This window comes from Pleuronectes platessa, chromosome 5, assembly GCF_947347685.1.
Source record: "Pleuronectes platessa chromosome 5, fPlePla1.1, whole genome shotgun sequence".
NCBI lineage: Eukaryota > Metazoa > Chordata > Actinopteri > Pleuronectiformes > Pleuronectidae > Pleuronectes > Pleuronectes platessa.
This window is the reverse complement of record NC_070630.1, coordinates 8,034,524-8,106,612: the sequence shown is the minus strand read 5'-3', so window position 1 is coordinate 8,106,612 and position 72,089 is coordinate 8,034,524. Positions and strand designations below refer to the sequence as shown.

The following is a 72,089-nucleotide window of genomic DNA, read 5'->3' as shown; positions in this document are numbered from 1 at the left end:
AATCATGCGGGAATCCTCTGTGCCCAAACTGTGGCCAAATAATGTTCCCTGCTAGTCTACAAATCTATGAAGAGTGGACATGTCGGATTCCAGTGGCCTTTTTTAACTGTCGCACAGTCGTGTGCCATATACTGTAATAAAACAAAGGTTTCCATGTTCTGCTCCAGCACAGCACTCAAACACAGTGATGAATTCTTGACAGTGCTGTAAAAATCCCGAACGCGAGTCAACCCGGTTTCCCTCCCGTGACTCAGATCTGCAGCGGACGAGGCCGTTGTTGGAGAAAGGAAGGCATTCAGAGGGTTTTAAGTGTGTGTTGGCATATCCTGTGTGAGGTTGACCGGCGATAGATTACACACCCAGAGTGTGCGGTGACCTGTGCTGCAGCCGACCAGCGGCGGTTTAGATTGTAACACTAAATCATTTCATATCACCGCCATATCTGCTCCTCCCAGGGCAGTTTGGAGCCGCAGCCTGAACCCACACTGTCACAACAGGAATGTACAATGAGACAAAACTTGGTTTTCAACAAGTTACCAAATGCAAGGCACTCACGTACATAAAGATTTGATGTACGGGGCCAGAGCTGACACGCTGCAGAGGCAATGTACACCTGCAATGTGTGAAATTAAATATAGATCAACGTGACACTTGGCGTAGAAGTGACATGACAGCGACATGCTTTCCACTGTAGGCGCAGAGAGCTGTTATATCCATACATCGTGGTTGCGGTTGTTCACAGGGGAACACAGGGTTTGACTGAATAATAGATGTGAGCAGGCGGAAGGCCGCTTGTTTGGAAGAGATGAAAGCAGCACGTCAATGGCCTCCATTTATCAAATCTTCATCTCCAAGAGAAGCGAGAAGCGATACTGATGCTCTGAAAGCCACGGAGAGGAAGACAGATTTGTGGCTTGGCTCCTTTCTGAAGAGGACGATGAGAAGATGAACAATTGAAATGGGTCGAGGTGTTTCCCCCTGTGCTGACTGGGATATTTGTGTGACTGCAGGATGTTCAGAGAAGTGTAACGGGTGCCGTCTTTAACATTTTGTCAGACCAACGCTGACATCTATTGGCGGCTCAGTCTCAAAAGATGCACAGAGAAAGAAAGAGGGACTATCCTTGACTATACAGTATTTGGGTTTTGAACAAGTTTAAAAGGTCAAGGCAAGGTCATTGTTAAAAGGAAAAAAAATACTTTATTTGAGGTATTTTGTATTCTGAGTTTTGAAAACATGCAACAGGTAACTATGGGGGAAAATAAATACCCAAAGTCGAGATGTTGTTTGGTTAAAAAAATCACTACCTTTTCAGAATCGATGATTTTAGATTTTTTTTTAAAGATCAGGTCCAGTGTGTAAAAAACTCTGAAGAAAATGTTGAATTCATCATTCCAGGTGCTCAGGAGCTGAACACACTTAATCATTGAATTCAGTTTCCTGAACAGACTGCAGGTAAAGGGAATGAAACCGATTTGAAACAACAGCGTCGAGGTAATGACGTCTAATATGACTAACTCCACTCTGGTGAAACTGTTGTTCGCTTGAAAAAACACACAACACACACAACCTGAACTGCTGGTGAACGTCTGAATCATCTCTGAAAAGAAAAGCTCGGATTCTTGAGGACAATGTCATGCGTGTCGATCAAATGTCGGACTCGAACCGCTGCCATGGAAGCACAGTCACGCGTCAGAGCCGGAACAAAAAGATGTAAACATATCGGTCGGATTGAAGGATTCACACTGTGCCACCTGCCCCCTCGGTCACAAGGCATGTTTGGCTCTGCAAGCTTTTTTCATAAACTGATATTTGCAGAAACACACACACACACACGCACACACACTAATTAAAAAAGGCAAATCTTTCTGGGCCGGGTTCAGGGCTCTTATGTGAAACAAGGCGCTGGCAGAAAGCAGCAGATCCACTGTAGGTCTAACAACACCAGTACCTTTCTGTGTGCTTTCTGCCAAGGTTAGCCAGGGGAGATAATACAAAGATGTGTGAGCGAGCGTGTGCGTGTGTGTGTGTTTGTGTGTGTGAAGGGGAAGGTGAGGGGGGTGGGGTGAGTCATCTGGATGAGTCATGTGCTATGTGTGTGTGTGTGTGTGTGTGTGTGTGTGGACAGCTCAAGGAAGGATGGATAGGGAGAGGTAGCCTGGGGTGTGCAGGCCAGAGTAGAATGGCTGAGGTGTCACCGTGCGCCGTGTGACAGAATCGAACCTACAGCTCGAGGAGAACCGACGTGTAAAGACTTCATTCCACTGCGATAAACGAGCATATGTAAAAAACCTACTGTACCGTCTGATGCATTCTCAGCGTGTTCCTGAGAGACACAATGACGACTACGCTTTAATATCACTCACCAGCTCCGGCTTGCAGCGAGTGTTTACAACCAGCAGGGGGCCTCTGCACATGCAGATTCAAGGCAGCATCTCAAAGCGAGCTGCACAGCACATGGAGGATCAGGGAGTGAGCCTGGAGACTGTGAGAAAGTTTCACAGACAAGAAAGAAGGCAGGAAGATGAGAAATACAAGGAGCGGCTCGGGAGAATCTTTGGTGCCTGGAAAATCTTTCACGGCTTCGCTTCAGCACGAGCAATCGTTTCAAAGTTTCACTCGGCCTCTCTCACTCTCCCATGATCTCACCCTGTGCTCTCAGCCTTCTCTTCTCTGTCCCTTGGAGAGTATGGGCTCACATCAAAGACTGCAGTATTTCCATGATGCTTCAGCTCTCTCGCTCTGCAGCTCATCCTCGTTCCGGCCTTCGGATGTGGAGTCGCACGAACAACACACCACAGCACAGATTCACATGGACTGAGAGATAATAAGTCAGCTCGACTCTAACGTGGGCTGTCGTGCTCGGAACTCAACTCTTTCCGTTGGAAGAAGTCGTGATCGGGCTGAGTCAGACTGACGAGCGTGTCCAAATTGATCTGACCCCTCCTCGGTGAGTCAGTGGAGTCCGGGTCTGTACCTTGGTTCGACCGCCCGCTGCCCTTAGGAGCTCACTGACGTTTGTACTGTAGCCCTGACTTGATGTGCTGCGTCTCACTTATGAGCAGATGAGTGAAGAACAGACAGTGAGATGGATCAGCCACAGACACGTCCCCTCTCCCCTCATCAGGGCCCAACGACTGTACCAGTGTCACGTCTGGTGGAATCAATCTGCCTTCAGGTGAATCCTGTTTAATCAGTTCTCACCCACTAACACAGGGAGGGGTGAGGGAGAGCTGAGGGGGAGGAGGTGGAGGAGGGGGGGGGGGTTGTGTGATGAAAGATTCATGAGCAGTGGTGATGTTCGAATGGAGATAGGGGTTTTATGTCAATGTAAGTGAAAGGGATGCTGTAACCAAATGAGCCCTCGAATAAATATGCATGAGAGGCAAATACATATGCATCACGGTACACATGCCATAATAAGGAGGAATGAGGACGTGAAGCAGAAGGGAGTGTGTGTGTGGGTGTGTGTGTGTGTGTGTGTGTGTGTGTGTGTGTGTGTGTGTGTGTGTTAGGGGGATGCTCTCATTGATTTGCTGTATTGTTGCACTGAGCGGGGGGTAATTCCCTGTTTTGACAGTGTACTCTAGCACCAGTGTTCACACGGGGGCCGGCCCTCGCTCGCTCCTAACAAGCTGCAGGACTGGACCGGCCGGGCGACGCTGAGCCTCAGCGCATGTAAAACTATGCAGCTGTGGCAGGATGAGGGACGGAGAAGTGGGAAAGAAAGGAGGGAGAGGGTGACTGAGTAGAAAGGGGAAGAGGAAGGGAATATAAAAAGGAAGGAAGAGTGGTAAAGCAGAATACTGATTAGTGGTGTGTGTGTGTGTTAGAGAGAGAGAGAGAGAGAGAGAGAGAGAGAGAGAGAGAGAGAGAGAGAGAGAGAGAAAGAGAGAGAGGGGAGGGGATGAGGCAGGAGCAGCACTCTGCAGGTGAATGCTGAGCCCTGTGGGGGGGTCTCTCTCTCTCTCTCTCTCTCTCTCTCTCTCTCTCTCTCTCTCTAGTGTGATGCTCATGAACCAAGAACACAGAAAATGATGCGGGTCGGATGGGAAGTGATGGGGAAATGGAAAGAGGAGGAGGGATGATAGGGAGAGAATTAAAAGATGGTATTGGTGGTGGTAGTGGTGTGTGTGTGGGGGGGGAGGACCCCCTCTTTCTCTCCCTTACACATGCAACTGCTGCATTGGCGAGATTTTGAGGATGAAGTAAAGCACAGTGGTATGAGATTGGGGGGAGGTGGCTGGTCGTGTACAATGTACGGAAATGGGGAGTGTGGGGGGGGGGATCTGAAGCAAAGAGCTGTGAAATAAAGCCTTGGGGTGAAAATGTGGGTGAGAGAAGAAGAAGAGCGAAACAAGAATCTGAGGTGCTCGGAGATCTTTACTCCCAGTGACGTATTTGCTTCTCATAATTAATTCATGAAACCCCTGTGAGAACAGCGATGGCGGGTTCTGGCAGTTCTGCGAGTGTGTGTGTGTGCGTGTGTGTGTGTGGGGGGGGGGGGGTACTGACCAACGCTACCTTTGATTCTCGATGACTTATTAATGTTCTGTTCATTAGTTTGTATAACTCCTCACGTCTCCAGCCCTCTTCTTGTAGAGATGACTTACTAGGCCTCAGAGAGTTGGGCTTCAGGATTTAATGAGCGCGTGGAGGGAGGTGTGTGGGAGAAGGGATGGTTTACAGGAACTTAAAGTTAAATAACGAACATTCAAATCATAAGGGAGGTTTTTGGAATTATTCGCTAAACGAGCGAGTGTGTTTAAATGTAACAGGGATATGTGTGTCTAAGAATACAGACTAAAGACTGCCCTAATTCTGACAGTAAACTATGACCATCACTCATCAAACACACAATCATACAGCGCATCTATGTGCAACAATTTATCTATCATAACATCACTCATACACTGCCAACACAGCCGCCAGGGACAGCATCTTACCCAAGGACACATCAGCACGTGGGATGGGGCTGACGGGGATCGGACCTCAGGTTCATGGTCGACCCGCTGATCCTCCTGAGCCACAGCCGCCAAAAATGACGTTGGCATCAGAACGGATAACAACCAGATCAAGCAAATTGACCCATGACATGACTACTACTCTTTCTTTTAAAGATCATTTCCTGCTGTGTTGATAGGACAGTGAGTGTGAAATGAGGAGATCCAGCATCGGAACCAAACCTGCACCCGCCTCAAGCCTCGGTCGCCCACGCTACACCAGGTGTATACCACCTCACAAACTGTGTCTTCCCGACTGTTCAGTTTGAGCTTCAAGGTCCATTAATGGAGTTATGACGGGCGTCCTTCTCAGGTTTTAGTGGCAGCAGAAGTTTGACTTCAGGGCTTCCTGCCTGACAGCAGCAGATGCTTCAGTTTCCAGTCACCGTTTGGTCAGGTTTAGTCAACAGAACTCTCTGGTTTGCTTAAAGGAGGTCGGTTATTGCTCGAGAGTTGCATTTGGTTTTGTGGCCTTCATGACGGTCATCGAGTGCTGCAGGAGTTGTGACTTCTCCAAACTTTATTTTCCCTTTGCATTAACTTTGGAAGATGGTGACATCGTACCAGAAACATCTCTGCTTTGAAGACCAGGTCATGGTTTGGGATAAATAAACCCTTTCACATCATTTACTAAGTTCAAAGTCTTTCCGGCCAAAGTACAACAGTGTGGTAAACAGAATCTGAATTTGGGAAAGAGGGATTGGATCACTGAAGAGCTAGGACACAAGGTTGGTACATCCCTTGTTTTCTTTGGGAACCAGTGATGAATCAACAAATTGAATAACTCAGCTCTAAAGCAACGGGAGCACCACTGAATTCACTGTAACGATCGTACAACAGCAACAACTGCAAATACCATAAAGTAATATCTATGGAGCTCATAATGTTCAATGTGAGACTTTGTCAACTATATTACACACGTTGGAGTTATTTTGTGTTGCTTTGTCGGGTTTGTGTTTCATGGATCACGTTCTCTTTGGTCAATCCCACAGAAACTTCACCCACAAGATAATCAATTGAACTCAGCCGCCCTGAAAACACTGTTAACACGATGATCTACAGGCGTAAGAACCACACACGGACTGTCAGTCACATTGTGTGTCCATCGCCGGCGCTTGTCTGTCAACCGCACCTGTCACGTGTCAGGTCTGTCTCCTCAGCTCATCCTGTGGAACTCTTGCTCTTTATCCTCAAGATATTTACCTCCTCCTCGCTGCTGCTTACGCTAAACAAGTGAATCATCACTGTTGCTCCCTCCCTGTTCCGGTAACTGCAGTTTTCTCGCTTGTGCACTCACACTTAGAAAATCAGCCAATGGAAGAACACCACCTTTGAGGAGGAGGAGTGTCGGTGAAAGAATAAGAAGAAAAAAAGAAAAAGACATGGCAGAGATAGGAAAACTTTCGTGGATCATCATGTAATCGTTTACATCGTATTCTGTGACGATATGATGGAGGCTTACCTTGTGTCTGCTGCACGCCTCCCACACACATCCACACTAAATACGTCTCAGTGAGTTCTATTTAAATTTCAAAGTTTACAGCCATAGTGTGGTCATGAACTAATGATTCTTTGGTTTTGTTTTTTTCGTTGAGAAGGTTTTAGGGGACTGAATAGGGGAAAGGGTCCAGAAAAAAGAAAAACTAGAAAAATATATTTTATGTGACGGATGGATCTAATGGCAACAAACCCTATTCTCCGGAACCGCTGAAAAATGATGTTACAAAGCACTGTTTTCTAATAAAACCCCCAAATCTGGAATCTGGTGAAAGAGGTGTTTAGTCTGCAGAGGTGACAGTGACTGATGGAGTCGGAGAGGGAGGATGGTGGTGACGGAGTGAAGCACAGAGAGGGAGAGAGGCAGCGCTGAGACCTGGAGGGTTCCTTCAAAGATTCTGGTTCATGTGCTTCTATTTGTAAAATCCTCATCCAAAACGGGCCTGCTCCCAGAAACTGCTCACGAGACCCTGTAGCTGAATTTGGATCTTTCACTGCTGCGTCCACATAAATCTCCCATGCCGGTTTTAATCGTTCCATCGCTGCATAAACTATTGAACTTTAAGATTCTGATGAGTCGAACCCTAACCCCCCAAAATAATGTCTTCAATCTCCACACGAGAGACAGTGAGTTTGGGTTTTATAGAAACCACAGACCTTCACTTGGCTCTTTCCACACAAGTGGAACTGATAACATTAAAAGGGCATCAACAAGCCACTGACACGAGGCTCACTGGCACACCCATCATTGCTGATGTTGTTAGTTACACTCGTCAGCAGAGGGAGAGCAAAGCCAAAACTGGCCAGCAACACAAAGTCAACTCACTGTCTGCTCCATTTGTTCTGGAGCTTTTGACCACATCACTAAAGTGTCTAAAGTTTAGCTTGGGAACAGTTGTTGACAGAACAATCTCCACTCAAGACACACACTCAGTCAACTTATTCTGGAGCTTTCACCCATTTCACACTTCCTGCATCAGGAGATAACTTTTGGTAACTTGTCATTAAACTGTACACGTTCCCAGTCCCAGTTATTTCAAGCAGTCTCAGGACTTCGTGTCACTGGTGGGTTGAACTTCAACATGTTCACTTTACCAAATATTCTCTTAGTTTTTTCCTTTCTTGATTTCCATCGAAACATCTCCGAAGACTGCAAGAATTGTTTGAATTGAGAAAATCCTTAAAGGCAAATCTAAATTCACAATGGATTTAGTATTTGTTCTGATTCTCACATGCATCAGAGATTTAGAGGAGCACTGTGAGGGTTTTCCACAGAATCTCATTTACCCATGAGACGTAAACTATCACTGGATGAACAGTTTGGTTTTGGGGCTTTCTTACTTCTGTGAAAGATTTAACAATTAATAACAGAAGTTGTGTGTTTAAAAAGTACATTTTTGACGCTTAAGAAAAATGGGAAGAAGTTAAAGTAGAAGATCAAAGAATAGCAGGAGTGGAAGAGGAAGATGAAGAAGAAAGATGCAATAGTAGTAGATAAAGGAGTAGAAGAAGAAGAAAAAGTAGTCGGTGAAAAGAAAAAGAAGATACAGAAGTAGTAGTAGTAGTAGAGGAGGAAGAAAAAAGAAGTATAGTAGAAGCCAAGTAGAGAAAAAGAAGACGTATAGAAATAGAAAGAAGTTGGAGAAGAACAAGCAGTAGAAGAAGCAGTAAAAGAAATTAACAACAATTAAAAGTAATAGAAGAAGAAGAAGACGATCACGTAGAATAATAAGATAAATAAGTGGTGGTAGTAACAGTACTATTAGTACTAGTAGAGGAAGAAGAAAGAAGTATAGTAGCCAAGAAGAGGAAAAAGAGGATGAAGAAAAATAAGACGTAGAAATAGAAAGAAGTTGGAGAAGGAGAAGAAGAAGCAGCAGAAAAAGCAGTAGAAGGAGAAGAACACTGCAAAAGTAATAGACGGAAAAGTCGACGACGAAGAAGAAGAAGAAGAAGAAGAAGAAGAAGAAGAAGAAGAAGAAGAAAACGAAGAAGAATTGTCCCACTGTTCCATGGTTTCCACTCAGAAATGACAAAGATGTGTTTGACCCTTTGTTATCTGATATTATACAAACAATACAAATATTAAACCAAACAGTTAAACAGCCCAAAACAACATGAAGGTCAAGGTCACATTTGTTTCCTTCCACTTTTCTCTGCCTCCTCTGGTGAGAAGCTGTTGCTCAGGATCAGACATGGAAACCCTCTGAATTAGTTTCCCGGGGCACATGAGACACACTTTGACAAATACAAGCACGTTGAGGTGGGAGCTGAGCATCACTGGACCCAATGAAGAGCCACACATTGTCTCCCTCCCTCCTACTCAGCCCCTCAACATCCCACCACCTCTCTCCTCCAGCACTTCCTTCATCTCCCTCCCCTCCCTCCCCGCCCCTCCCCTCCCTGACGGAACCCTTGACGTCGTCCTGTTGACCAAATTTCCTCGATGACGTCAGGATCCACGTACACGGTGCATGTAGGTGATGCTTCTGAATGAATGAGTGTCCCCTCCCATCTCCATTACTAGTACTACGGGATGTCTATAAGAGCAGATCACCGGGACAGCCCGCTGAATTTCATGAGGCGCCGAGGTGCGAGAGAGGGAGACGCTTCATAGGAGAACCATTCAAAAATAATAATAATGATAATAATGATCCAAGCTACTTTTGGCGCAGATTACGCACCGGCGCCTGACGATGAGTTTGAGTAGGATGTGAGATGAGTTAATCAATCAGCCACCATCGGGTTATAATAGAACCAGATGGAGAGAAAAAAAGAATCTTCTTGTTTAGTTTTGATCCGAGTCCCAAATTGAAGAAACCCTGAGCCGGAGCGGTGCCAGCCGGGAGGTAAGTGTTCCTCTCCATTCTGCCATTTCATCGTTTATCGTATGATCGAGACAAACACATGTGTTATACTCCACGTGCGGCCAGAAACTACAGCAGAGGCGACGAGCGCGTCAAATCGGTGAATTTCTCCCTGCGTGCCGTGTCGTGAATGTACGGTAGATTACAGGAGCTGGAAGTTACTGCAGTGTGAGTCACTTTTGCGCACATGGGCAGTGACAAGTGTGGAGGAGAAACCGAGGAGAGCATGTCACGGAGGGTGGAGGCGACGCTGGCTGCATGTTAACCAGGCTGCATCCCTGCGCTTTATTTCCCTTTCCTGTTTTTTTTTTCGCTGAGAGGATGAATCGTTAGGACGCGTCCCGGCGGGGCTGCTTGTTATGTATAGTCATGGATGGGAGAACATGTACTCATGTGCCACTGAACCAGGTTATCAGGTGCAGAGACGCATCAATCTTAAAGAAATAAAAGCATAAGTTATCCCCGCGTGTTCCTGCAGAGACCCTCTTCCTCTTCATCTTCCTCTTCCTCTCCCTCGTTCCCCTGCTCCTTTTTTTTCCTGATGTTGAAATTACATCGTGACGCGCTCTGGAGATGAAGTCAATTTTGCGTCATTCCTGCGCACATGCACACGACTCCCAATCACCCGTCAGAGGGCTTTAAAGACACAGTGCGAGGCGCCTATACGTGCGCGCGTCCATCCGCCTGCATTGCGATGTGTTTCTATACGAGGTGGAGAGATGAAGGAGGTGAGGGGGTGGGAGAGGAGGGCCCCCGGGGGTCTGATGAAATCTCCCCCAAGGTAACTCCCGAAGGGGGGGGGGGGGGGGGGGGGGGTATGACCAGAATGATGATGAGCAGCTCGGTTCAGCAAAACCTCGACCACAGGTTTTCCAGCTCGGGCATTTTTCACATTTCCATGACATGACAGAGAGGTGTTGAAAAACATGAGCCATAAAATAATCATCAGCAAAAGACGTTTGAGGATTTTTTCAAAGAGGCTGAAATAACCACGTTCAGGCTGCGTGACGCTGTCCATGGTGCTGAACGTGATCTGATGGCTGACCTGCACGATGGGGCTGAATTTAAATGAGACTGTGTTACAATAAGAAGCTGCAGGTTTCTGGCACAACAACTCATCTCTAGCTGATTTATTTCAATACAAGTAGTTGTGAGAAATATGCTCATATGGGACAATTTGATATGATAAAAAAAAATGTCTCAGCATGCCCCTGCAGATCTTGTACTCTGACCTCAATACGATAGTCTGTCAGTTAGTTGAACAGCAGGACTCTCTGACCTCCAGCTAACTGTGTGCAGTTCCATTACAAACACAGAGGTGAGTCTCCAGGGATATTTACTGCTATAGGAGCTCGGCCAGCCGTGAATGATCTTCAGGACCTTGGACAGTGACAGGGTCCAGTGATTCGGTCTGTCTCAGGAGAAACGGATCTGCTTCTTTAATGGATTCCAATCCTGATTGTTCTATTTGGCTTACAGCTATATCCTCAGACAGCTGTTAGTGCTCTATAGTGCAAAGTGACAAAGTGAAAGTCAGCAGAAAACCTCTGATGATACTTCGGTGGCAAAGTTTGCACTCGCTCACACTCCCAGTTCTCCTTCCCTTCTAGATTCCTTCAGGAGAAAAAAACGGCCCTTTTAAAAATACACCGTCCACACTGTCCGAAAACAGCCTGTCCATAAACATCAGATCAGTGCCGGGGACTCAAATTGTCTGTCTACTGACGTCAATCCGACAGTTACTCAGTTTGAGCTTGCATAAGCCACCAGTCCAGCCTGTGTTCCTGTCCCTCCATGTCCTGTGGCTGACTCATAGATAATCGGCATGGAAATCGATACCACAAACACAACAAGTGGGCTATGTAACCGCCAGTATGGCAACACACACAGCCCCGGGCCTCGGGATGGAAAAGCTATTGTGAGCGTTGTGTCACAGGATGTAATCTGTTCTGACACAGAGCACACAGAGATATGCCAGGTAACTGTAAAAAGCACTTAAGAGCTTTTTTTTTCTCCTCCACACTTCACATCTTGTTTTCTAAGTAATGCAATTATGGATTGAAATGTAATTGTTAAACAAAGGGGTGCGTCATGGTGTCGCTCTCACAATGCATCCCCCCCCCCTCCCCTCCCCACAACTTTCCCCCTCTGCATGTTGTTATCAGCGTGTATGATTTCTTTCTCCCTGCAGCCTGATGTAACTCAATGCCAGCGCTCTGTACAATCCGTCAGTGCATCAATACCTTGGCTCTAGACTGCTTACTGCTAAAAACTCCTGCAAAGTACAGTAACAGTCTACAGTCATGGCTACTGACGTCTGGCAAACCTCAGCCGCGTTTGAGAGAATTCACCTCAGTGACTGGGAGAGGTGAGACGAGTGGGAAGACGCCACCGCCACCGCCGCTGTACTGTATGAAGTTTCCTTTCTGGAGCTCGGCACTAGTGAAGGCTGCACCACCGACATCATCGAATCACCGAGGACGTCAGTGGTTACCGCGGCCAATCATATTTCTCCCGCTGTCTCCATGGTGACCGTGGCATTAGATTGTTACTGTAGCAACAGCACCACTGGTAACAGTCTACAGCCATGGTCGCTAGGGGGCAAAACGCACATCTGAACCAGAGAGGTGCAAAACTGACAGAAATAATAAAAGGGCACTGAGAGAATCATTTCCACCACAGAGAGAATCAGCATATTGTACACCAGTAGAAGCCGAGTGTATCTTTTACAGAATGCATTTCATTTGATTAAACAACAATCTGAATCCTGGTGGTACCCCCCCCCCCCCCCCCACACACACACATGATGTATTATTCAGAATATATCTAAAACAAACCCAAGAGCCTGGCTGCCTTTATATACTGTTTGTAACTGAACTCTGTGAACCTGCTGCTAATTAAGCTCCAGAGGTAGAAATCCTCATATGTCAGAGATATTATCAAGAGGGGAAAACGTTTGAACGTTATTTAAAGAAAAAGCTTCATATATCCGTGTCCAGAAGGAGACTCCTTGAAATGAAGATGAGTTTTATATTAGTTTTGAAGGTTTATCAGAAGAGCAGCCGCTCATCCTCTCCTGATGGAAACTGATCTGAGCTCTGGGAACATCCTGAGCTGCTCAGTTTCATCAGATGCTCTACAGGTTGTTCACGTATATGTTCTTAGTAAAAGTTGCTAGTTTTGATGCCGAACTCACTTTTTCATTTCAAGGATGCGGCACATGCATGTGTATTTGATCTGAACCCATTGAATGTAGAATTTACCATCAATAAATGAATGAACCATGAACATATGGGACTTTGCGTCTTTGTCGCGAGTAATGATTTGAATTAGTGTTTGGTGACAGAGTGAAGGTTCAGCCACACGGCCGTGACCTTGGGCTTGGCAGGGAGTCGATGTCTGTAGCAGCCTAAGAAACGAGGATGTGTTGGTTTAATAATTCAAATAACTACTTTTGACTCAAAACCACATTTTTCTGGTGACAGTCTTCTTTGCATTTTAATAATCTAGCTGCTGAAATGATTTCCTGCTGCAGCACATTAACGCTCACTGCTCAGAGACCCAGACTCAGATCGTGTTGGCACCACTGCTGGTTATAAACTAGGTTCAGGTTAAAACTCTGATTCTAATTAGTGAGATTGACATGGTTATTAAAAGTAAGTAATTGTTTTGACTTTTAAGCAATTTTTGAGCAACAAAAGACAAATTAACAATCAACAGTACATATTAAGAAGTTTGATTTCATGTAGGAATACATACTTTGTGAGAAGAATTGGTTCAAGCCTCAATAAACTGCATCTGCCTCTGTCACGGCATAAAAGTTGTTTTTTGTTACCTCAAAACTCAGCACAGAAACATCTCTATGATGTACATTTTAGAACAAACTAAGATTGAATATTATACAAAGTTCCTTCGGTGTGACAGAATAAACTTGCTTCCCTCTGAGATTGAATGCATCATCAGTTCAAGTTTATATTACACAGTTTACACAAAATGACCTTTTCCCATAAGGTTAGGGAACAACTTCCACAGTATTTAGTCGTTAATGGGTTTCCAACTTCAGTGGATTAAGAGACAGAAAATCCTTTGGTTGCTGAAAAATAAAAAGACTGTAAAAGTTCAGCGATGAGTCAAAAAGTGTCTTTATCGTCTTATAAACCTGTTGCGACAATATTATATCAAAAACCCTCTGTAACATTTTGAAAAGGGCACATTAATGTGTCCCTGTTCAACAATGACTCAGTTATGACTCATTGACTTCATAATAAACTATTAATACCTGAATGAATATTAATTATCTTTGATTTACCAAATATATCCTAATATTCTGTGAGAAATGAGCACATTAATATTAATGACATCATATTTATTATTTAAACGTCAAGAATATCCTATTGATTTTAATGAAATGCAGCAGGTATGATATTGAAATAAATATTTAAACATTTATTTAAGGATTTCTGTTGCACATTCAGACATCGAGTGTTTGTGAAGAACAAACCTTTTGAATTTCTAGAATAAAGTTTTTTAAGCGAAATTTGAAATGTAACTAAAGTAATACAGGAACAAACCTGAATGATAAATCCATAAAATAATAAGTTATGTGAGACTATCGACAGTAATGTGTAGTGAGCACACTGCTAAGACTTTATTATTTAAATATATCTATAATGGCCCATTAGTCTGTTGTGTGAATCTAAATGCTGATTACAGTTGGAATGTTGTTTTCTGATTGATGAGTCCATCACTTTCTCATGAGTCATGCTTCTCTCCGGCTTTTAACAGCAGCTGCACAGTCATTCAATCCGTTTTAACAATGAGTCAGTCGCTCTTTTCCCTTTTTAAACGCCAAACTAAACTAACGCTATTAAAATCTCTTGATTTAGAAAGGTTCGGAGAAACAGAAATACAGGAACTATACTGGTACATCTGTGTGATCCAGTCTGTTATAGCTTCAGATTCCACCGCATCCTCCTCGACTACAATCACTATTGAGGAAATGAAGGTAATTTAGTTTTGGATCAAATATTTCACAGTCGCTCTAAAAATTTAGAAATTCCAGTAAATACAGGGAGTGGCTGCTTCTGCTTGTTTCAAATGACAATGGTTAAGGCCCAGTGAAATAACAGCAACTACAAGTCTTATTTATCATGGGTAAATTTATTACTAATGGCTTATAAACATGTAATTATTAAGAATTAAAAAAAATGTGTATTTTCAAACTTTTGGATTCGTAAACTTCTCTCAAGTTTTTAATCTGTTCAACTGCCCTCGCAACATCAAACCACACGACTATAAAAAGACACAAAACCCTTCAAACAAAGCGACAAATGAAAACCAGTCACCCTGCGAGTTCTCCAGTTCTCCGTTAAGCTTCATCCCACTGGTCTGAGTAACAAAGATCTAAATAAATTCACCCAGAGTGAGAGGGAAGCAGACAAATCCAGGGTGTGCGATGGAGTGGGTTGAGGAGGAAGGTGACTTTGTGACGAGCCCTGTGCTGGGGTGGCGCTTGGCCGGATCATCAGGGACAGGCTGACCTCCCACGCAGAATTAGTCATCTCTTTACACCATTTATCCTTTTTTTTTTTTTAATTTTCCACTAAAGACTCTTATTCAACCCTCTAGCAACCTCCATTCACATCCCCGTTTGCTCGCCCAGGCTTCCTCTCTCCCACATGAACACACGAGTCAGCAGCCTCTGGACGTAATCACTTATTCTTCAGATTTGCACATTTCTAATTTCAAACTAAATCAAATCAAATTTGCTTTAAATTTAGACACTTATATTCTAGATCCCTCTCATTTTGTCTTGGAGCCAGATGTGTCATCAGGAAATTACACTGTTGATTTAACAATACTTGTCGCCTTGACTGACAAATTCAAATCGCAACTTTTGGGACTGTTCACACTGTGAGGAAAATAATAAAGGATTTCTGTTTACATGAATCAAAACCTCCTCCGTGAAATGTCAGTGAATACAGCATCAAATTACACACTATCATTTCTGGCCTTCCGTCATTATTGCCACTCAAAAGAATGTTTCAAACAGAATCCGTCTGCAGCCGAGCACTTTGTATCCCCCCCCCCCCCCCCCCCGTCATATTTCTTCCTCCACACGGTTTCTCACCCATCTAACGAGAGTCTTGACAGATGTAAACACAGACATGTCGTCTTGTGTTTTCATGGCTGCTCGGGGTCTAATGTATTCCAGGGTGAATGGCAGAGAGAACAAAGGGAGACCAAACAGAGAAATAAACAGAGAGAGGGGAGCAGATGCTGGAATACAGACTTTGATATTATATACATGTCCTCGGCTGCCATTCACTCCCCTCCGCTATCGGAAGTCACAATCTGCCTCGGAGCCACGCCGATGGAAAAAATAAACTGCAAAAACAAACTCACGAAAACAAATCTCCTCCTCTTCTGTTTATTTTGATTGTTGTGCCACGCTTGATTTCCCCTTTGGACAGAAACATCCGGTAATAATAAGAAACATATGAGAAACAAATGGATTTCTGGACTAGGAAAGGCTTTGGGATGATACATTTACTTGGGGGTGAACATGGCTGACATATAGAGAGGTGTTAGACAGACAGTAACAATGAGAGAGAGGAGGAGGAGACGGTGAGAGGTTGATGTGACTCAGCTTTTCTGTGGTCGGGGGAAGTAAACAAGAAAACACATCACGACTGCCGACATGTTTTCCCTGCTCACAGGTAGCCACAGGAAAACATTAGCTCAGGTGATTGGTTCACATTCACTGACAACGTGTCCTCTGAAGCATCATCATGGTTGTTTTAAGGTGTGATCTTTTTTTTAAGGCTATATAAACTGGTAGCTTTTGAGTCATCCTGCTCTAACAGGGACTGAGGACCAGTGGAAAACCAGCTGAGCAGTACGTGACCCGGCCACTTGTTGTGCCGAGCACAGACTCGAACCTGTGGCCTCTGCAGAGTTTTGACATTCACAATAAACATGTCACAAAGTCTCTGCGGCGAGCTGCGTCCTCAGGACAGGAAATTGGGTGCCGATGGCAGAGGGAGGGTGATGGCAAACGCACTCAGGACAGGAAGGGTGCGGGGGAGAGGGGGAGAGGGGGGGGGAGGGGGGGGAGATGGGGATGCCAAGGAGGATGAAGCGGAGCGGAGGCGCATTCCTTCCACATCTGGAGACAATTTCACACACCAGTTATACAAGGTACACTGGGTACCGTGCACTCTGCCAAGCACACTCACTGACCCACATGCTGCCATGCCCAGCAAAGCCTCTCCACAATGAGCAGCAGTGTGTGACTCGAATGCTTCACAGGCCGAGAGTACAACAGGCAAACAGCACCACCTAGTGTTCACTCCGCTGCAGGCATGGCTGGTGCAGAATCCGAGGGAACAGGCCAGACTGACTGGGGTTTAGATGACTCACTCAACCGTCTGTCTGCAGCTGGCAGAGAGAAAACAGATCCGTGCATCACAGCCTCATTAAGTTTCACGTCGAACTCCCTGATTACTTTGCCTCCGTGAGCCAAATCAAGAAACCACGACGTGCTTTGAAATGGTTCCATGGAACAATGCTCACAAACTCACTTCTGTGGAGTTCAAGGTGTTTGTTGTAACTTCTCTATTTTGTTTTTTTCCCCCCTAAATTTCACACAAGCAGTTTGGGCTGAACAGATGTTGTTCTACTTTACAGAATAACTTTACAGATACGTTCTACCACACGTGCAATACCTCAACCAAATACTTATATGCAGTGAATATAGAGCCACGTGCTACTGGAATATAAATCATTGCATTCATTCAGCGAAACATTAAAACAAATCATTTGAAAAGTATTTCCTTTCGTCAGTCATTAGTTATAATTCTATGCTGCCTTGTGTTATGGTGTATAAACTGCATTATGTACTATCTAGACTGCTATTTGTTAACAAATAGAAAAGTAGTTGCTGCCAAGGAGACAATCTATAATCAAACAATAAGCAGGACAGTGAAAACAGTAATTCAATACTCACACATAGAAAACTGAAAATATTCAATCTGCTCTCTGATAATTTGAAATGATGATTTGCCACAAACGTCTCTGTTTAGTATTTTAATCCAGTTTCACACCAGATGTTCTGACAAAAATGAATCATCAGCTTTGATAATGATTTTTTTTTTTACAGCGGTATACATCAAAGTATTTCGACATTATAAGGAAGTAATAAAGACCATATTTGACTTTCATTAGGGTTTTTAAACATCCATTAGTTTCATCTGCCATGTCTAAAATGGCTTACATCTTAATTAAGATTTTAAAGCAAAACAAATCTTTGGGCTCAGAGGATTAAAAACGGCACGCTCCAGATGGAGAGGAAAGGATGCATTCAACTTATTCCCTCTGATGGAGTTCGCCCAAAAAATAAATCAAACCACAGAGAGAGAGAGAGAGAGAGAGAGAGCTCTGCTGCCCACTAATGTATTCTTGACCGCTGTGCATCCCGCACGGTACTGTAGCACGTAGCCAGATCTTCAGAATAACAGCCACTGGTGGAACATGAGAGAAACATCACGAGACGGACATCTGGTGGGACGGACCTGCATCACACTGGCCTCTGTTGCCAAGGAGATATAATGTTGGAGCCTGGTAGTTGTAGGCAAAAAGATAAAACCTCACGGAGAGTCGTCCCCACACGAGACAATGTGCTGCATCCTGCACCAGGTTCACAGGTGCTCGGGGATGGTGGGCTGCTGTCAATCAGATTCTTCTGTAACAGCCGAACAGCAATAGTGTCTGTGGGTTTATTTATTTATTTATTTATCTATTGACAGACTCCCCCATCAATAAGTAATGAGGATGGAGAGAAGTCGTGACTAGCACTGCATGCATCCAGGAGCTCGAACTCCGCAGCCTTAAAAAACAGGCTCATGGTTTCAAGGAGGCATTCATTTATTACAGAAACATTCACACACCGGGAGTCGGGTTCCGTTTATGATTTATTGTTTCGGAATTAGTCTGGAAAAGACAAAAGGAGAAACAAGGTCATCAAACTTCCACGATCCACATCTCTGCACGAGTCACACACTGTACATCAAATAGAGTGCCTCGTACAATACGTCTGTGAATCAGTGTGGCGACACACAGAGCTTCATCCACGGACAAGTGGACTACATGCGACTGAAGCCACCCACATTAACACTTTAATTCCGTGCAACGTGTCTCCAAGGTCAGCTCCTGTGTACTGTCTGTGAATTAGAGAACAAGCTCACACATCCCCCCCCACCCTGTGCAGGAAGAGTACCTCTCTCAGCCGAGAGCGGCGCGTCATGGGAATCTGACTCGTGAACATGTGTGAGCCCAAACACAAAAGCTATTCTCTCTGTCGCATGTATTCTGGGATCAGAATTCATGCCAAAAATGTGAATGAGGGCAGTGAATTTGGTTGGATCTGCTGTGCTGAGTAAGACGGGGGATTATTTATGGCTGGTAATCCCTTTGAGGAGGGGCCGAGGGCTCCTCTGGCTTCTCCGCTCGCTGATACACAGTCTGGACAAACACCCACTCTCCTCCTCTGGTCTGACCTCCCTCCAGTCGTTAAGCAGAAGCGGCGGTGGTGGCAGGCACATGACGAGTCGGGCGCCGGTCACGATGCATCATTCCCCTTGACAGCCACAGGGGGCGCACTCGGTCTGCCCACACCGCTTGCCGGTAGGAAGAGCTGGCTCCGAGCCTTGCTTCTGCAAGCAGGCAGGGGGACAGCATTAACACTTGGAGCAGTGACAGGACCCACCTCAGACAGATTAGTGGTAATATAGAGCAATAGGGCTATTGTAGAGCGTATTCACAAAGCAGCAATTAACTGAATATCTGTCTCTTTTGTTTGTTTATGTAACTGAGACAATTTATGATGCACATCACAGTCAAGGTCATAGTGAAGATTGTGAGGAGGTTGGGGATATACACGCCAGAAAACATCACAAACAGAAGTTTCAGTTTCAGTCACAGATTAAGGAAACAAAACTTCTCGGTTCAGGTTAACTAAACTCTCAACCAGGTTCAGAGACTTTCTGATAGAACTTCTCCGATGAGCCAGAGATCTCCAGACCCATGTCCTGCTGTCATTGGGCCACTGGGTGTCAGTGTGGTGATATTCTGATAAAAGCCGTGGGCACATCCTGAGCACAGTGTGGTTTCGCTCGTTATCGGCTTTTCCGCCCCCTACCCCCTCTCCCTCCCCTGCTTTTCCTCCCCCCTCCCCCTGCCCCCTTCCCCCTCCCCTGTCATCGTTATCTCCCGCCCCTGCTCACCTGGGCTTGCCTGCGAGTGGGCCGCACAGGTTGGTTGTCAGGATGGTTGGGCGCCCACGGCCCCAGGCTCTGATTGGAGTAGAAGTCCATGGGGTACACTTCCTTCCAACTCACTTCCTGTAGAGCCACAGCTGCCTGAGAGAGACAGGCAGATAACAACAAATCATGTTAAAAGGAAGAAAAAAAAACAAGAACAAGAAATCTGACAAGGTCAAGGTGCAACGCCAGCATCCTACGAGCTGCTGTGGTGCATGATGCTGCTGTGTTCTCTCTCTCCTGTTATCTAATGGATTTGCAGTTTTTGGGCAAACTCCTGCAGGAGAGCACAGAGTGATGAGGAGACGCAGCATATTCCGACTACACACCGACAGGAGCTGTGTCATTACATTAAGCTGGGATAACAGGCAGCGTTGTCACGTTATCCCAATGCAGCTGCACTGCACGACACAACAGCTGCTGGAGGAGAGCGTCGACACTGGCATGACAGTGCTCTGACATAAGTGCAGACTGCTCCATATGGAGGAGGAGTGCTGGTGAATACTGATTGTGAATGAAAGAAAGATTCCCTCAATGACTGAACAGATGAATAAACGTGCATGAAAGGAGGAGTAATGGGATTGTTCTTTTATTAATCTACCCAACTGCTCATTCATCTTTCTATTCAGACTTAACTCTAGCGCCATACAACATTGGATCATTGTAGATATCATATAGAACCATGATGAGAAAACAATATATATATATATATATATGATAAAACTAAAAGAAAAAAGCATAATTTGACTGATAAAGGAAAAAACGCAGCTTCAAAGTGATGAAATCTCATCTGCTGAGATATAATTCACAGCTGGTGTGCAGCGACTGTAGTTTATTTAGTTTGTATGTGTACAACAGGTGTGTACCAACAGCGTCAAGGTAGTGATCTCTACCACAGCAGCTGCATCTTTAAATAGAAGCAGGAATAAAAAGCATGTTCCTATGAACGAGGAACATTAAAAGGATACAGAATAATCAGTCATGGAAAAACACACCAACAAGACCTGAGAATTATGCAAATTTAGTTTATTCTTTCCTCCCACGTTTTCCCAGGGTAACCCAGGTACTGTGCCGCAGGCTATGTATACATGTTTGTATAAAAGATAAAAATGTATTATACATCTGGTTTCTGTGTATGTGTCCTTCAGGTACAGCAGAGAAATAACAAAGGCTGGTTCCTTTACATCCAGACATTAAAAATACAATATGTGGGTTAATTAAATCCCATACTAGTTTCTCCTATACAAACTGTATACTCATACATTTTTAAATATCTCATTTTTCCTCCACACTCTTCTCCCCACTCTTCCTCCTCCCCACTCTTCCTCCTCTTCGTCTTCTCCTCTGCCCTTATTCCACCCTTTTCTCCTTTCTGTAGCTTTTACCCGCTGCTCCCCTCCTCTCGCCTCTCCCACCAACTGCCTCTCTCTCTGTGGAAGCTAGCTCCTCTTGCTAATCCCTGCTCTGACAGGAGAGCCAAGTGTGTCTTATTGACTATAAATATAACATGAGACGCACTAGAAATAAATGCTGCCCCCCCACCACCCTCCGCCCCTCTCCTCGCTCACTTTACCCTCCCATCCCGTTGCTCTTCATCTTCATTCTGAAAGCCACAGTGAAAAAGCTAAAGTGCACCGAGAAGTGGAGATGTGGCAGAATTAAGACTTTATCACAAGCGCACATATAGACACAATTGTAGCTGCAAATTATTTAAATGTGCCGACATTGTTCCCAAATAGCTGCCGGGGCGAAAGCAAAGAGAGCTGCACCACAAAAGGCTTAAGAAAACAGATTTCTTCCTTCCTCATTACAGCCGGGGTGAATTTCACACTTTAAAAGGCACCATTATGGACCTCAGTCAAAAATACAACACAAAATAATCATCAGTTTCTCTCCTAAGGTGAACGCCATCATTATTGTTAATAGCCTCATTCTGAAAGGCAGCACAGGCAGAGCACGGTCGACGTGTAGTTGGAGGAGAAACCGTTTCAAAACAAAATCTAATATTCAAGACAAGCAATTCCCCTCGCAGCCATTTCACAAGGATTCAAATCAGTAGCAAATCTTTGAGGAAAATTGAATGAATTAATAGATGACATCAAATGGTAACCAGCCAAGTCACATAATAGCACATAACTGCCAAACCCATCACAGAGCAAGCTGGGTTTTTTTCCCAGGCTTGCTCCTGCAGCTGCAGCGGCACACAAACAGACTCTTTCTTTGAAATGGATCTTTATGAGTTGCTGTCCGATCTATCTCTCTCCCTTAGGAAAAACAAGACAGCTGCAGGAGGAGGGAGAGGTGGGGCTGTGTTCCTATCCGCCAGTAGGGGGGGCTAGTCTGCTGCTGATGCTGTTGTGTATGTATTAATGCTGGTGTGCTGTATAGCAGGGATAGAGGGAGAGGAGAAAGGAGGGAGAGGAGGAGGAGGAGGTGTGCAGCTCCATCTTCCAGTGTAAGCAGGCCCTGATGAGTCTTATACAAATTCACCACCCTCCTCCATTTTTAATACTTAAACATTGTAGTAGTTCTCCCTATCTCCTGATGGAGGCTTCAACAGGACATCTGTCAAGGGGTTTGTACGGTGTGCGTGTGTGTGTCTGTATGTGTGTGTTTGTGTGTTTGCTCTCAAAAGGTGCAGGTTTACCTCATAAGGAGAGAGCAGGGGTTTAGAGAAGGCTGTGCCCCAGTCGATAGAAAGGCGTGGACAAGCGATCTGGACCCACCTGTAGAAAAGACAAGGTACAAATATGTGCTCAGATGTGCATCAGCGGGCTGAGTACAAATGTGTAATTAGAAGCAGAGATGTGAGACGCCGAGAGACCGAGATCCTATTAGACAGGCAGGGCACATCTGCAACTCCACACTGCACGGGGATACGTGATGCAACGAGTTGTGCAGGGCGCCTCCCTCCACCTGATCTTCAGCATCTGAGATCCGTCCTGATTTGCAACGGCTTTAAAAAGGCAACCAGGCTGCAGTGTGTGAATGCACAGCTCGCCAGTGAAAGAGGGAGTCTGAGAAGAGAGGGAGGAAGGTTTTGTGGTGGTGGTGGTGGTGGAGGTGGAGGAGGTGGTAGTGGTGGGCAGGCTTGGTTGCAAAAAAAAAAAACCAAGCGAAGAAGTGAACAGAAATGAAAAGATGGAGGGAATGCAGTGAGAGGAAAGAGGGAGAGGATAGGTAAGTGTGAATAAAAAAGCCGCACCAGCCAGGTCTCCACGGATGTAGCCTACATAGCTGGCAGACAGGGTGGTGGTGGTGTTGGGGGGGGCTGTGTATGAAAGGGATGGGGAGGGGGTGAGAAAAAGAGATAGAGGAGGACACAGATATACAGTGATAGGGAGTGAGAGCAACGACAGGGGGGGAGTAACAGAGGGAGGAGGGGAGGAGGGGAGAAGAGGCGCAAAGAGGAAGAAGAGGAGAGAGAACGGAGGCAGTGGAGAGAAGGAAGATTGGCAGGGAGAAAAGTGTTTACTCTGGAAAATGCATGAGAGAGAGAGAGAGAGAGAGAGAGAGAGAGAGAGAGAGAGAGAGAGAGAGAGAGAGAGAGAGAGAGAGACGAGGAGGGCGTGGATGTAAACAGCTGGAGGGGAAAAATGAACAATGGGAAAATGGAGACGGAGAGCAGCGGACGGGGGTTAGCTTTCACAGATCAATGCAATCCACAGCTTCATCTCCACCGTGGGACCGATCCCTCCTTGTCCCCGGTGCCGACGACGGGGCTCCATCAGAAATATTGACAGAATAAGAATTTAGCTGCAGTGCATATAAAAGCCCCGGAGACAACACTAGATGGAGGTAAATGCCAATAAGAATCTAACTGTTTGAAATTTAGGAGTAAAGGTGTAAAGGCCTGTGCAGAGGGACGGGTGGGAACAGGTTTCTTTTGCCGTCGCTGCTTCTATACGTCGAACCCAACTTCCCCATCTGTCTATTCTTCATTTCCAACTTTCACCCAGTTTCTCAGCTGCAGCGTCGATTGCACCGTTGACTCTCGCTCCACTCCTCTTTCTGTGCCCCCTCTGGGAAAGTGCATGGCATTTTCAAATAACACACACACACAAAAAAAAAAAACTCTCCTCCCAAAGAGTGAACTCCTATTCATGGGGCTAATGTGAAAGACAGCTGAGTCAGAGATATTTGCACAGAGCAGCCGAGTTTAGATGGAGAGACGGGAGCTGAAGCATGACCTTTAAGTCCATCAGCCTCTGAACATAACTGGAACACGTTACGTAGCCAAACACTGCACATGTATCAAACACGCCTCAGCCCATAAACACAGGAAAAGAAGGAACTAATTACAGCGAGGAAGACTGACAGTTTGCATGTGTGTGTGTGTGTGTGTGTGTGCACTTACATCTACAGTATGTACGTGCACGTCTGTATAATTAAGTGAAAAGAACGCTGGGGGGAGGTGAAAGAGGGAGGGAGATTAATAAGAACGAAATCCTGGTGGCTGCAGCTCTGAGGAGGAACGTCTGAAAGGGAAGGCAGAGAGGATCCCTCCTGAGGGGAACATCGTCGATTGGTACAGAGAGCTGGAGGGGACTTTTCTAATATTAGAACTGAGACTGACTGAATGGTGCAGCTCAGTGAAATACAGGGTGGCAAGCCCGGTATCGCCCAGAGGATGCAGCCCAAATTGTTATTTGCTTACTTTAGTAGAAATAAGAACCCCTTCAACACATAGAGACTTATACGACTCGGAGGAGCAGAATGAAGTGAGGATCATTAAGTGATATATAAAAAGGGAAGATCACATTATAATTGGTGAAAATATGCAACACCTGCCTCCGCCCAGGCACGGATGCGTTACCTTGCAGCCCGTTACACCGTGACAGTGTTGGGAGGACCTCCACCTGCGAGGCTCCGCGTTCACACCCTTCAACCGCCCAACGGCAAGAACAATTAACCTTTCAGCACGCCGGCAAAACGGAAAGGGTTCACCTTTAACGGCAAATTTTATTGAATTAAAGCAAACTATTGGAATTTCAATGGAGTCAAAAAACTATAAAAATGGAAACAGAGAGATAAAAGGCTGCTGTGCAACTGGGTGGCATTTGCGGTCTACTTGAGATAAGTGTGTGTGGTGTGCGGAAGTCGGTACAATAGTTTATAACATGCTTGGAGGCCGCCTAATTACACACTTAAGAGCATATGCTAATGGCGCCTCTCTGTATATGAGTGTGTGTGTTTAATGACAGAGAAAGCCTGGGGGTAGAGGCTCTGTACAGTCCGCCCGAGCTGCAGAGCACTAATGCGTCCTTTACCACCGCGCTGTCTGTTTCTCCATCTATCTCCTTCCTTCTCTCTCTCCTTCCTTCTCTCCCTCCTTCTCTCTCTCCTTCCTTCTCTCCCTCCTTCCGCACAATCACATTCAACACAGCTTCAAGCACATGCTGGTTTGTGAAGTCTAATGCAGCTTTGTGCAAGACACCTGCATTCCTATAAACTATTATGAGCACCGAGGGAGAAATAAAAAGGTGGGAAAATGAAAAACTTAATATTCACTGAATAGATCCACTCAATGTATTCTAACAATATCCCTCCGAATAAACACCTATGAGTCATGATGCAAACAATGCTGTCAGTGTGTATTGTCTTCAGAAACGAGGCCTCGTTTCCCACTTTCAGCTCCAACCTGGATTCATTAAGGAAACACTGACAGCACTTTGCATTTTTCTTGTTCCACATTGGCAGAAATACCCAGAAATATAATTCTACTGAATGAATGTGTCTCATAATGGTGGATATTGTGTTTGTACATTATTTAAGACGTGTTTAGCGCAGCATCGTAATGTGTTTAACCGCTCAAAACAAACAGAAGTGTAAATAATTACAGGTGCAAAGCATTCTGGGCTATAAAAACGAAAAGGCCTATTTAATAGATATACCTACAGCTGCAATCTTATACAGAACTGTAAAAGGTTCCACTTTATAAACATTATGTTTCTATTGTTATTTTAGAGAAGCGCTAATTCCATGAAATAATCTCTATAGAGGTGTGTTGTGTTATTTAACTGTGATCTGTTATACTGAGAGATGTTTCTAAAACTCTGACCAGCCCATTTGTATAAATAAGAGAAAACTAAATGCTAGATCTGGCCTTAATTTTGTATTCAAGCACTTTGGTTTTCTTGACACCGATACCCTGAATGCAACCGGAACAGACCTTGCTGAGAAGCTTTTTGTCTCTAATGAGGGTTTGTTGTGGTCGGGCCGAATCGTGCCTGACTTACATAATTTTGGCAGAGCACTTATACAGTACAGCAGTCTGAAGAGGAGGACCAAAAAACAAAGTAATAAAAAAATCTTGCGCTCGCCACGATCCGTCGCTTTGATAACGCAGCCCCCTCAACTACCTCTGCATCACTCTCTCTCTCTTCAACTCACTTTCAGTCTCTCTCAGACCTTCTGTCCCTCTCTCACCCACTCCTGCCTCACAGATCACACCTCTCATGGATCGGCCAGATCTCCATGGTGAGAGGCTGATCAGAAGGGGGTGTGGGGAGCGTGTGTGTGTGTGTGTGTGTGTGTGTGTGTGTGTGTGTGTGTGTGTGTGTGTGTGTGTGTGTGTGTGTGTGTGTGTGTGTGTGTGTGGGACCATTTGAGTGCCTGCACGTAAGTGTGATTGGAGCTGTTGCACATCAGTGTCTCACTAATCCCTTGTCCATCTTCACCTCTGCTCTTGTGGCTGGAGGTCAAATAAATCAGAGAAACTGCACCTTCAAGCCGGAGCACTTCTCCTTGAAGTGCGGCGTTAAATCGGTGCAGAATAATTCAGCCGCTGCCACTGGGATTATAATGATTACGTATTAATGACGAGATCCACGTGTGCATCAGCGACGTCTCACAGGACAGGCTAAGTACTTACGATGTGTGATGTGAAAGTGTTTGCGGTTTCTTTGGTTTCAGGTAAAAGGCAAAATATTTTAACTTAAAAAAAAGAAAGAATTTGGAGCCTAAAGGTAAAATGAATAAATAAAAATCCATCTTGGGCAAGGGCAAGTCTAATTTCAGTTTGTGGTTGTTATTATGCTCAGCCTTATTGTGACAGCACAGTGAAAAGTAAGCATTTGAACTGATTCTTCATGCATATCATGTATAAATGCCTTTTCTACGCCCTGAGTGTCTATGCTAAGTGAACTGTATCAAGCATCCGAGTTCATTACACCCGACCATTTGCTTTTGCTACAAAGGGAAAACTATGGGATGTAACCAAGACATGAATGTCAATTTTGTTTATGAAGCTCCTCATTACCGTGTGCACAGGCAAAATATGCCGACTCTCCAATTATGCGATGATCTAATGATGCTTGCAGAATATTTTTCAAATGCAACGTCTAGGTGACTACTTGCTGTTGATCATAATATCTCTGCTGGGCTCCATAAAGGGAAAGATATATTACCCAGCTTTATTAAAAACACACACATCGATAAGTAAGAATTAGGAAAGAAAGAAAAGGATGAGTCAAGGGAAGACGTTTTTCCGTTTCATGTGGAAGACAAAGGACTAATTGAAACTTTAATGGTGCGGGAAGCCGGCGGGCGGACAAGGAAAACCGATCACGAATAAGAAACACTTCAAGTCTTTCAGTGCAAACGAGAATGGCACTCAGCAGAGAGCGTGCCTTCGCCAAGGCCAAACAATCCCACACGTCTGTCTAGGTTTCATCACAGAAAGATAAAGGGAGAAGGAAAGGAGTTTGCTAATCGGCATTAAACTGTACAAACCCATTGATGTCAACAACATAAACAACATCAAGATCTAAATGGTATTTCCTGAGCAATTGACAAAGATGTGGAAAGTGCTGAGTTGGTTAAGGAAAGTGATTTTGTTTTTTTGGATCTACTCTGATGGGTGCTAAAATTTAATAGGTTCATACTCCATCGCCCCCCCCCCCAAGATTGATGTAAACCACTTAACTACTGTTTGTGTTAACCTGCAGACAAATAAACAGACCAACTAAGAAAGAGACATAGATGAGAAAACTCCTTAATGGAGATAAAACACACCAGTAAACTGTTCACGTGCGTTGTCCCTTGGTTTCTCCGGCATGGCTGTAAACCAGCAGAAGGTGTTGTCTTGGTCGTTTTGTTTGTATTCATGAGAAACACAACATTTGGGTTTGTTTCTGCAAGGCTTGCTGTATATTTACAGGGGCCAACAGCACATGGCCAAACATAGGTGTGCATTAATGCCACAATACAAAAACAAATGATGTTGTGTTTGCTTGATCTATGTGTGTGTGTATATCTTCATACTCACGCATCTACATCTGACATTAGATCCAGCTTGCCGGGGAAAATCTCAGACAGGAGCACTCGAGTGAAGCACTTGCCCAACGACTGAAGCCTGGACTCCAGGTGCTATAGGAAGAAAAAGAAGGTCAAGTTAATGCACCAGTTGTCAAACCATCAAACACAACTCTGCCTTTAGTAGACTCTCCTCTCTGCATTAAGGGCTAAGTTGCAGATCACATAGCCCATGACTTCCCCCCAGCACACACAGTGCTTTGAGCATTCCTAAGGGTCATCCTAAAGTTTTTGATCTACAGTCATTCTTACCAGAAAGACTTTTTTTATCCAGCTCTCACTTTCTGAACCCTCATATATCCATTCCTCTATTTTCCGCTGCTTACCCAAGACTACAATGTGCTGAGAGAAAGTTAAGGAAGGTAAGAGACAAATCCCTCTCCTCGCCAGAAGTCCTTCAGCTCCTCCTGGTGCTCTCAGGCCAAGTCAGGGTGTGTAATCCCTCCAGCGTATTCTGGGACTTTCTCTGGATCTCCGTCCAGCAGGCTCTGGCCTAATGCCTCCAAGGAGACGTATCCAGATAAGATCCCAACAAAGGCTGTGGTTCTACTTCAACTTCTCTACGGATGTTCCTTCACCCAGATGCAGAGCAGGAAGCTAGTTGGGTGCTCATAGCCACTTTCTTTCAGTATTATACCCAAAAGAGAGAGGGCCGCTTTGCTTCAGGCTCCCTCTTCATGATAATCCAGCACACTATGGCGGACACAATCCACCTGTCAATCTCATAGGACATTCGTACAGTCGCGGATAAACAAGCTCAAGTGATATTTGAGCAACTAATTCCCAAACGTTTTGTTCTGTTTTTGTTCCTGAAAAGTAAAGTACCCTCGGAAAAGAAGTGCTGACAATCACTTCACACTCAACAGTAAATTGTTACAGTAAGGAGCTGGAGGTCACAGCCTGATGAAGCCAACAGAACTACATCATCAGCAAAGAGAAAGTCCTACAGTCACAGTCACACACACTCACACACACACACACACACACACACACACACACACACACACACACACACACCCCCACACACACACACACACCCCCACTGATGTCTTGACTCCTTGGGTGTGCCTAGAAACTATGTCCATAAAGATCACAGGAGTGGAAACAAAGCAAAGCCCAGCACAATCCACTGAGGACACACTTTGATTGTTGCCGAGGAATACACACAGAGCTTTCACTCTATTCTTACACAACAGGGATCACGAGGGATACAATCGTAAACCTTTATAACCACACACACAAGAAAGAAAAAAAAACAATAAGGCCAGTTATCCTTGCCAGTTTTTAGCCCTGAGCTTTGCTTGACATTTGAATATGCATCGGACTCCTCGCATCCAGACGCGGGGGTTCATTTAATTATCCAGTAAGTGAAAATGCCAGTTCAAGGCACTCTGCTCCTCTGCCTTGGAGGTTTGGGCGAAGGTTTTATTCAGGAATGCAGGTGGCTGAGAAACAAAATGTTCCTTTGGTGAGATAAAGGAATGCGTGTTCTCTGGTATCCACTGTCCTTGAGTGTCACGAGACATTTCTTCGACTGTGCTCTTATCGCATGGGGGGGCGCTATCTTCCTATTTAACACACTATCACTATGGGAAAGCTGGTCTATTTCTGTAAACAGATTTTCTTCCCATTTTCACTCTCTGGTTGGAATGTTTACATGACTGCTAACTTCTTCTGTGAGGACTGGTTATATAGAAACAGGAGCACAACAACATAAGGCTCGCAGGGAGTGATACAACTAGGTATGGTGTGATTTTAAACTTTTTTCCTTCTGTTCAAGTGGAGGTGCATGAGGTTATTTACTTTCATTTCAGACTTGATCATGTAAAAAAGGCAAAGGCAAAACAAATCTAAACCGAAAATTACAGAAATACCAAATACAGGCAAATAGAACAAAGAAGAAAGAATGAACAGAGCAATATAGAACAGGCAGTGGAGGAGCCGCTGCGGGTTGGGAGCGACCAGACGGGGGCTCGCGGTCCATCGATTGATACCCTCAGACTTCGGCTTGTAAAGATTTACGAGTCTACACCTAATGGACAAGCGTGTGAGAGCGTGCACACACATACAATTTATGACTTCTGATTCTGACCTGATGTAAACAACTGATACATACAAAGAGCAACTTTGATCAGAGCCTTGGATACAAAGTGTTATCGCTTTCAACATCGTACAGAGCGGGTACCAAGAGTCAGAGACGACTTTCACATTCACTTGGAGGAGAAAGCGTAAAGTATTTTTGTGGCTTTTAAATATATATTCATATTTGATCATTTCTCATTGACGTGGCCAATTTTAGTTTAAATTGACATCCAGAGCAGCGAACCTCGAGGCCAACAGTGGGATGAAGGGTAGACTATCTATGGCTGTTCGGCTGCATCATCCTAAATGTGAAATAATAAGCTCCTGGAATGAAGACTGCCTGTCCCATTAGCACTTCATGTCACCAATCTGAAAAATATTACAAGCCGTTGCATAAGAGACCTCGGGACAAGAAGACACGTTGAAAGGATAGAGCCGTCACTCACCTCCAGGACTTTGGGATTGCCCTGTCGGCCCAGCGTGCCCAAGATCAGGCCCCATCTCTGGGCCGAACGAGCCTTCTCGATGGCCTGCAGTCTTAAGGCACGCATGGCCTCGTGGTCATAGTACTCCCTGGAGAAAACCTTACTGTACGGGTCATATCTACAAAGCAACACAAATACACACAGACTTCAATGAAATGTGCACGTAGACATTAACAGACAAACCTTATAATACACATAACTACCTATTGTTAAAGTATCTAGCTTGTAGGTAGAAATGCAAGAAGAGATGAACAAATCCAATCATGAAAAACCATCGAGTATGACAGCAGTCAGTGTATCTTGGTGAAAATGGAGGTATTTTTGAGAATCTAATCTCCTTTCCTTCGGTGCAAGGGTCTCACTTGAGATTAGAATCTTGTTTATGAGAGAGACCTGTGATCTGTGCTCTGGAGCATATGTCTAGGACAACACGATTTCACTCTGCATACAAACGAGACCTCATAGAAAATAAGAAGCTTTATCCTCACTATATGTTGTCACTGTAAGAAGGTAATTATGACAGCAAAGGACTTTTCAAGGTTTGAGTAGCCTAATAAAACACTTATCTACGTAGAAAACCTTGTTGGAAGTCTCTCAATAGGTATCCAAACATATTTTAGAATGTGTTGTTTACTTTTCTGTTCATTGACCTTTTGCATTTCAAACACTTTCTCTCCGTTGCTGCCAAATTGTGTGCGAGTGGAACATTGTGTTGATGTTGTCAGTGTATAAATTACAGAGAAATGCAACAACCCGAGTACAAATGGTGGCACTTTGTCTCACAGTACCTGTAGGCAGCGATATCTGGGTTGGCGATCATTATCGACTCCAGGTGAAATCTTCCATCTCCCAGATAACTAGAGAAAAAACACCAATCAATTCAATGTTCAGGGAGAAGAAAATAAACATTTTGCGCTAAGTGAAGCCCCTGTAGACAGTGTTGAAAGGGCAATCATAATAAACACTGGCCTATTGTTCTCCCATTCTGACAATTTCCCTGGAGATGTAGAGGCAGGAGGCCTGAGCACCGGGGTCCTGCCCGTCTCTGCTATCCAGGAAGAATATGTCCCCGACGACTGAAGCTTGGTGTTAACAGAGAATCCGAGTCCTTCCAATTAACCCCGGGTCTGGCGCGGTGGATTCACCAGAGCAAAAGCGGAGGCAGAGTTCACAAACCATAAGTACACCGAGGCATGTTGGTGCCTGCAGACACAAGCTCAGGCAGAGCCCTCTTACATGAAGCCCCCTCTCAGGGTGATGCTGAGTGGAATCTTGCTGTTAGTGAGAGGGGGCTCAGGTCGGTACCCCCACTCATTACTGCACAGTCTCATTAGGTTTACTGAGACAGAACATGGAATTAAACCCACTAATTGGTCAGTGTTTAGAGCAGCTGAGAACAGACTCATGTGGGTGGTTTGAAACCCAGGTCCCCTCCAAAGCTGCTGGATCGACAAGGTCCTTCCTGTGTTTCTGTTTGAGATTTGGGTTCACGACCAAAAGATGAATATGAGACAACAGTTCAGAACTTAAACTCTTTTTCTTTTCCCTGATATTTACATTTACTTTTTTTCCAACAACTAAGGACATTAGACTTACTTTGGTTTTCTGCAAGAAAAAGTAATGCAACTCAAACTGAATAACATTTAGATTAAGTGCATCAGGCCTTTACGAGCCACTAGCATCAACAAACTCTTGTATTATTCATATGCGATGCCTGTCCAGCCGTTTACTGCAGCCTCTCTCAGCTCTTGTTTGTTTCAGAAGGTTCTCTCTTCAGTCTCCTCTTCACAGGAGGTGCTGCTTTGTTAGGTCAAGGTCCAGTTATTGACTTCCCTCCCACTTATTTCGCCCCTGATGAAGTCCTTTATAGGGTTTCGGGTCATGATTGAAATCCTGCAGATAGGTTTGGATGCTTTCCTCTGTAAATTGGCCGACAAAATGTTTCCGTTTCTTCTGTGTTATTTCCAACATGAGTTACATCATCAATAAGTGAGCCTGTCCCAGGAACAGCCGTGCAAGCCCGAGCCATGACACAACAAATCCAGCTGGTATGGCTTGGGTAGCCAGTCTGTTCCTGCAAGAGTGAAGGCAGCCCTCATTAACTTAAACACATTTACTAACCAAAGCGTCTGATATGGAGGCTGTGACACTGGCGGGAGCACAAACCATGCATGAGAGGCAACAATTCCATTTTAACAGTCTGTACTAAAGCGAGATGTATTTTTACTTGTTGGCTCTCCTATTGAATTAACCTTCTTGAGCTATTCTTCTGGTTGTGCATTTAGGAGCCGCTGATACTGGGCTTCATAACATCTTAGTGACAACACGTGGATGAGGTAAGAGTGGCTGATGAAGCACTCGTTTTGTTGCTAGTGACATCTAGTGGCAATGAGTATTATATATAGTATTTCACAAATACGTTGTTAATCATTTCTGGTAAACACCAGGAAAGAGGAGCTGAAATTCTGAGCTCTTGTCTAATATTCATTTTTTGATCTAAGAAACAGAGGCACTGATCTTTATTCCAGAACTTATTTGGCTGTGAAAGTATTTTTCTGTGTATTTGTGGCTACTTGCCCTCACCTATATTTCTTCCAGTGGTCGTGTGTACAGGAAGAAACACTGAACAAAAACACATAATGACCTTGAGCGGAGCTTCTCTTTGCTTAGCAACATCCAAGGCCCTCACACAATGACGCTCCCAACAATACTGCACTTCAGCCACAGCTGTCCTCCGCTCTCTGCAGCTTCAAGAGGCGCGCTCCACTGCAGCTCCCTCTGCGATCACAGTCCTCCCATCCATATTCTATTGTTCAGTGTAAAAAGCGCTGTCGCTATAATGGTAAATGTCTTTGAGTTCCGAAACACTCAATCATCACATTTTCATCTTCATAATGTTCTATGATGAGGGAGAGCAGGACAAGAGGCAGCAGTTAGAAATGGTCCCCAGATCATTTCTTATAACTCTTTTCAGTGAACCTATGAGCTTTTAAGAACACATCCTACTTCTAACTAAAATACTTCTTCATTATAAAATGGGAGAGACTTGGGCCCTTTTCTGAAGCTTGCAGACAAACCTCAAAGACTAATGGACCCCTGCTCATTCTCCATAATGCTCAAGTAGTTCAAAGCTTGGGTAAAAATGCATATATAACATTTTTGGAGGACTGACTAATTGCTAATTAAGGTTAAGATAACCCACTGTTGAAAATTAATTTAGTGTCGTTTTAAAAGGTGATGAACAAAACCCTGCACTCCTAAAAAGAGCTTGTTATGTGCAGCCTTTGTTGGAGATAGAGGATAATTAATTAATTAAGGTAAAGTGCACAAATATAAGAGCGCTGAATATGTGTGTGAAGACACATCAGAGAGAGGGAGGGAGGGAGGGAGGAAAGGAGGACAGGGGGAGAGAGAGCAGCGTGCCGACTCTCGGGCAGGCGAATCGATTTTCTCTCCCATCGCACCCCTACACACTCCGACTCGCACATCAAAGACAACGCACATTCAATTACTAGGTGATGTGTAGCCTAACCCCTTTTTACTTCCTTCACATGAGCAAAAGACACAGGCACATTACCTGTGTCTCCCATAGGGCCCGGATCATGCATGCAGCAGAGGTTTTTTAATGTCATGCACCGGATGGTTTTAATCATATGGCAGATGTGTGCGGATCAGACTCTCAGGTTGAAGCACCCAGATATAATTGAACTAATTATTCTCGGGGAACTCCTTCGACTCGCAGAGCCCAATGAAGCACAAGATACCGTGGAGCTGCATGAAGGTTGATTGGTGCCTGGACCTGTTACATTGCTGGAGCGGACTCCTCCCTGCAGCACAGTCGGATGATCATCACTTTGACACCGTGTTTATGTTCAGAATAAGAAACTGAAGACTCTAAACAACTTTTCCCCCAAATTATGGGAAATTAAGGGGGAAATTCACAGACGATCAGACAAGCAGAAACTAAATTAGAGGCGTTTATTGATTTCAACGGTAGGTGCGATACTTTGTTAAAACCTGGGAAATTGGAAAGCATGTGGATGTATTGTGGAAGCTTTGAAACAACCAGAAGTGACTGCGGCCGTCTGGCTTTTTACAATTCAATGCTTCCCACAGTGTGAGGGTATTTTTAGCCTTGCCATCGTAGATCAGCATCTGGCTGTTTCTGGCTGGATGTAACAGAAGCCTGATCGGAAGCACAGAGACATGACTAGTTGTCACTGTTAGCTATGTCTGGTGTGACTGGTGTGATGTCATACTGATTATTCCACGTGTCACATGGGTGGGTATGGTAATGGCAGGGGTAATTACTGTAGCCCGCAGTGGGAGGGGGCTGTGACTGGATGAGTCAAGGCTGGCTGTCTTTGTATATCTGGATATCTCCACTAACGAACAGGAAGAAACGACAGGGCCTGGGTTGAAACTGTGTTGAGGAAGACAGGAGGAAGGAGACTTCTTACATTATGGCGTTGACGTGACTGTCCAAGCGAGGGGAGGTGCAGCCCAAGATTTCTCCTGGTGAAAGGGGTCGACATTGTGGGACCAGGATGTCATACTCTGACTTCAGCACCGCACTCACAGCCTGTAACATGGAGGAGGGGAGAGAGAGAGAAAGAAAGTTAGAGAGTCATAGGTTTTGAGTGTCTCAACTTTAAACTTGTTTTCAAGTCGCCCTCAGTTGGCATTGCTGTAAGCGACTGTCTGTAAGTATCCCTATAGATTTAGATGTTGAAGCCAGTCTCAGCTGTCAATCAGGAATTTTATATATATTAAATCAAAACCTACTGGACAGTGAACCCAACTAACCCAATCACAGTATTAAGAACCACCTAAAATGGCAGAAACCAACTTTGAGAAACATTTGATGTACTTTTTGGTCCATGTCACATCCACTGACATGGAGGAGATAGTGTTAATGACCTATACTGCAGCCAGCCACCTAGGGGTTGATGAAGATGAGTTGGCTTCAGGTTTTAGGAGCAGTCATGATGTCCATCTTTAAATGGTCGATGATAAAGGCCAGCAAAAGACTTTAAATATGGGCAATCTCAGCCTGTTTCATATTCATCATAACTCAGTGTCTTGGACTAATCATTGTTCTCCTTTTGTTGTAAAGACTAAAGAACAACTAAGAGAAGAAACAGAGGAAAATAAAATTGATGCAATCAAGACATTATATATGGGATAAGTAGTTAAAAAGATAAAAACTGAAGAGAGGCCAATTAAAGAAATAGAAAAGGCAGAAAGGATGACGGTAGAGTGTGGCCCAACAGTGACCCTGAAGGGGTCATTAACTCTCTCAGGGACTTCATTCACTATCCAGCAACATGCATAACGTACTAATAAAGAACCTACATAACTCCCTTTTAGGATTCAAAATCATTAGGGAAATAAATAATTTCTGAAAAGAGAGCTCTAAAATTGACCTCTTCATAATTCTCACTGCAAGGTGTCAAGATGAGAAAACGGTTCTATCAAGAAGAACAAAAAAAATTGCTGCGTTCGGCGGTGGAAGAATAAATTGAACGGTTTAAATCTAATTTAAGGTGGTCAACAGGGAATACAGATGATCTCCCAGCTCCTCTTGCCCATACTGCACAACCTCAACAAGCCCACACAGCCAGGACACGAGGTGGAGACGGAGGCACACATACAGAACATAAAGCGCACGACTACAAACACATATACATATACATGGATGGATGAATACCCTCAAACACCACAGCATAAATTATGCCCCACACAAGCAGAGCGTGGTTTTAAAATAAACAGTGGTTACATGAGTGAAGGCCCACAGTGGTGTTGGTGCAACACAGCAAGCGAGAGCTGCAGAAGGCAGTATAGAAGAAAACGTGTGTTCTGCTATAGCTGCTGCTGCTGCTGCTGCTGCTGCTTATGTAAAGAGCAGCTGAGCACGACGCTGAACCGAGAGGCCTTCCAAGGTCATTCCACCTTTCAGATCTAAAATAACTGCTGCTGGATTTCTAAAACCCACTCTTGAACTGATCTTAAGTGTGGTGTGTGAGCTTGTTCATGAAAGCCACGAACTCGGGAAAGTTCACTGTACAAAAACGCAGAAGAACAAGAATGTATGTATGTATGTATGCATGTGTGTGTGTGTGTGTGTGTGCGGGCTTGTGATCCCATACTGTTCTCTACACAAAATACTCGACTACAGACACAGTCCAACTCGGCCTCAGCTTTCTCTGCACAAAAATGGACTCATGCACACCACATACAGCCATATATGGTCCCTGGTGTTCAATCACCTGCAGTGCTGCCACAAACTGAATAGTGCTAACGAGTGCCAGGGATTGTCCGGGAGTGAAGTTGAACTTGACCGTGTCCAGGAAGTGAGCGTTGTCCATCTGGATGTCCACAAACACGTACAGCATCTTGATACCTGCCGTGGAGTCTATGGGGACTGCAGGGAAAACAGAGACAAAAGAAAAAAAGGGATGAATTATTCACTCTGTTATGTCAGGTAAGCCTGTGGTATGTACACTATTTATGGCGCCTCAAACATTAACGTGCGGAACATCTATATGGGACCGCGGAGCGCGTGTGTAGCATGCAGGAGGCACACGTGCGCTATAACTGAAAACCCTGTTCTGTGTGAGTCTCCAGCAGACACACACAGGAACTCATGCGAAGACCTCAATTATTTAGGGAAGGAGAAGGACACATGCGATTACTATTAATGCCATTAATTTCACAAGCCATTTACGACTCGCACAAGTGCCAAGGAGAGAGAGAGAGAGAAGCACTGATATAGATGCTGAGAAAGTGGGTGAGAGTCCAAGAAACGAGGGGGAGAGCGGCATGATGAGGACGAAGAATTGATAATCATAATTATTCTTCCTCTGGTGTTACATTTAATTTGCAAATCAGGAGCAAGGGGAATATTTTTTGGGTTGTAATTACGCAAATGGCCCACTACGATGCAAATGTTTTATAAGCACATGCAGCTCACTTGATGGCCTAGATTACAGCAACGCTGAGGGAGAGAGCGATAGGAGATAGCAAAGCATGATGAGAGGCTAGAAAATGGAGGGGTGAATGGTGAGGAGGAGACCGGGAGAGACTGAAGAGCTGTGAGATACATATGTTTACAAAGAAGGGATGGCAGATGGGATGGAAACAGAATTGAAGAATGTGAGAAATAGGAAATCCCTCTGAAAGTAAACTGAAAAACATTGAAATTCAATTTATGGCAGGGGGTAGGTGATTTGATAATGTACTGTATAAAATCCAAAAGATTGGGCAAGGAGGAGAGGAGTGGAAAAGGAAATGGGATAGTGTGTGTGTGTGTATTTGAGGGTTGGGGGTGGGTTGTCAATTAACAGGCTACAGACGTGATGAATGGGCTCACATCTCAGCAGAGAGGGAAGGGATGGGGATGGATAGGTGCTTAAAAAGGTGAGCCCGCCGCGAGCCACGAGCCACATGACGAGTGAGAAACCAAGGAGTTAAATATATCATGAGGCTAAAAGGGGTTGAGAGGGTTGAGTTAAAAAAAAAAACTAAGACTAACAGCTGTCTGTTGTGTGTTTATAGGCACTCGAGAACGTGAAAGGGCAAAGGAGAGTGACATCGATCCGTGCTCACATTAGCATGGCAGCCTGAGAGCATTTAGACGCTGCAATTAGAGACACAGTCAATGGGATGGACCGGACTCGCTTTCGCCATCAATGGGTTTTATTCATTTGTGCGTTATAGCGATAATGTCACTCAGTGCAGCTGCTTGTAAGTGTCCACGCAAACAAATTTGCAGCCGCGGTCATAATAGGTGGGACTAAGAGAAGGTTGGACCTAATGGTGGTCTGGCCGGTTTACAAATCGATAGCTTACAATCTGTGTCCACTCTATATTGTGCTTGCGCTCATCTATATTATAATAATAATAATATGTCTGGCAGTTAGTTCAACCAGAATCCAACTTTTATTTCACTCAGCTGCAAATTTTGCTGCAGTGAATTAGCGCTGAATTTAACGGCTTTAATGAAGCTACAGAATCAATGTGTGTAGTAGAATAGCATAAATATGAAGTATTGGAAATATATGAATGTTAACTGGCCCTTTGGTGTGTTGTGTTTCATGAAGCTCCTATTGAATGAATCATGCCACCAAAATACTGCGGATCTGTTTGTGATGGGGAAGATGGTGTCGTAATACTTAAAGCTGCGACAGCTGGCCTGGCTTTATCTGAGCAACGTCTTGCCAGTCTTATTTATTGGTTTTACCCCCCCGCGCTTTTTCCATTTCACTAAATGATTCCAATTAAATAAATGGCAAATAAACACAGATTTTATTTTGGGTTTATTCCTCTCTCTCGCCTACTCAATCTCACCCGTGTCACTTTTTATCTTGGTCTTTTCTTTTTTTGTCCAGACTAAATCGTAATGATAGACAAGGGCCAATCTGGTTGAATCAATTCCCAGTGTTGCTATAAATATAAAACCTGGTTTTATGACGACACTGTTATTGCCGTGTTGCTTTTATGAAGACAAAAGACGAGGTGACACCAATATTCAAAAGGTGATACCACAGGGGAAATGAAAGGGAAATAAAAGAGAGCGGGAGAGGCGGCTTCTCTATGAGTCAGCCACGACACAGTGTCTTTAATCTCCCACAGGTGGCTGACATCTTGGGACACAGTTCAGATGGTGTCCACATGATAGAGGGATGAAGGTTAGAAACACGTAGATACACACACACATACATACACACTAGACAATCTGCAGTTCTTGTAGGAAAATTCCATCAATTAACATGTCATTTTACTTTGGTGCCTATTTCTTTGCCTTTATTTGATTCCTCAGCTCTTACGCAGGATTCACATCTCATCTCTTTCCAAACGTCCTCGCCGGCGCTCGAGGAATATCAAACAACGAGTGTGCACACCAAACAAAGTCAGGGAGAGCTTTTCAGTGTATTAAAATTCTGTTGGTCATTCCTGGTATTTAGGAGGGGTGAGGTTGTTCTGGCAGGGCTATATCAAAACTATTGATTTAGCATTTCCTCCCGCGTTCGGACAGAGACAGACAGCGGGGGCGAGGGTGAAGGTCCTCAAGAGCTACTCAAGGTTTTCAAAGGACTGCTCTAATGCATGTTCCCCATTGATCTGCTGGGTAAATGTGTTGTCCAGGCTCCAAAGGTCTGCTATGCCTTCCATGCTAGAGCTGGGCAGGCAGCACTAACTAGTTCTGCTTTCCGTTGATCAATAGCTCCATCTCTGCGTCTGTCTGTGTTCAAGGCAGCCCGTCTGTCCGACTTCTTCTTCATGCAGCCTGCCTCTCAGTGGGTGGGAGTCCTTGATGCTTGTTAAAATTCCTCAGCGCGGCACAATCTGCGTGCAGAGTGACGGAGAGACAAACATGCTCACAGACTCGTTAGAGGGACTCACTGAGACAACTGTGTCCATAGTGCACCATGAAGTCGGCTCCCAGGGCTCGGGCGGTGAAGTCGTCCACGCAGCAGGCCCCGTATGTCACGTCCCCCATCACGATGGTGTCCGCCTCCGTGAACCTGGCATGGCACAGAGAACGAGGTCAGTCACGGACCACATGCATATCCTGTTGTTCGTTAGTACAGTGATCAATACGCACAATATGAGAGAGCTGGACGAGATCAATTCCTAACCGCTTGTTACAAATGGACTAAACTATGTAGTATCTGACCGCATTGTTAGTCAATGACTGACTCACAGCCTTGCCGGGTGAGACGATGCTTTTCTTTCTCGGCAGCCACTGAGTCAAGCGCGGCAAGAGCTGCCTGGTAGTTACCGCCCTGCCAGACGAGGGCTTATAGGTCACCAGTCGGCCTGACCACAGAGGGGAAGCTCCTCTAACAGACGGAGAAACTAGAGAGGAGGGCTCGGACTGGTACACATCAACTGATTGGAGTTTGAAGGGGCCTCGCTGTCTATCTCCGCCCCGGATTCGCAGCACATCTGCCTGCACAACCCGAGCAGCAGTTAGTACTTGCAGCCAGAGAACCACCCATGCAGACTAGATGCTTTGTGCCACAAGTAGGTTGCGAGAGCATAGCAGAGACCGTGTGGGCCTTATGTTCCACTTTGTGGCTGTAAGAGAAAAAAATATATTCATGGCCTTCTTGAGAGGAAAACTACCAATTTACACGGGCATCTGTGGACCCAGACCTGTTAGAGCAAATTGCTGATTGCACTACAGAAAAAACAAGCCTTTGCTTTTATCACCCTTTATGGGCAGATAAAATGCTACGTAAACCCATAAAGGCTAAATAAAATGAATAAAAGGCAGAGAGTAACAAGCGGGAGGAGCAAATGAACAGAAGCTGGAGGAAGAAAGATGGGTCGATGAGGGGGTGGCTGTAAATGGGGGAAGTTGCCAAGGTATTTGCGGCTGTACTCTGACAGATGTAGGCTAGACAGAATTGGGGAGAATAGAGATGAGATTGAGGGCTCGGGGAGAGAAGAGGGAAAAGTGATAAACAGACAGGGCTGCACACAGAACAGCATCTGAAGCAACCGACAGACTCTTAGTAATGTGTCTCCTGCTGCACAATCTTTCAACCCACATTCACTCGCTCTGTTTATCCCTTTGCTCGGCTCCTCGCGGGGAGCAAAGTTTCTATTTAGCCTTTCCTCCCTCATTTTCTCTGATGTAATCTCTGGTTTGTGCTCTCTCCGGGCTTCTCATCATTGTCCCCTAGTGCCCCCCCCCCCAGTCTCTTCTTCTCTCTCTCTCCCTCCCTCCCTCCTTCACTTTCGGCACCGTCTCTTCTCCTCTAATGGCTGCTCTCAAGTGAAGGGCAGTGCCGGCCAGCTGAGCCCAGGAAAACACAGACGGATCAACTCATCTGATAAATAAATATTTGCATCTGCAGATTTGAATCAATTACCCTCCCTCTTGTCAGCGTTTTGCTTTCGCCTCTGTGTGTGTTTGCACTCCGTACACGTGCCACTGAGAAGAGCAAGGTAATTACGGGTTGGTGAAAACGATATAATCACACAGGTAGTGAGAGGACTGTGGACTTGTGCATTTGTTTTCTCATTCACTGAAGCCCATTGTTCTTTCATCGCTGTTCGCTGACTTTGTTTGGAGTTGCATAAACATGCATCAACCTTTCAGCTAAAAATACACGGCCAGCCCACCAGAACACAAAAAAAAAGAAAAAAGAAAGAGAGAGGCTATTCACCGCAATCCACTGCAGACCACGCAGAACCATCTACAGCGCAAAACACAGCACTACAGAGGATGACAGTATCTAATCAGCAATCTATCTGCCAGAAATACCATTATCTCTCCATCGTCATTGGCATATCCGGTTGTTTCCAGAGTGACTTCACTGGAAATGTCATGGTAATAAATGCTAAGAATCCGACTAAGAGGGCATATGAGACATGTGATGCTGCCGGGACACGGAGTAATTACTTGCCCGACATATAGTCCCACCACCAGTGGGAGAGAGAGGAAGAGAGGGAGGAAGAAGGACAGAATAGAAAGTGTATCGGTGTTAAGCAAAACCATTTTCTAACACACAGGGCTCACAATATGACAACTGGGTACATATAGAGCATAAATGTCCAACATCTCCATTTATTCTTCTTCCTCTCTGTCTCTCTCTCTCTCTCTCTCTGTTCAACCACTCCTCCATCCCTCCATTCCTGTCTGCACACCGGTGTCAGTTGTTTCCCTATGTTGGCGCTGGATTGGCCACATCGCAGAGATACTCGGTTTTGCCATTCCAACTGAAATGTCATTAAGATCTAATTAAGATGTCAGAGGAGCTTGTGAGCTCTATAGCAGCTCTTGTTAATTAGCTCTTTAGCATACAGCTCAATATGTGCGAGAAATTGCCGACTGATCCTAATCTTTGTTATAAAAAGACTATGCAGTGCGCTTGTATGGGCAGCAAACAACTGTGGATTCAGTCGCGGTAGATTGTTTCACTGTTTATCAACAGTTTAAATAGCTGATGTGTTGTTTTCTTTTTATATCAATACCGTCTCTCTCGGCTCCATCATTGTCCTGGTGTGGCAGAGTGCATGAAAGCGGTTTAATCTTTCAGCTCCCTTTCCTCTGGGATGAGATCCTTCTCTCACTTTGACAGGATTTTCCTCTGATGCCGCCATGAAAGAGGGACTCATTGGCACCGGGGCCCTCACAGCTCAGAGATGGTGCAGCAGACAAAGAAGTAAAAAGTCTCTGTCACCCAACCATCAGGACACACAAAGCCATTCTGTCAGCGACGCTTCGTATTTGTTGTTGAAAATCACCGGGTTGAATTTAACTTCTACCAACTGCTGGAACAAACACTTGTTTTGAGGTTGGCAGAGATTTGAGATGTGGGGAGTTGCAGGTAATTTTATCTTCTGGGCCCATCGGCTTGAGAAAGCGTTACAATTTGAAATGCATCAAACTGGGGCTTTTTTTTTTCAGTACGCTGTAGTATTTTGGGGCTGAGCAGTGAGGTGAGATTATGCATTTTACTGTTTTTTGCATTGTTTTCCCTACACGCATGCAAATTTCCAGTTGCGTGTCTGCAGGAGTAGAGTGTGTGTACAGGGCTATGGGGAAATTTCTGCTAACAGAAGATGTTTTCGCACTTTATTTATTCAGGGAACGTGAACTCACCAAGCTTCAAGCAACAGTGCATCACATTAATATATTTCACACAAACCTAGAAGGTGCTGAATATAGTATCAGTCGTCAACGTCAACAGTTGTGTATCAGATATTCCCAAAGACAGCGCTGTCAAAGTTTGCAGCTTTTCTTTGATGCAGGGAAACTGAGTAGTACACAAATCAAACGTGTTGTCCATATGAATGAGCCAGACATGTTAAAACACGTGATGATGTATAGATGTTTGTATAAAAAGAAATACAGTGGATACTTCTTTTAAAACAGTATTTCTGCAACACATTGCATAAGTCATATTTTTGGGAATTGTATGAGTATAACTGCTGCAACATTACATTATTAAAAAAAACAGACATATGCTGGAAAAAACTAAATACTTAAATTATCTTAAACACACAAACAACAGTCCAACTCTAAAAAAAAAAGATATGTAATCTTGGCACTAAAATGGATGTTGTATTCAGACTCACTTTCTCGAATGCAGGAGGTTAAGTGCCTTGCTCAAGGGCGAAGAAGAATATAGAACGGTGGAAAAGCATTGCTGCTCAACTTCCCAACCCCCACATATTCTACTGGAAGATGTTGTTAGGAGTAGATAAAATGTTATGAGCCTTAAAGATGTCTCGCCACAAAGTTGTTCCGAGTGCATTCAAGCCCATTTAAAGAAGAATAACAACTTCTCATAAACTGCCTTAGTGTTGCTTGTCATTCATTTATGCGTCTGCTTGGCGAGTGTGTGGCGATGGTCAACAAGCCTGTCAGATTAAAAGAAACTAAAAAACAAACAAACAGCAACAGCGGCTTTTTTCAAAGTCGCATTACGTCGTCAGGTGGGCTAATCCAATTTGCAAATTTGCATGCTTCATTATTTCCCTACAGATGTGATTTAATTTGTTCAGCGTTAACTTTGCCACTCAAGTGCAAAATGGGTTCGACAAAATTCTCAAACTTTTGCATCCTTGGAGGTCAACGGTCAACAGCAGAGTGCGTTTAACGGTGATTTCCATTATACTAAAGCACAACTGCCTTCTAATTAAAGTCATTAAAACAAACATATATGTGAAGCTTGCGACAGGGAAGGCCCACCACATTGGTGCTGCTTTAGTAGCATAATAGCTTGGTAGTTATCACAGTTCTCCGTCTGGTTTTAATCTTCAGCAAAAGCTCTTTCTAAATTAACGTTCTAGCGGGGGTGTGTGGGTTTCCTCAAGGGGTCCGGAGTTTTCTCTCATACTCGCACAAACACGTGTAAATGGATTAGTGACTCTTAAATTGCAAAGCAGAATTGCGACTATGTTGATTTTTCAAGTTTTTGAACCTATTCACTGCCTTCTACTGAGTGCATGTTGTGATTGACTCTGTGACCATGTGTTACTTGACATGTCAGGCCAACCTATTAAGTTATTGTGGTGTCTACACTAAGATTTATTAATACACATTAAATTGCACTTTGTATGGAATCTAATTCAATGACTAACGAAATGGCCCCTTTCACACTGGACAGAAAAACCCGTTAATAAGTTGCCATGCTATTGGGACATTTTGAAGGTTAAACAATGACAAAGACTACAGGTAAAAGTAATGGCGATACAAGACAACACAGGATTTGTATGATAAGCCTGAGGGTTGCTATACTTGCGCAATACTCACAAGCCCTTCAGATATATCTACCAACTACAACACAGGGAAAACAGTTTTGATAAATGAAGAAGCTTCACAACTGTCATATTCCAACGCGACCTGTTTATCTTTCATCCCGGTTCTCGTGGTAGCTTTTTCTCAAAGCACCACCAGCTGTTATCGCAGGAAGGAAATTTAAAAAGCCGTTCATTTTAACCTACGTTTTCTCACATCAAGGACTATTTTAATGGACAAATCAGCACGACTTCTGCTTCTCAGGACTTTGAGAAAGGGCCATTTTAGTGGAGGCCTTGATCTCACTGCTAAACCCTCCTCAGAGGGAAATCATGTCTGCCATTTACAGACGGAAAAAGATTGGAGAAAAGAGACAAAAATCTAAATAATGAAAGCACAGTGCACAACAGCAGGATTATAAGGAGAGATCAGTGCACGACGGAATATATCCTTGTATTAAAAAATATTTCTATCCTTGTCTAACTTTATCTGAGAACTACAACATGGTCTGTGCAAGTTAAATTAAGTCACTTTCCACAGCTGAGTTTTTGAGTGTTTGTTAATTAGTTGCTCTCTTTTTGTCTTAAACCACACTGTCACTTTGCTTCCTTCAAGCAATGGGTTGGACTAACCCAACTCAGAAGTAGGTTCCAAATGAGCAATTCTTCCATAATTTTTTTGTCAACTGCTGTTTAGTGACAACTAGTGGTGAAGTGGAATGTTGCAGCTGAACACCCCTCGCCTCACCCTCCCCTTCCAAACATGGAAGAGAACCTGTGGCAGCCTTCAGTTGTCATAAAAACTCAAAAGCACTTTAGTTTGTCCAGTTTGGACGACTGTAAAAAACATGGCGGCATCCGTAGAGAGGATCCGCTCCCTTTGTAAAGTATTTAAATACAAATGGCCCATTTTAGGGTAAAGAAAACAACAATTTGTACAATTTAGACACTTGTTAAAACATAAAAAGGATTATTATATTCTATAAAAGTTCTGCCAATAGATCCCTTTCACCTAAATCGTACACTCTGAACCTTTAAAATGCTAAAAAGCTGGGTCACAAAACCAGGTGCCTTAGTTCAGATATGAAAAACTGTTGTTGCCATAGCTAAAAAGGGATTTGTAATGATGTCAAGTGCTTCTACTACATTAACCTGTTATACTATTTATACACAGTGCGACTTCAGTGAGGATCTCATCTGTTTGTCTTTCCCTCTTCGGCACAGCGTGGTGTGAAGCAGTGGAGGTGACACTAGTGCTTCCTTTTGTCAAAGCTTTATTTGACAGCAGTTGTTGATGGTGGACTGTAATATGTGAGCGCAATTCCGGAAGCCAGAACATCTGACAGCCGTGAGAGCACAAGAGTAAGATAGATGGCCTTTCATCATGGTGCTGCAACAAAAAAAAAAAATTCAAGGAATGAAATGAATAACGGAATTAAACCCAGAGGGGGCTTAGCATGTTTTGAAATATATTGATTTATGTAAGGAAGAAGAATAAAACATTATTGCTGGTAGTAAGACAACCACAACAACCTGACTATAGGGTTACTGTGTGTTCTGCATGTTTTTATACGCATATTTAAAAGGAATCATTGTGCAATGAAGTTTCCTATTTTTTTCATTTAACCCTTCCTTCCTTGTGTCCTGTCCCACCTTACAACAATATTCCGTTGAAATTGGATCAGTTTTGGCGTAATCCCACTGATTTAAAAAAACAAACCCATACAAATACATAACCTCTTTGGCAGAGATAATTAAAGAATGTAGGGATTAAGGAGAAGCATTTCATCCTTTTATTTCTTTCATTCACATTTCATGATCGTTTACACTTTTGTATATTTACCATTAATATTTAGAATACATGATAAATGAAAGCCTAATGCACCTTTACTGATCTTGATAAATGTATGAAGATGAAGGATTACACCAGACCCCTGTTTCTTCCACACACACACACACACACACACACATTCCTCCTGTAAACAAAACACATGTGAATTATTCCCCACATCTGATGAAGGTTCATCTTTTATTCCATTACATTTTAGACATCAGCTCATTGTGTGTCTGTGAGAGCGCGTTGGCACGGGCCACGGCAGACTGGCCCAGGAAAGGAGACAGGGGGCAGCAGGGGAGCTCAGCAGAGATGAACCATCATTATTTCCTCTCTATGTTCAGTTTGGAAAAATGAGGAGGCAAAGAGATTCAATCAAAAACACGGAAGCCAAAACAAAGTCCAGTGGAAGCACTGGGGGTCGAGTGGGTAAACAAGCACAACATGTGATCTGAAAGACACAAGACCAAGAGAGACGGGAGCACAGAAAGACAGATGGAGAAAGGGAGGACGAGCACAGGACAGAATATGTAAGACGGATGAATTGTTTGCTGGTTTTGTAATATTAGCAAATCTCATATCTGTAATCTGCTTTCTGCATATATAACATAGAAAATAACCCATTCCAAAAATAAATTTGGCATGAGGCACTGGGCAGGAGGATTAAATGAGCTCCACTTCTTCCCTTGTTTTATATATATATATATATGCACATCTTCCACTTGATGTCTCTTCCCTCCAATTTTAATTAATGTCACTGTCATGTTGACACAGGAAACCTGGACTAGCTGTCTTCTCCCAAGTAAATTTGGAGACAACCCCCCCCCCCCCCCCCCCAGTGAAACATGACAGTTCAACTGCAGTTGCTGAGCGTCTGCCAGGACTGAGTAGACAGAGGGACGTCAGGCAGTGAGCACGGGATGACGCTCAGACAGATGTTTTCAGTAATACCATTAGATAATCCTTTAACTCTCCCAAAAACAAGATCATTACTGCTATTTCGGTGAGTGTATCTCATCTATTTGTCATGGCATTTATTCAGAAGCCTGAGCCACGGGGTCATCACGGTAAAGCCGACAGCTCTATAAAGACAGAGCCATGGACTGCAGCCGAGCACAAGGGCTGCGCCGATGGACAATGCTCTCGTCAATTGCTCATAGCTGGAAGTCAAGGTGAAGGTGAGCCCCTTCCTCAGCGCTGCTCTTGAACGTAACCCATGTCATGGCTGCGAATCGGTTCATCTCGACATGTGCTGTGTGAGAGGGAGCTTCAGCATAACCTTGGCTCAAAGTCATCTTATAACAAACCTGTAGAATCAATGAAAATGTTGTTTTATGTAGCATCTGTCTACAGAAATTAAACCCAGCGCTTCGTTCCCACAGCGGATCAAGTAAAACAGGATGCTACTCTGTTGTCTGACATGAGTGTCATCCCAGTTAAATGGAAAATACTTAAAGTGCATAATCCATCACGACACAAACATGGGATCTGACAGTCAACTTCAGTCCTTGCTGAAGGTCTATGTGGTGGATGATTTCATTTCAGATCATTTGATTTTTATTTCTATGCATGTCTGTGGGCTTTCAATCTTTAAAGACATCACCAACTATACTGTGTACTTAAAAGGGCAGTAATCCAATTTAAACAAAATGGTGATATGACAACAGACATTGCTCTAGAGATAAAAACCCAGGATTTGGCCTACAACCAGGAAAAGATCGAATCTCCCAAAAATGACCAGAAAACAAGAAGTTATCACAGAAATAATGTGAGATTATAAAGACAGGAATCAGGATAAGGGACCAAAGAAGAACAGTTCACAGAAGCTTCTTTAACGCTCCTGTTGATGATATAGTTATCATTGATCAAAGTGGTTCTAATCAATGTCTGGACGGATGAAATGATAAAGAAGTTGTCTTTAGTGAGGAAACCACAAACCTGACACTGAGTTCCAGCTCTGTTGAGCTTTCAGCATCTTTCAGCTCATTGTTTTGGTTTAATGGCTCCAAACTAAACGGTTTAGACTCCCACTTGCACACTGTTTGCAAAACAACAAAAACAATCCAATCTCTGTCATAACATTCTCATTGAAATTTCATCAAAAACATTCTCACTTTTGCAAAACGATGTGCATTTACAAGTGATTATAGAAAGAAGCTAACTGAGTGAAATGGGGCCTTTGAAATTGCAGCTAGCGTTCACAAATGAGCCAAGACGTATTGAAGACAATTTAACCCTGGAAGTGGAATCCCACACAACTCTACATAGACACTCTCGTCCCGATCCTCGACTCTGTCAACTCTGAGAAATAACGATTATAAAAAGCTTTTCTTGTTGCAACTGATGAAGTCCCATCCATCTAATCCCTCTTTCGTTCACGCCTAAGGCTTCACTCCATCACCTCTCACTCTGTTCCCTCAAGTCATTCAACACTCTCTCCTCTCCCTCTTTATTTTCTCCAGCTTTTTGACGTCTGTCCTGTCCCTCTATGCTCCTTGTCCTCACTCCTTTGAGCCGCTGTCTGTCATTACATCTCTGACGTCATTTTTGGGAACGCCCTCTTGTTAGGTTGTCGCTCGAACCTTGATGAGTAAAGGGGGGTATGGTTGATTGTGTTGTCCTCTCCCTTTCCCCATCACATAACATTGAAACAAAACAGGCTGAGATACGAGTGTGTTATAAATATGACAAAATACACATTCAAGGCAAAATATCAGAAAAGCTTTCTCTTTTTTTTTTAGGATGGATCAATGAAAATAAGTCTTTACACAATATTTCTGTGGCCATTATCACTTTAAAGCATAATTTCAAATTAAGCTTTTCTAGGCTTTCCCATTTTTTTTTTTTCATTCAATTTTTTCCAATTGCGCAATCCACATTTGTGTCCATCGAATACTCATAATGTCAGAGTAATTACTGTGGAAAGGGCATTTTAAAAAGCAGATGTACTCTTCTGCCAGCGTATTCTTTTCCAGGCTATGTAATAGTACACAGTTCTCCATGAGTGCAATTACATGGACATGTGCCTGGCACTGTGCTATCCAAAATGAGACCAGTCTGAGTGGTTGAGTTTGGAGGGAGAACAGAGAGGGGGGGGAAAGCGGGACTTTAACCTTCAGCATTGAGCACTGCGTATCTCTTCCACCCAATGCTGAGAAGAGGGAAATGTGTTTCTCTCATTCATTCGAAAGAAGAAGAAGTATCCAGCATCTCTTCACCGGTGAAATGAGCAACTTCAGCCTTTGCCAAAACTCATTACCATGTCAACGTGTCCTTTGGGTCCACGTGGTTTTGAGGGACCGAGCGAGACATGGCGCAGAAATCCAGTCGCACCTAATCCAAACTATTACTCAGTCTTTTTGTTTGAGTAGGAACTTGTTTGACTGCCGCGAGTCTCGGGTCCATATGTCAATGTGTCACAAAAAGGTCTGAATGCATCAGGGCTGGGCCTTGTTTTGAGGCAAGAGGGAGATTGAGAACTGCTCACAGGAGCTTTGTTCTGATGAGGAGACGTGTGTTGGATATTAAATCGGTTGTGTTTGCTTTTGTTCATCTATCACAGATTGGAAATGGGACTTTAAACTATTCATAAAAAATGTATCTTTTAGGCAAAACAAAACATTTGTATTCTCTATTACATTGCATCCATTCTCAGGTAATGTTTCTATCAACAGTTTAATGTTTGTTTGTTAGATATGAGGATTACTCTTGCTAATTTTGGGGCAAGTTGGGCTCAGATCAATATAAACATACAGATATTTTTTTTTCCATTTAACATGACAGAGGTACACGTTCTCTGAGGGCCCTTCAGGTTATTATTGTGCTGCCGCAGCTGACTGTTAATTGATCAAAATGACTGATGGCACATATTGCTGCTGCTGGTGCCCGTCTTCTCTCTCTGTTGGCTCTGTTCGAGTCCTTCTGCATCGTGGATCGGGTCTGAGCATCTTCAGCTCTTCCTTTATTTTTTAAATATACATTGGGTTTAAAAGGTCGGAGCAACAAAGGTCTAATCGCAGCGTAAATCTGGTTTGCTTGGTCATGTCCATTTGATGAACACTTGTTTTTCTTACTGTATCTCCAGGTTGCATTTTGACAGCAACTCTGGCAATTTCCGATGTGTTCTATCTGCCAAAATATCCCATTACAACATGTCAGCACCTATCTGTATTTGCAGTCTGCATGGAAATGACTTCTTCCCCTATTTTAAAAAAGGCAAAGACATGAACGGCAGGAATCCTTCTGGTTCCCTGGGCTTTTAAATCGGTGAGATGCAGAGGGATGTAGGTGTGGCCGATTCACTTTACACTCTCTTCTATAAATTCACCTGTGACGGGATCAGTGTCAGAGGAGACCAGTTCCTTCTCCGACCAAACTATCCGTGGAGGCAGCAGAGACAGGCTCTTCTTGTAATAGAGCCTTTTTCGGATATCTGTGGATTTTTTTTGGACCTACAAAAATGTCCACTCCAAATATTAGTTTAACAAAAGGATTAATCGTTTTCCTCCCTTTTTTATCTTCAATTCCACACATCTATGTCTTTCTATAAGTTGTAAAGGACAGAGGATGAGAAAAAGATGGTGGAAACTTACAGGTTTCTATAGGGCTTGCAAGTGGCCGCTGATGATGAGATATTGTGGGAGCTTAGCATAAGCTTTGGGTAGGAATTGCGGGATGTTCCTGGCAAGAGGGCCAATTAGACAGCGCATGGATATTGGGATATCCGGAGCTCTTATGAGAATCTCTCATATGTGGGGTTCTCATATAAATTGAGAGTAGACTGAGGTGACTATGGTGCGTATATTAGCAAAGCAAACACATGCACATGCATAGATCCTGGCACTAATTCCCTCACTCACATACACCATATCTGCTGCTACAGCTCAGCAGTGTGGAGGAGCCGTGAAGACCGTGACGGTATGAGGACAAGGAGGCGTTCAAGGCTCCTGCTAGGATTCTTCCTAACGGTAGAGTTGACATTTACCCCGGGAGGCTGTGGACTGTGGCTGCTGCTCCCCAAGAAATGACTCAACCTGCCACAGAGAATATACAGGGATCTATTCTGATGGATCAAGATGGCAACAGTGAAGGACCAAGAGCTGTCTGCAAGCTGTGTGTGTGTGTGTGTGTGTGTGTGTGTGTGTGTGTGTGTGTGTGTGTGTGTGTGTGTGTGTGTGTGTGTGTGTGTGAACCTTAAATTACCAACACACACTGTAGCTGACATCACTGTTACTTGAGATGTCTGGGGCCGGTGTTGACAGTTATCTCAAATATTACGTGATGGACAGAGACAGAAAACAGGTACAGCTTGTCAGCGGGGTCAGCAAGTGTGTGTCTCCCGTCACATGTTTTGTTGAATCATACATACAAGCACACAACTCCTCCAGAAGGCTCAGCGACGAGCAGCTCGGAGCCACCCACTTCCACCCCAGTTCGTCTCACTGATGAGACCTGACTGAATTCCACTTTTCCTCTGACAAGCGTGGTGCTGCTGGTCACACATTTTTCTGACAATTCCCTTTGCACTTTTTCTTACTACTTCAGAGTTCCATAGTGTTAAACACCTGCAACACAAAAATGTCAACCTGTCCTGATTAGCTGTAAGAAGTTCTTGACAATTGCTAAGGGAACCGGTCAGGCTGAGAATCTTCTCTAACACTCTCTCTGCTTGCCTTTTAGTCTGAAAGTTTTTTATCTATCATGCACAGCTGCTGCTCGGATTTGTTATTATCCATTGATTATTTCTGATTCACTGATTTATTTGATGTGTATTAATAGGTGACTTTGGTGTCCTTCGTTGGTTATTGAGCTCATGGATATTTGTTAAATGGAATGCATTTGCTCATATGCTTTTGATGAAAAGTAAAACATGACTTAATTGCTTGATTTGGTTCATTTTTCCTGCTTATTTACATCATGACTAATAAAGTTTTCCTTTTCTGGGCCACATTTGACGATTTGTCATGGTGATTTATTTTGACTCCATCAGCCGAGTGTTTTTGAATCTTAGACACCATTTATTATGCAGTTTTGAGATTCTTACAAATTGCAAATCTCTGACTCATCACTGTATACACTGCAGGGGCTGGTTGGCCATCTCTCTCAATGCGCAGGCTTAGTCACTGGTCTATCTTTATTTAATAGGCCATTTTTGGGTAAGCTTCCTTCCTACTCTTGTTTCAATATTAATCAAAAATGTGTGCCTCATTATACTGTATATACTTACACTTTTGCTGACTGCTATTCAGCAATACATGAAGCTAAAGGATTTGGTAAGTGGTGAATGGGTTTAGGGCAACTGCCAGTTTGAGGAATAATGAATATTTTGGTGACTAGTGAGGCTTTTAATAAGATATTACTCATACATTTTAATTAGCTTATCTCTACTTCTCCCTGTCCTGCCTCTCTTCCCTATATCCATTTGACTTATTAGCCAATGTCAGTATGTCTCACAGGGAGTCCTGGTTCCATGTGAAACTAACAATCAAACAACAGCACAATTAAAACATCGACATTGTCTCTTGTGATCTATATAAATGGATTCTGATGACTCATGTTCAGTCAGGAAAAGCAATGTTTCATTTTTTCAATGTTTCATTTTCTTTACTTTGATAACAGGAGCGCTTTGGCCTTGTGTGCTCAGCGAAATTTTTCGTTCTACCACCAAATATCAGAGAACAAGACCTCGGATTAGGTTTCAGGCCAACATCTCCATGCAGAGGCCAGGGTTTTGTGCCAGGAGAACAATGATTAACATTAAATGCCACTACTTTCCTCGGGATTAGGGCACCGCTCATCCTGCTCTCTGCCACTCTCTTTATATTCACTCCACTGTCACAACAGCAGCAGCAGTAAATACTGAAGCAAGTTCATCGAAGTATCTTTCAAAGCCGGGACAAGACAGCTGGCATAACATCAAAGCCAATAAAACATATGGTACAGTGACAGCACATGCATCACTGCCTGCCAGCACAACTTACCCATTTATTCTTATATTCTGAAAACATCTTCTCTGTCGTTTACTTGTGAAAACAGAGATCATAAGTCTGTGACCATGTCAAAACTGAAAGGGCATAGAATAGAGCTAAATGGTTATTTACACTTGGAAGGGAGTGCTCAGCAAACACAACTAATGGTAACATCAGTTAATACATTTTCTATGACCTCACAATAACTTATTATTTCTGCGATAAATACGTGATTAATGTCGTAGTAAGGACATCATTGATCCCTAAGTAGTGTCAGCAAGATTATTCCCAGGCTGCTTACAGTCACAACAACCTCCACCAAATATGACGGGGCAGCCTTAATGTTGCCTGAGAGATGAAACCCAGGGCAGAGAAATTCTGCATCACTTTGGTTTTTATCTCCTTTTTAATGGAACTTTGGAGTCAGACTTGAGTTGATCCAACTCTAAGGTCACTGTAGACGTCCCAGTTTGTGGTGCAGTGTCATTGTGAATGTGTAAAAAGGAGTTCAAGTTCATGTCTATTCCCCTGGATGCTGGAGTGAATGCGAGTGTTGGACCGTAGGAGAAACTAGATAAATAGATGCAACAAAAATATATAAAAACATGCGATGATAGAAAGGGAGATGTAGAACCTATATGACATTAAGCACTGGGGACTGTGACAGCAAAATGTGCATATGTTAAGGGTGGGTGCTTTGACCTAAGTGTATTAACTGCAGCATGGCTATAATTCAGAGCAGCTTGTCCTCATTAAGACTTAGCAGCCCATCCCGCTGAAGCTCCTTACACTGAGGACAGCTTAGCCCTTTCATCCCCATTTTTGATATGGACCTCAGCCCTGTTTCCAGAGAACGAGGGACAGTGGTGGTGGTGGCACAGCGACCAAACTCCTGGGACCCCGGCATAAGCTAAAAGACACAAGGTCAACTGCCTGCTGTGTCACCCTGCAAAGGTCACAGTCATTCACTCGTTCCAAACACCAATCAAATCCTATGCCAGATCCACATTAGGATGCTTGTGCCCATTTGCTGGATTTTCTGATGCAAATATCTGCTGCAAATATTTTCCATTTTCAATATTGGTTACTATTTTTACATTTTACATGAGATATTTGACTTGTGAGTTTTTTAGTTAAAATTTAATTGGTGGATTAAATTGTTGACAGGTTTCTCAGAAGGCGATCCTGGCTTCATGCTGGTGGGGGGGGTTGAAGGATAGAGTGGGGTGTTCGGATTAAACATCCTCTTTCACCTGCCGGTTAAGCCTTTGAAGGGATTAGCCATTTTCTGAGATTGTTATCGAGATTATTCTGACTTCCAGGGCACTATCTATAGTATCTGGTTACAGTGTGAGGTGGTGAGGGACTAAGATCGCGACCAGGACTTCCTTTAGTTCCTCTTCAAAGATGTTACCGTTTCATCACCACATCGAGATAAAACATCAGACCCACTAAAAAGGTGATGACCTTAGATTTACTCATTGCTCCGTAAGCCCTTAGACGTGATGTGGCTGTCAACTACAACTGCCATTCTTGTGGCCACCACATCACAAAGCTTTTTGCCGAAGATTCTCAATCAGCCATCGTGAACAAACAACCAACCAAACTGTTTTAACCAATTATCAAATAACGGTTAACCAATTCAAATCAAACCTTTACTTACCTACAATGACTGGGAAGAGTGTAGTTGGATTCTTTAATATACTGACATGAAGGGGTGGGATTTAGGAACCATGACGAGGCTATAGCCAACCAGCAGGGGGAGAACAATATGTTTTGTTTGCCTGACCACTTGGTTCTTCCTTTATCTGATTTTATCACATCTACACCAACATGTTCCCAGATCTCAGCCATTACTTAAGTCGGTAAACTTATATGAACATCAGAAACGATGCCCAAAACTGCAAAAAGTAGAGCCAAGTTGAATTAAACTGTAAATGTCCTTTAGGATGGATCTGCAGTCCTACCCATCTGGAAACCAGCACGCATAAGATGGAAGGTAGAGTACTTTGCACAGGCTTAGAAGAATTCAAAGAACAGGTCTGGTAAATCTGGAAAGACTGAAATGACTAAGAAAAGTCTTATATGATAGGACAGCACAGGCAGAAGCTAAATGGCTTCAGGGAATCTATACAGCAGGACCTAATGAGGGGAAAACTAGAGGATCATCTTTTCTGCTGCAGTCTGAGAGAGAAACTATGTGGATGGTGAAATTTACAGACAGGCTATCAACAGAGGACAAGGAGCAACAACAGTGAGAATCAGTTTTTGCTAATTGCTCTAATTAGAAGAGATGAGGCCTGATTTAGCAGATTCTATGATGGACAGTGACTACTCAAACATACAAAATGAAGAAGGCACTGGGTGTGTGCTGGGAAAGCCATCTAGCTCTGAGACTGATGGCAGCGGGACTGATAAGACCAGACGCTATCATCAAAACGTAAGTATTCGTGTGATAACAAAGTAGAAGAGGCTGTAAAGAGATAGAGCGATAGAAAGATAGAGTGATGGAGGTCTGATGTGGCTGGAGTAGAGATGAAAGAACTGATGGTGTGAAACCAGAGGATTGATAAAAGAAACACCTTCCCTCACTTTTGAGAGTAAAACCAAAGTTTTTATAATGTATATAGTAAATACATGGGCCTCAGCATCTCTGTTGAGTAACATGAAGCACATGTAAGCAAGAAGAACATAATATACACATTTCCTGCATTAAATCAAATATACAGCCTGCTTGAAAAGTTTATGGCAACCCCCCCCGCCCGCCACTCTATTCCTCATTCTGTCCATCTTGTAATCAGGTTAGTATTGACTGGACACCTATGAGAGACAGACACTCTTACTGATAGCAGCCATTTTCTTTGAGAGAACACTTAGCAGAGAGTGCTCCTGAGGAACAGTGGTCGCCTGAAGACGAAGTGACAACACGGTGACTTCGAACAGGGAGGAAGAGGTGGAGAAAACACCGTATACTGCTCAGTGGCCCTCACATACGTGTATTTCACAATGTGTGTTTCTCTTTACCAAGCACTTAGGAACAAATCTAATTTAGCACAGAGTAGGCCAAACCATGGTGTGCTATAAAAAAACAAACTATTAGCTCTGGAGCACTTTAATCCTGGAGCCATTCTTGCTGCAGGCTTTAAAAAAAAAATCTTTGCGGTGTCTGTGTGATGGAGTGCCGCTGTGCAGTAGGGCATATGCAGACTGAAACAAGATGTAATTAACGTGAATAATATCTCTTCCCTTCTCCAACTGTGACCGCAGCAAGTTGTGATATCTTCTCTGTCGTAAAAAAAAGAAAAAAAACGTAATTGAGTCTCATTTTCTGTTTAAATCCCCGATTGAGTCGAAGGTGGGGAATTACGATAACGCTCTCGCTCTCCTAATGACTATCAAGTGGCCGTGGCCGTTACCGGAAAGACTCCTACACCTGCAGCTCACTCACAAATAACTTGAGCAATCAAAACACAAAAGCACTTTCTTACCTCTCAATTATGTCAGCGATGACACAGGCGAACATTTGCAGGCCCTCTGGAAGCTGCAAAGCCACTGGTAGGAGAGGGGGAAAGCAAACGGAAAAGTTAAATACCTGAGTTAGAGCCATGCAACATGTTCTTTAATAAATCCTGGACAGCGCAACTATACGTAACTTCAGCTACCGGTTCAGAGAACTCCACTGACAGGAAACAGTGACAGTTCAGGGCAATTTCCCCTCTGCCACAGCAGCACTGTTGGTTTATTTAAGCGAGTGACAGGCTTTTGGAAATGTAGTCCAAACCAATCACTGCAGGTCTAGCTCCACAGCTCGTGGAATCTACAGAAGCAATAAACTGGCTCTTCTCACTGTCACTCCATCTGCCTGCCACTGGCTCCGCGAGTCACACTCTGACTCGCTCTACTACTGAAACACAAAAAAAAAACACAACTTTCCCAGAGTTTTAAACAAGTTTATGTCTCAAAGCTGTAATTGTATAAGGACAAACTGATGTAGCTGCTGTAAATGGTGCTGCATGTTGATAAGAGGCAACTGACTGATGTGTGACACCAACTTAGATGAACCACTAGGAAAACCTAGATCAAACCATGATTTACTAAGTGGTTTGTGTCTAATTTCAGACTCTCTGTGCATCATGAGACGGGCAAGGGCCTGAAGGGCCTGGGAGCACAGTTTGTCATCTCAGCTGCAGCCTGCCTGCTCCCGGTGAGGTACGGCTCTTTTCTTCATGCATATTCATTTAAAGAAAAATCACGCAGGAGACGACTGGAGATCATCAGGCGAGGCTGCATACTCGGCTAATATAAATGCAGGGATCAGCATTGCATGAAACTTTTTCCACCTCTAAAAAGCAGGTGCAGGTTTATTGAAAAACAGGCTGTAAAAGGGAAAATAAATGTTAAATAGGGTGTTTTTTTTTATGGAACTCTCAATAATTAGGAATGTGTGAGCAGGGGATTAGAATTAAATTACTTTAACTGAAACAATATGAGCTTCTAAGACTGAAAAGAAAACAGTTATTACGTTTGAACCCTAATCAGCTTGTTCAAGTCCATGTTCCCCTTGGAAGTCCTCATAAAACTATTAATACTCATTTTACTGAATGTTACCTTAAATTAATTTTCTAATAGCAATATTTTCAATTTAAACAGTTTTTACTTACCATCTCCACTTTTAATGCTTTTTTTTTTAAATGCATATATTCCTCAACAATATAAAGCATTAATATGAAGCAGTATATAACACATTTATAATCAATTCACAAATGTTCATGATGCTGATGTTAATGTTCAATCTATGGCGACATTAGTTCCATCGATACCATCTACACCCTCATTATTTCTGCTTGACCAGTCGCTTCTTCTCAGTTACCTCTCCTTTCATTTGATGAGAAGATTGTGTAAAGACTTCAGGTTCTTTTATTTTCCAAGATCTCTATAAATCCAAGCTATTTTTGCGAATTATATGTGATCAAATAATAAAAAAGGACGCTGCATTCATCATTGTGCCATTAAAGCGTGCATATAGCAAAATGTTGATGTTTTTTTAATCCCAACTTCCTCATCTGAGAGAAACAGAAATGCAGCTTTAAAGCTCTCCCTTAAAGAAATATTATCATGAATTATTGGAATTCAAAAGGGGGATGAACGGCGGAATGTGCTTCAGGCATTTCTTACGAGATAAGTCTTGTGGTTTTATGCATTAAAGATCCTATATTATTTGGTAGATCACGAGTCCATGATTTATTATACATTACTCCTGCCATCGTATCATCAAATAAACATGATAGCATGTTCCTATCAGAGACTACTCAGATATTGAATATGTCAACTGTAGCCCTGCAGGGGAAATCAGAAAATGAAGTAGTCAAAAAGGAAACGACGAATGACAGATTAGTCAGGAAGGGAAAAGGTGCCGTAAAAAGATTATATATTTACACCAATCCAGGCTGAAATTCATGATTATTTTATAATCAATAAATATATGATTGTTTTAAAGAAAGTATATAAATAGCCTATAAGATGTCAGATTATGGTGAAAATGCTCGTCACAGAGATCCATGTAAATATTAGATTTCTTGTTTTATTCGGCTAATGACAATAAAAATACACTATTCAAAATTATAATTTGAGATGATTTTGAATTCAGTGCGAGTGTTTTTGTCTCATTGTATAATTCAGCGATTGTTAGAAAAGCCTCCTGTCGACAGGTCTCTTATTTCTATTTAAATGGCGTTTGTGAAGAAACTGACTTATATGTCAAAGTTACAATGATCAAAAACATTCTTCTACTAGATGCTGACTACCTCAGGGTGAAACCCCTTTTCTCCAAGTCAGACACGTGGAGCCAGAACCTGGAGTCAAAGGCAACAGTGACAATTGCCCCGCTGTCAAACTCTGTCACACCGTCAATAAATCCATCAACGTCTCAATGGACACTCAATCCACCTGACTAGGCCTGGAACAATGTCAAGACTTGTGTGCCAGAGAGCATTAAAGAATAGACGCTGGGACAGAAAAGAGGGCTGAGAGGTTTCAGGAAGGATGGCCTTGAAATGGAGTGATAGATGCAGCGCTGCGAGGAGGAGGAGGAGGAGCCAGAGCACTACTTACTGATGAAAGGTTAAGGGATCACCGAGCGCTCATGCAGACAGTGAGAGACAGGTCATTACCTGGAAAAGGGCAAGTTTATTAACAGAGAAAGGTTTCAGCGCACACATCTGCTGCAGCTGACAGAAGCAAAGAGCTCGCTCCGTCTGCTGCCCCCTGCAAAGGTGAGTGGGATGCTGGAGCTGGGACTGCTTGGCTGCATGTTTGGGTTTGAGTGCAAACATGTCCAACTATGAGAGTGCTCCCGAGGAAAAAATAACAGCTTTGTATGTTTCCTCTTTCATAGACATGCCAGGTTATTGTGGACCTCTGCACACGCACAGCTTTCTCTATTTGCAGAGTCAGAGAGTTCACGTCAGGCTCCGACACGCCTATTGTTTTAACAGGTAGCTAAAAAAGCTGCATGTGGGATTATGTTAACAATCAAACACAGGGAGTAAATTTAAGAAATGGCCGGGAAGACCAATTTATCAGTGCACGGCCGACTGACTGTCAAAGCCGAGGGATTTTCAAAAGTGGGGTTATAGCGAGAGAGACAAGAACGGGGCTATAGATCGGGTCTATCCTGTCATGGATTAAAATGATGGGTGTGGGGGTGCATGCAGTAACTTTTAGGATAAGATTTGTCAAATGTCAATAAAAATGCAATAGGAACAACTAAAGCAGAAATTAGATTAGAAATCAGAAAAAGATTAATCAAATCACTAAATATAAAGTTGAATATAAAGACAGTTTATTAAGCATACCCAGCCACAACTGATAGTCAATTATAAACACACGTTCAGGATTTTTGAACTTTGTTAGAGAAGCTCTGATGGTTAATGCAATATGTGCATACACACATACATATATTTTTATGCCTGAGTCATGCCAGTTCATTTGGCCCATCCCTTTTAGGGATTACAAAATCATGAAGAGGGAGCTGAGCCAGAGGGCAAACCTTTCAATTTACCCATTGGTCCACGTTCTGGCCCTCAGCCATGATCATGAGCTTTGGGGTAGTGACGGAAAGTAGAAAATAACGCAAATACAAGCAGCCGAAATGAGTTTTCTCTGTCGGGTGGGTGAGGAGTTCAAACATCTGGAGAGAGCTGGAAGTAGAGCCACTGCAGCTTCAGGTCAAAAGGGGACAGTTGAGGTGGTTTGGGGGTATAGTCATATAGTCCCTGGGAGCCTCCCATTAGAGATTTACCATGCACCCCAACTGGGAGGAGACCCAGAGGTGGACCTGGAGGGACAACAATCCCCCTCCCAATAAGTGGAAGACAACGGATGGATTTTTAAAAAGAAAAGAAAACAATATTGTGAATTTTGTTTTAAATAGTCTACATTTGGAAAGCCTCGTCAATATGGGCTTCGATTTTGAGCACAGTAATCACAACTTCACTCTTAAAAGTGAATATGTGAATTGTAGAAAAATACAGCAGTTTTGGCAGGTCATAGGGCAGGAAATTAATAAGATTCTGTCTATTAACAGTAATAATAATCCTTTATACCTGCTACTTGGTATATCTGACATGTCCATCACTGACAAATTTAAAAGAAGACTTTATCAGACACTTGCTTTTTGTGCTAGAAAGTGTATTCTTTTGAATTGGATCACAGATAAAGCTCCATCTAAGGCTCAGTGGCAAAGGGTTGTATTTGAATATGTTGTGTTGGACCATTTGACATGTAAACTTCACAGCAATGATGATGCCTTTCGTAAAACATGGGAACCCTTTCTGTCATATGTTGGTCAGAATGTTTCCACCATTCTCACAAGAGGGTTTGTATCATAGATCAGAATGCTCTGCCTTACCATTTAATTGATTGCTTTTATTCATGTATACTTCTATTTTACTCTGTTTTTAATTTGTTCTTACTTGTATAGGACGTGACCCCTGAATCTTCTGCCTGTATTGATTTGAATATGTGTGAACATGCGATATGCGATAACGTTGTTTAACATGCGAGAAATAAACAGTCCCGGGGTCAAAAAAAAAAAAAAAAAAAAGTGAATATGTGTATATTACATAAATAAACAGTCTGTAAAAGCAAATGTGCCCCCATGTGTGAGTCCAGTCTGTAGACAGCACTGAATCGGATCTGCTTGAACTTTACACTGGCAGCCCCGCACTCTGGACTAATGTCATGTTCTCTATAAATGGACACCCGGTTCAGACAGTGGAGAAAAGGCCATGTTTGACTTCTTACCGGCGAGTCATTTTATATTTGGGTCCTAGAGAAAACTGTTATTCTGTCATTATTGGTGGCACAGAAATACTTTTTTAGAAAAAGGACCATTAAGGAAAAACAAAACAAGTCCCCATTCATGGATGTTTAGTGGGGCCTGCCATCTGTGGCTTAGTTGGATGTGTAGTTAACATCGGCACTGAGCAATCCTCAATTCAAACTACACTTTCTAAGATTTTGTGATTATAACTGCATTGTCATTTCAGATTTTCTCTTATTTTTCCAGCACCCTGTGCACTCTGAAAAGTCACTGTGCCTCGGAGGGAGGAAAGGAGGAATTTAATGCCCGACATTTCGCTTTTCTTTTGCTAATGTCTTGGAGCTCAAAGAAACACACACAAGGAAACCGTCAACTGTGCTAAGCTTTTGATTGTCTGTAGTTTAGTTGTGAGAAGACCTTGGGAAACACAACGACTCCCCGGGCATTTCACAATCCCCCAAGCGAGACACTTCCATGGATTCAAGGTCCCCGAAGACTCAAGGCCGCACTGCTTTTTGTTTCTTTTATTTTATCTCAGTGTCTCATAAAAAATTCTGTTAGTGAGTGTGAATCTGTAGTTTCCAGTCTGAAAAGCCGTTGTGCAACATCCTGGAGGCTACAATCGAATGACATAAATAAACGGTAAATGGAGAAGAACATGAAATCATCAGATCTTGATTTCTCTCTAATGCTGACATCGACATCGTGGAAGATTTCTCTGTCTATAGTTCCAGATAATGAATATTAAACTGATGATAGAAAAAAGAGGAACGCTGTCAGCGCCCCGAAAGCTAAAGCATCTTAATCGCCACCTAGTGGCTGGCTGCAGTATTTGTCAGAAACCTTGCCTACTCCATGTAAGTGAATGGGACGTGGGCCAAACAAAATAAACCCAGAATAAATTTTTCTCAAAGATGTTTTCAGTCATTTTCTGTCAGGTAATTCATTTATCACGCTGATGTTTATTCATTTTCCCAGTAAGTTTGGTTTTATTTCACGTTTTGATGCTAAAACATTTTTTTGCGATTTGTAAGCGGGACCTCAATATCACGTTTCCACTCTCCCAATTGCTACTGTGCAAACTCTGAATGATGTCCTCAGTGCAAGACGGCAGCCTTTGAATTTTGGATATTTTGGCTTTCTCGCTTGATAGTTGAAGGAAGGGGAGATGCTGTGTTCTACCTTTACCAGTCTGTGGTTTTACAAAACATCAAGGAAAGATGTCACTTCAATAGAATGAACCCCGGCTGGAAGGTTCAAACCACAAAGAACTTTCACCGAGCCCTTTGTTTTGTATGTATTCATATCTCAGTCATGTCAGTCATTGCTAAACCCAACAATAAACTCAAGTCAACTAGTTTTGTATCATATAATTACATTCATGTTCTCTTGTCTTTATCTAAACGGATGTGCAGCAGAAATCCAAACAACCGACTGCCAATAGCAGTTAGACAACCTGAGGAACTAAGCTGCTCTTATAAAAAGCCTAGATGCAGAGCAGATGATATCACAACAACACAATTAAGACTCAAATGAGAAAATTAGGCAGAACAACGAAGCTTTTGACTATTTATAAACTCCGCAAACGGCAGCTAAAATTAAATTCTGCTGCGTGTGCCTCAGTCCCCGATTTCAAAAGCACAGTCTCTGAAACTCAACAGGAGTTCAAAGGCTGACAAAGGAACAGATGGACACAAAGGGGGAACAGAGACAGACAGGGGTGATAAGGTATGTTATGTTCTCTGAGTTGAGAGGATGAGCTCTGATATAAAAAAAACGTCACAACAAAAAGGCAAAGCCAGCAGGCTGCGGTAAACAGCACACTCACCACATGAACATCGGGAAAAAATGATTCAATCCTCTTGGCACGCCAACTGCATATTTTCACCCGAGGCAGGAATGGCCGGAAGACTTTTGACAAGTTCATCAGTGATGGACTATTTATTTTAAAGGAAGGACGCCAACATTATAACAAAAGCCTAAAGATACATGTAAGCAGGCATGAGGGCAGAAACTGAAGCGCTATTAAAGAGGATTGGTTCAGTTGTTTTCAGTCTACTTTAAACCAAACCTGTAAATGACAATTTACTATATAATTTCACCCAAAATAAAAATAAATTAATCTTTATACCCATCAGAGATAGAACAAAACATAAAAAGTCCATAAATGCTTTGTTCAAATGTTCTTTACTGAATTTAAAACCTTACTTATTGCAACTCAGGAGAACAGTTTTTTGTTTGTGATAATTTGTCTGAGGATAAGACTTGAAACATCACTTTCTTTTCTTAAATCATCTCTCGAATCATACATTTACCAAATAGCTTTTACTCTCTTGTTTTTATCTATTACGTTTGATTGTCTTTTTCTTTTGTCACTACATTGAACTGTTTTGAGTTAAAAAAACTCAATGCAATTTTCAATTTTTTTTATCCTCTTTGATTTTAGATGTTGCATTACTTGGTTTTAAAATGATATCCAGTACGGATGTTTTCACAGTTAAACTCTCAACCAGAGTCGACTCCACTCCACTGTGTAGATGTTGTGTTGTTTGTTGCCACACGGCATCAGTGTCAGGGAAGCCTCCCACTCTGTCCTGTTAGTCCTGAGGCTACGATCCCACTGCAGGGGCTTAGTAACTCAACTCCAGAGTTTTTTCTTACTCCAATCTGATGTCTCCGTTTTCACCTTTGTCCCGTATTTTATCACTTCCTAAAATAACACCAACGACAAAAGGATTCACATCAAAAGAGATGAGGTCCGGACATTCTGTCAGGGAGGAAACGGAAATTGTTTCCCAGTGTATTTTTTCACCTCTTTGAGGCAGATAGGAATGAATGTTGTTTATGGGGCTTTTGATAAGGACCAAACACACAGTAAAAAATATGATTTCTTGTATTTGTTGTTAGCCACACTTTACAAAACACATGTGCATGGATGAGTGTGAGCGTTAAGTCATTTGTCAGCTGGATGGGTGTGAAGAAAGCCACAAATACATATCTTAAATTGTTTACTGTTTTGGATGCATGGTTGGTTAGATGTTAAAAAACAAAAAATCACCTACATGACCTATGATTTTATTACGTTGTCACAACAGGGGGAAAAAACCTGTGTGAGCCTCGCAGGTAGCAGCGTGTAACAGTCGTCAAAGTAGGTCAAAGCACAGATGTGCTCATGGATTGTATTTTACATGAATGCTTGCACACACTGTTTTTAAGTATAGGATTCTTTGTGCTCTGTGTTGTGTGTGTGTGTGTCTTCAGACATTCATTGTGTTGTGAATATGTTCTAGAAACCTGCAAAGCAGCTGTTAATGAGGTGTCGGTAGCAATAGAAAACAAAGTACTTCACAGCTGGACTGTTTCATAAACCTTCAGATACTAGTTACATGGACATAAACAAAATATGAATCAAAGTGGCATTATGAACAATGCAATGTAGTGTCAGTTTATTTTATAACTCTCAACAAAAAGTGTAATTTCTGTTCCATTCACGATGGTAAATGTGAATTATTCCTATCATGTAAATAGAGGCTGTGTATTCATGTCAGATCCTCTACTTTCAAATGACTTCATCCAACCTCTGTTCCAGTTCAGCTAATGTAACTTAATTCAAAAGTTAGTTCTGCAATTTAAAAGCCTCTAGCACAAGCACTCTAGATCTCTATGCATCTGTGTGTGCACTTAGCTGAACATAGACTGCACTCGGGAGTATTGACATTGTGGAAAACATGGTTGGCTCTGTTTCTACATCATGTCAGGTTAAACCTCACTTTATTTTTAAAGTGAGGACCCCGCCCAGACCCCTGGTCAGTGAAGCATATCAAATTATTGCTTCTCTATCGTTTGATATACAGATTTTTACCCCTAATGCAGCTGTTGTGACTGTTTGTTAAAAGGGTAAATAAAGCCTTTTAATCATGATCAAAATCAATCTAATGTGCAGAGATAGAAATAGAAGAGCTCACCTCTCGTAGATTTGGCTTGTCTCAGTCGCCAAATTGTCTTGTGGATCTCAAAGTTGTAATTTGCAGGCAGGGCTTTGATCGCCTCCTGTAGCTCGGAGTCTTTAAGGATTTCATCCGGAATTTGATTGGCTACCCGCCGTGGCCCTCGGACTGAAGGGAAGGTTAGACAATTGAGCTGTTAGCAAAGCATGTTACACAGGTTCAAATCCCTATCTAATGAATCTAACTGTACTGACTGAATGTGTAAGTTAACTGTGAAGTTGTACATCAGATTGTACACGTCTGCACCAAGCTACAGGGTTGTGGGGGGCTACTACAGGTCAGGAAGGTTGCTTTCCTTCTTACAGACTCTGCAAACGCATCCCTCACTTCTGCAGTGATAGACCACACATAATGAGGTAGGAGAGATGGGGAATTGGACAAATGTGTCCTTGCAGCATCTTCTCAAATTAATTTAGAAAGAGCTGCTGGCTTGTTTTGAAAAGGGAGAAACACTTGAGGAGGGTTTGCTATCATTTTGATGCAAAGAGTTTTAGCATAGCCTCGCTTGCACTCAGGTGCAGGCAGGATTTGAAAGACAAGCGCAAATCTGTAAATCTGGGCCAGCGTCCAACATTTTTTATTTATTGCATGTCTTTCATTTGCCAACTGAAGCTGGCCAAACTTTGCATTTTGCGTACAACCCTACTGGGAACTATAGATTGTAGGTGCTTTTTGATGTTGAAAATGCAACACCTAATGTTGCACCATTTTATTTTCATGACTTTTGAATAAATAACTGAGACAATCAAAATTATATTGTTCCAGGGAACCATTTAACTAGTGTTTGTATTGGGGCTTTCAGACATGCACCAAGCATGAAAGATGTGGAATTAAAGATAGCCACATTTACCAGATTTATTTATACCAATAAATTTGAAAAACACATGTTGATAGTCTACAAATAATCGTATGTAGATGAAAACAAGATGAACTACAGCCAGGTTCAGCACTCATTAGGGTCCCCTGGAAACATTTACGGTGTAATTTTCGCTATTTGCAGCATCTCTCTGTAGTTTTCCTAAAGTGCATTGTTGTTTTTTGCCTCAGCAGCAAAACACAGTACACACACCATTAGTGAAATATAAATCCAATTTAGGAGAAACCACATCTATTCAATGTCACTGAATTATGTAATATATAATTAGATCTGTTGTATAAAACTGTAAATGAAATCCCTGGAATTGTGTAGATAGGGAATGTGACTGTCTATGTGATAATATGTGACGAGTGTGGATTAAATAAAAGATATGAATCCTCTGTTGTACTGAATCAAATGACAAAGGAAAATACCATCTTTCATAGAACCTGAACACAATACATCTGTCTTTCTGCTACACACATTTCACAACAAACTCATTGAGTCTGATGAGTCCCCCTTGACTAGATAGATAGATAGAAAGATAGATAGATAGATAGATAGATGGGGGGAGAGAGAGAGAGAGAGAGAGAGAGAGAGAGAGAGAGAGAGAGAGAGAGAGAGAGATGGGTAGGTAGGAAGATCGACAGATAGATAGATAGATAGATAGATAGGTGGACAGACAGACAGACAGACAGATATATAAACAAATAGATAGATAGATAGATAGATAGATAGATGGGTTGGTGGCTAGACAGACAGGGAGATAGATAGATAAACAGATAGATGGAGAGAGAGAGAGAGAGAGAGAGAGAGAGAGAGAGAGAGATGGGTAGGTAGGAAGATCAACAGATAGATAGATAGATAGATAGGTGGAAAGACAGACAGACAGATACAGATATATAAACAAATAGAGATAGATAGATAGATAGTTTATTGATACCGAGGAAAACACTGAACACTTCCTGGATGTTAGCTGTGATGCTAAAGAAACACGTGTTTTATCCTGTAAGCTCATTTGTAAGGAAACCGCTGGGTAACCAGTAAATATCATGGAGGTAACAAGCTGCTGTTACACATGTTGTGTTTGTTTCACGACCAAACTGCTGTGGAACTGGAGACAACAGTGTGTCCGTGTAGCTGCGACTCACGGACGAGGAAGTCGTGTGTCTACACAAGGTGCGAGCAGTCAACTATCTACTATTATATTCCTCTACTGAACAAAACACACTAGTATATTTACCTGTGGGCTTTTTAGCAGGAACGAGCTGGACTTCACTCGAGGGAGCTGCCATGTTTGTTTCATCCCAAACAAGAAGACATGTGAGGAGGGAAAGGGGAAAGCAATCGAAGGAAGAGAACAGAGGAGAGGAGTCGAGCACCGATGTCATCGCTGTCCGCAGTGGCGATGTATAGCTGAAATCAAATAAAAAAATAAGGCAGTTTAAATGTGGTGTACTCATTGTGTAAATAAAATAAAGTTTAAAAAATAAACAAGAGATAGATAAATAGATAGATTGATAGATAGATAGCTAGATAGATATATAGATAGATAGATAGATAGATAGATAGATAGATAGATAGATAGATAGATAGATAGAAAGATGGATAGATAGATAAATTGATAGATTGAGAGATTGAGAGATAGATACCAACATAACAAAATGAAATAAAACAATTATAATAAAACGAATTGAAACCAAAATTTGAGCAAAACATGAATCAAACAAGATAAATCGTCCGTACAATAATATAAATTATAAAACTTGACATAGTGTTCACATGTATACAAAGAGTGCTCTTAGGAAAGAACCTAAAAACAAGAGGTGGAACAAATCTTACAAATGTTGTTGAGACCTAATTCTGTAAACACAGACACATTGTGGAGATTTGTCTCCCTTATGGGGACAAACCCCTTCAATTTCATATTTTAATGTCAAGGTGATTACAAGGTTGAGGGTTAGGGTTAAGGCATTTAGTGTGGGGTAGGGTATAAGATAGAAATACAAGATGTGTGTGTGTGTGTGTGTGTGTGTGTGTGTGTGTGTGTGTGTGTGTGTGTGTGTGTGTGTATCTGATGATTAGTGTAATAAATAACTTAAATCATATGGTGTGTGGGGGGGAGAGTATTTATTATGTGGATATAAATAAATATATGTTTACATCATATGAATATGAAAACCTGTGGTGTGTGTGTGTGTGTGTGTGTGTGTGTGTGTGTGTGTGTGTGCGTGCGTGTGTGTGTGTGTGTGTGTGAGAGAGAGAGAGAGAGAGGCTAAATGGGTTAAGGCATTTAGTGTGGGGTAGGGTAGAAGATAGAAATACAAGATGTGTGTGTGTGTGTGTGTGTGTGTATCTGATGATTAATGTAATAAATAACTTAAATTTCATTTTAAACCCCATATCCTATGTTAGTCAGTGAGTGTTTGTAACATGTAATTAAGACATGTGGTGTGTGAGAGGATTGAATCATATGAATACAACCTGTTGTTAGTGTGTGTGTGTGTGGGGGGGGGGGACTTTTTATATCATATGAAGACATGTGTGTGTGGGTGGGGGGGTGCAATCATATGGATATGAAGACCTGTGAAGTGTCAATATCATATGGTGTGTGGGGGGGAGAGTATTTATTATGTGGATATAAATAAATATATGTTTACATCATATGAATATGAAAACCTGTGGTGTTTGTGTGTGTGTGTGTGTGTGCGTGTGTGTGTGTGTGTGTGTGTGTGTGAGAGAGAGAGAGAGAGAGAGGCTGCCGCAGACAGACACACAGACAGACAGAGGCACAGTGAGCGGGATGTGGAGCAGGATGCTGCCCGGTGGAGGAGCTGAGGCAGTACAACACACTTTCTCCCTCCTTGAGCGCATCACCGAGCTGTGATCCAGAGGTGCGGAGAGAAGCCGAGAGATCCAGACAAGATCCCAGAAATCCAACAAATTACCAGAGGGAGAGGGGAGCTGGAAAGAAAAAGAGGAGAGAAGGAGAGAAGGAGAGAAGGAGAGAAGGAGAGGAGGAAACCGAAGACATCAAAGTCCACATTAAGGAGGATTTGAGGAATCTGCGTTTATAATCCGACATCAGAGGCGGAATGTGAATCCAAATAACTTGTGTTAATTAGAGATTTGAACGAATATGATGCGATTCGAGCGGCTCTGAGGCACCGAGAGGAGAATGTGAGGTTGGACACTTGGATTTAAATATCTGACTGTGGTTGGGTTGTTTTTTTTGGAGAGTGCTCGTGTTCACCGTCGACTTCCCCCCCACCAGGACTGATTTGCAAAAAAAAAAAAAGGAGTTGGCTATCAAGAGGTTGCACAGGACCGTTATGCGTTTCAGGAGTTGCCTGCACCCCGGACTGAAGGGATGGTTTTTGCGCGTCTGCTCCGCGATGACTGCCGCGTAATTTCCCCCTGGTCCGACCGAGCTCCGCCAGACTTTGTGGAGCAGGAGATTACTGTTGGCTCCTCAAACCCATCTGCAGTGCTACTCTATTAAAAAAACAAAACATAAATACGTTGGGTGGCACGAAAAATCCAGAGGAGGGACAAAGTGACAATTTCTTTCACACGATCGAGACCCCGGAGCTGAACTTCAAAAAACTGAAGAGCGAACGAGTTTGGAATCTGGAATATAAGAATAGATGATTCCCCGAGGACAGAAGAGGAAATACACCTAGGCCTGCAAGATGTTCAGAAGGGGTGAGTCTAAACTTTAAATCCACTCATCTTCTCTACTGGGCTTGTTTTGTTGATTTACGCAGCCTGTAAGGTGAAACCCGCTCCTGCGCCATCATCGCTTCTTTTTTACGCGTAAAAGCGGCTCTGAATATGACTCAGGCTATTTATAATGCACCACGCTGCCTCGGGGGTTGTTATTACGGACGATACGCCGTTTGAAGTGCATCTTGAAGTTGCACAGCAGCGCAAGGCTTTTTGGGGAAATGGAAACACGGGGACCAACCACCATGGATACAGCTGATGCCGCACTGCAGTTTATGAGTTGTGCCCGGGTCACAAGGCTATCTCTCCGTGCGTTGCACTCTGCTGAGCCATTATTATTTGCTGCGTGTCACTACATCGCGATGGGTCGGATCAAGCAGCCGTTCACAAGGTTATGCTCCACTGAGGACACACTGAATACGAAGTACCTTTTCATATAAAAGGTTATAACTCCCCAAACTTTTTAATATCAAGATTCCCCTGATAGATTAGAGACCATACACTCGTTTTTAAAGATCCCTGGTCCAAATGAACAGCCTCTAGGCTTTAATTGGCCATATAAAGCCATGTAAGTGTGTACCCTGGGTGTCTGACAACAGTAGGGAGAGTAAAAGCTCTAATGAGAATAGATTACAGTAATACATTCTCCCATTGTGCCAGCATGGAGGGACTGGTGAAATTAGGCTGTTTCTCATTTAGCTGGGGCCTGTGGAGCCCCCTGAGGGACCCCTGGAGGTCCTACACCCTCCTCTGGAACACTTTGTCATGAGTTTTAACAAGCCTGCTCTTCTGTTAATTTATATCTGCTGTGTATTTTGTGATAGTCTAACTTTAACACACACACACACACAGAGAGAGAGAGAGATAAAGACAATCGTCCTTTTGGGGGTCACCTTACAACGCTCCCTCTCTGCATCATACTTGTATTTGTTTAGTGGGTCTTGTAAAAGAGCATCTGTTCCTGCCTCAGGGACACACACATCAGATCGATCATTGCCATTCCAACACTTGCGAGGAAGGGCGCCATTATGATGAGTGTTTATAGCTGGAGCTTCGGGAGAGGTCTATTGTCTAAACTTGAATCCTCACAGCTTCTCATCAGCGATTAGGCTGTGCGAGAAAAAAGAACAGCTCATTCTCATGATGTGTTACATCTGGATCTTTTCAGAGAACTAGCATGAGTCACAGTGTGTATTTCAGAAGATGCTTCTGGGGGGGTTAATGTATCACACAAATGCAAGTCTGTGGTTTGTGTTGAACTAATGCACATAGAGGCCCATGTTTGTTTGCCACTTATGTTTCGAGTCAATCATGGAGCTGATTTCAAAATGATTGGCTTCTCAGGATCTGTACTCTAAAGAGGCTCTATCCCTGCTCTGTCCAGGGTTTTTATTGGCTATGTGGATCAGCTGTCTTACCACTGCTCGCTGCCGGACAGAAAACCACTTAATTCAAGACAAACAACCTCAAAGTACAGATTTCACCAGGCTGCCAAAAAGGGCTCAGCATGCCAGCACGTCTGAGTCTATAACAGTGAGGCAGAGATG

General features: G+C 43.1%; 1 protein-coding gene across 1 annotated transcript; it reads right to left on the bottom strand.

Moving 5' to 3' along the window:
* Nucleotides 1-18,321: 18,321 nt before the first annotated feature.
* dph1 (diphthamide biosynthesis 1) lies at nucleotides 18,322-68,187 on the bottom strand. Its single transcript, XM_053423571.1, has 12 exons — nucleotides 68,060-68,187; nucleotides 65,919-66,068; nucleotides 57,119-57,182; nucleotides 39,975-40,096; nucleotides 36,839-36,993; nucleotides 35,030-35,151; nucleotides 31,358-31,426; nucleotides 30,531-30,687; nucleotides 27,956-28,056; nucleotides 22,334-22,412; nucleotides 19,651-19,785; nucleotides 18,322-19,080 (listed from the first exon to the last, which is right to left on the bottom strand). The coding sequence occupies exons 1-12, from the start codon at nucleotides 68,109-68,111 to the stop codon at nucleotides 18,997-18,999; spliced, it is 1,290 nt and encodes a 429-aa protein (XP_053279546.1). The 5' UTR covers nucleotides 68,112-68,187; the 3' UTR covers nucleotides 18,322-18,996.
* Between the last annotated feature and the right edge of the window lie 3,902 nt (nucleotides 68,188-72,089).

What these genes read in the sequence shown, in the direction of transcription:
- dph1 (XM_053423571.1), bottom strand. Translation starts at nt 68,111, where the DNA reads ATGGCAGCTCCCTCGAGTGAAGTCCAGCTCGTTCCTGCTAAAAAGCCC. An exon ending in ACAAGCCAAATCTACGAGAG is followed by an intron (nt 57,183 to 65,918) that starts GTGAGCTCTTCT and finishes CTCTCCTACCAG; the next exon opens with TGGCTTTGCAGCTTCCAGAG. An exon ending in AGTTTGTGGCAGCACTGCAG is followed by an intron (nt 35,152 to 36,838) that starts GTGATTGAACAC and finishes TCCATGTTACAG; the next exon opens with GCTGTGAGTGCGGTGCTGAA.